This window comes from Epinephelus lanceolatus, chromosome 8, assembly GCF_041903045.1.
Source record: "Epinephelus lanceolatus isolate andai-2023 chromosome 8, ASM4190304v1, whole genome shotgun sequence".
Taxonomy (NCBI): Eukaryota; Metazoa; Chordata; class Actinopteri; order Perciformes; family Serranidae; genus Epinephelus; species Epinephelus lanceolatus.
This window is the reverse complement of record NC_135741.1, coordinates 30,184,340-30,240,776: the sequence shown is the minus strand read 5'-3', so window position 1 is coordinate 30,240,776 and position 56,437 is coordinate 30,184,340. Positions and strand designations below refer to the sequence as shown.

The 56,437-nt window shown below is 40.2% G+C and overlaps 2 protein-coding genes across 3 annotated transcripts in view; both read right to left on the bottom strand.

The window, feature by feature from the left end:
- LOC117258624 (vesicle-associated membrane protein-associated protein B-like) overlaps window positions 1-6,317 on the bottom strand; it is a 9,961-nt gene extending 3,644 nt beyond the window's left edge. Inside the window, exons 1-5 of one of the 2 annotated variants that reach the window (XM_033629668.2) lie at window positions 6,018-6,317; window positions 3,783-3,935; window positions 2,779-2,882; window positions 1,227-1,307; window positions 637-819 (exon numbers count right to left, since the gene is read on the bottom strand). In XM_033629668.2, the coding sequence (XP_033485559.1) occupies window positions 637-819; window positions 1,227-1,307; window positions 2,779-2,882; window positions 3,783-3,935; window positions 6,018-6,075 (579 nt within the window). In that variant the 5' untranslated portion in view covers window positions 6,076-6,317. The remainder of the gene's footprint in view (window positions 1-636; window positions 820-1,226; window positions 1,308-2,778; window positions 2,883-3,782; window positions 3,936-6,017) is intronic. The other variant, XM_033629669.2, reaches the window with a different exon arrangement.
- Window positions 6,318-12,908: 6,591 nt separating this feature from the next.
- gnas (GNAS complex locus) lies at window positions 12,909-48,332 on the bottom strand. The gene is made up of 12 exons (XM_033629237.2): window positions 46,649-48,332; window positions 42,333-42,405; window positions 31,204-31,258; window positions 30,882-31,001; window positions 25,282-25,379; window positions 20,085-20,139; window positions 19,427-19,500; window positions 19,203-19,261; window positions 18,985-19,105; window positions 17,644-17,774; window positions 16,724-16,791; window positions 12,909-14,450 (listed from the first exon to the last, which is right to left on the bottom strand). The coding sequence occupies exons 1-12, from the start codon at window positions 46,785-46,787 to the stop codon at window positions 14,304-14,306; spliced, it is 1,140 nt and encodes a 379-aa protein (XP_033485128.1). The 5' UTR covers window positions 46,788-48,332; the 3' UTR covers window positions 12,909-14,303.
- Window positions 48,333-56,437: the final 8,105 nt, after the last annotated feature.

Here is a 56,437-nt window from a genome sequence, read left to right as displayed (position 1 = left end):
AATCACAAGTTGAGTACACACAAATCCCTGACATGAGTACAACACCATAGTCTTCTGGACTTCTGAATCAGTTTCATGTCTGAGTGCTTCAGTAATAACTCTGACAGTAATATACAGATATGCAAATTAACACATGATGTCATTGGTGACATTTTCAACAGCCAATAGCTGCTCTCCCTGCAAAGATTTGGCAACACTAGTGGGTACAGCAGAGAGAGGTCTTTGGACTAAAGCTCTGCCAAGAAAAGGTTATTCATTTTTAATTTTATCATTTAGAGGCTGTTGAACTTATCCCTGACAGAGAGAACATTATTCCTGGCACCGGTGCTCTCAATGAGATCAGAAAAATATAAAACAGACAGACTTTGAGTTTTTGAAAAGTTAAATTAAAGTCACCTGACACATGCAGTTTTTAAGTTCTGCAGCTTCACTTGAAAGAAAGAAAGCTATTCCTATAATGACTGGAATACTTTCAGAGAAAATATGGATGGTTGTTTAGTCTCATATGGTGCAGAGTAGACACCACATTCAAAAGTGAAACTCTTTCTGTGTATGACAGAGGAAATTCTGGAGTAAAAAACTACAAGACTGAAACAAAATGCAGACAGATTGCCTCTTTGTTTTTGTGCGTCTCACCCTGATCTGTTTATTTTCTTCCCGTAGCCTCTGCACCTCCATCTGCAGCCGCTTGCACTCCTCCATGATCTTCTTCACCTCTCCGTCATCCAGAGAGGCACTGGCTGACTTGGGCAGCGTGGAGTGCTCAGTCTTAACAGAGGAGGCAGAGGAAGACACAGTTTTGTTGGTTTCACTCTCATGCTGTGGAGAGAGAGTGAGGGTGGGGGTGGGGGAGGAGTGGCGGGGCCAGAGACAGGAAGGGGATGAAGAGACATGCAAAGACGTGGAGGGGGGGAGTGAGATGAAAATACAAATAAATCATAAATGAATAAATAAGAATGTAATGGGTGATACAGTGGTGTCTTGCTGATGGGTATGAGACTAAGAAAAGGCTGTGCAAAAGTGAAAGACAGAAACTCTAAAGAAACATGCAATGTGAATATTCTTTAAGATCTTAAATGGCTATTAAATGACTGCCTTGATTTAAATCTGTGAAATTCGTGAAGCAACATGAGAAAATATGACTTTTGTGCATCTACACTTGACACTTAATGACTGAATGCTTACAGTGCAGAACAAATGCTCGTCAACCAAAGAGTAAGACTTACAGTTTTGTCATTTTCTAGAGGCATCTCAAATGCACATCTCAACTTTGAATCCATCAGCTCTTCAGGCTTTGCTTCCTTCCACTGTGGGTGAGAACATCGAGAAGGAGAGGAGGGGAGACAAACAGGAAAAAAACACAGTCAAACTTCATCCAGGAATACTTAAGCATCACATCGGTGCCTTTTATATTTATTAGAAGTCATTACTTCGAGGAAATGTTCTACTGAATGATCTAGAGGAATTGCATTTTCAGGATATTGGATGTGTATTATAAATGTTTCAGAACAGTTTCTGGACAACGAGACAGACAGATGTAAACTGAAATATTCAAGAGTTCAGCTGGAGATAGTGTAGGATTCTGAACAATGTAGATGTAGGGCTTAGAGCAGTGATACTCAATTTACAGTCTGCAGACCAGATTGGGTGCTGGGTGGCACGCCAACCATTTTCTCACTCACAATGAAAATAAAATCAAGTCACAGCGGGACTTTTTTTGTACTTTGAATGTAGATAAGATAAAGCTTGTTCATTGCAAAAAATACAAATAAATGAATAAATAAAAAGATGCCAGAGGAGGATCCCCTGGACACCCCTACAGAAGTCCGGTCTAATTATTTACACATTAATTATTCATGTTTGTTTATTAACTGGCCCCTGGCCTCATGTGATTTTTTTTTAGAAAAGTGGCTCCCAGGCAAAACAACTTGAGTATCACTGGCTCAAAGCAAGGAGAATTTCTGTGCCTGAAATGTGTTTTTGGGTGTTAGAAGAAAGAACTGAGGAGAGGGGAGTTCACAAAAAGATGGTTAGCCACTGGAAAGAACATGTGGAACGCTCAAGTAATCTGTTCTTTGAAATAATGGAGCAGAACATACCAGGAAGATGGCACACAAGGAGGAGGAAGCTTGCAGAACTGAGCAGAAACTAAATTGAGTTCTTCTTTTATCTAGCACTTTACTGTATTGTGGCAACCAGTCTCAAGAATACGCTTAAATACCTTGAGTTGTATCAATACTGAAACTAAAATGGTAAAAGCCGCATGTTGTGATGCAAAAAGAGAAGCAGCAAAATACTCTTACGGATCATGTCTGATGGAGAAGCACTATGAAGTGAAGTTATAGGTAAGTAAAGCAAGTGAACCATTATGATTTGTATCTGTCCTCTTGCGTTGATACCCATATTTGTAAGTAAACACTAGCGACATAAATATTACATTAATTAATCAGTGTTTCATTTTTTCACTGAAAGATGTAGGTCGCCTGACTTAACGGTCGACGACTGAACATGACGTGACACACCATGACAGGGCCTCTGCTACCAGCTGAAAGCTCTGTTTGCAAACAAAACTTTTGAAGGAATTTTCAACGAGTAATTACAGCTCAGAGCATCCGAAAAGATACATTCTATTGTTTATTCACACAAAAATATGTTGTATGTAGTGCTTAGTATATGATTTTGGACACAGTATACATTTCATTAAGAACAACTTAGGGTCAACAGTAACATGGCAACACCAATATCATCCCGAATCACATCTTATGCTCTGGTACTCACAACTCCTTCCATGTCAGTCATGTCGTATGGAGCCAGCATGGACTGCACCATGAATTTGTGTTTACTCTTTTCATTGGGGTCATAGTCAAACGGCTGTAGCATAACTGTGGACAAAAACAATGACAGAATGGAAAGTCAGAACATTAGGGAAAGAGTGACTTCCTGTATTGGCCCATAACAACTATTATGCAACCTGTCAATGAAAAGACGTCACTCTGGTTTATGATTTGGGTTACGCACGGTGACCGATCTGCCTGGATGGTCATTTACTTATCAGTATAAATTGCAATGATTCCACTTGTAATGAATGTTAAAAAATCAGTTATCAGTCTGATTTCCATGACAATTGTGCAGGTGAGAGATGCGGGACCTTTTTCCTTCAAATAGCAATATACAGTGCAGGGAAAAACTGCAACTCAAGTAAATGAAACTGCCTTTTAGAGCTTTTAGGTATTACTAAGTTGTGAAAGCTTTCAACAGAAATTACACTGTAGGGACACTACAGGGCTATGTGCTAAAAAACTAACAAATATTCTAATATCCATTATTTTAGGTTCAATACAAATACCAATTCTATATATCTGTAACCTCAAGAGAGCGACTGCTGTATCAGTATGAGTGGTAGAGCTGAGGCTAGAAGACTTTTTTGGTGCTGAAACACAATACATGCTGGCTGATAGCTTGATATAGCTTTAACAATGTCTTCTCCTTGTGTTATAGCCTGCATTCGGGTAAAGTGACACAATTTTCTAAACTTGTTTTAGTGTCGCTGCTGGGTGAAATGATCAATAACTGCCTCCCTCTGCTCGGCCATTAGGTCCACAAATATAGTGATTTTTTCCTCAGATACCAAATACCTAGTCCTGATCTGGACATATTGTCTGAAAGCAACAACAGATCAGCAAATTTTTAAGGCACCATGTTAAAAATACAGATATCTGATTGTATCAGCATCACCCAGTTCTCTGAATGAGATATAAAATGATGCAAAAATGTTTACGCACCAGAAACATTGATGGAGGTTCCAGCGTCAATGATGCCACTGTTTGGGCGCACACAGTATCTGCGAGGGGCAGTTGTCTTGACTTTGAAACACACATTTCTATCTGTAGGGTTGGTGAGCTTCAGAGTGGCAGTGACGACATCTGTAAACGGGCCTGAGGAGGACACAGAGAAACAGCACAGTGACTCCAGACTGCATGCAAACTTACACTTGTGTCTACTAGTTTGGGTGTTTGTCATTTGGGGGCAAGGCTTGGTTTCTTGGTTAGCAAACAAAACTGAGTGAACATGTATGATAAAGTACATACACATATTGTGTGTCTGCAAGGATGAATATGTGAGTAGTGTTTGTGAGGGACTCCACAGAGTCTGCCAAAAACATTGCACATTAAACATTAAAATGGTGGAAAGAGCAGTAAAGTGTGCAAGTGTTTAATTTATTATTGATGCCCCGCCCTCAGCCAAGACCTGGACCCTGTAGCAACCTTACTACATTTTCTTGTTGCTTGTGTAGATCACCCTCACAGCATCCCTCATAAGACTGTCTGACCCTGTTTAATGTAATATTCAACCTCCTTTGACAACTGAACCCTGGTTTTGGAAATGTGTGTTGGACAAATAACCTCACTGTGCTTTCTGCTCTAATCAGATCCACTGTGTCTCAGTAACTGAGTGGGCGTAAGCATCTTCTCCTGGGTTATCTTTGCATCCAAAGCTCTGCAGTAATCAATCACTAAACTACCAGCTACTGCCTGATTCCATCACCTTAGGCCATCACTTGACCCACTTCTACAGCAATAGGCTCGTTCCAGATGAGACAGGCCTGCAGAGAATCGGTCACCGCCGATCATCGCACATTGCATACTAGGAAGAACATGTACGACTTCAGCCCAACTTCCTCTGACGTCACTGAAAAGTGGACAATGATAATCTCATGAAATCAGGGCAGCTGCAGTTTTTATAGCCAGGTACTGCAGCAGCTCTCCACCCACTGCAAGACCCAGAGCATAATGGGAAAGGCCTGGCTCTCGCCTGATCTTGATCTTGTTGAATTGAGGAGATTTAGATTTTATTTGTCTAATTTGAAGGTTTATTTTGTTAATAGAATCCATTGTGTGGCTGATGGTGATGTTTAGTCAAAGAGGCTTAATACGTTCATGTTACAGATCATAAACTGCACAGTCTATTGTATAGCCTATTAACATCAGACTGCTTTAATTAAGCATTTAGCAACACAAAGACTTGTGGTGAGGATTCTTAAAACATCTGTGCAGATGTGAAGCCTTAATGGAAGCTGCTGTCTTGCATTTCTTTCCTCTGTGTTCGACTATAATATTTTTAATTTGCTTTGTAGTTTGAGGATCACGGGTCTGCCCAGCTGATTTATACATAGCAGCAAACTGATGTGATGCTGAATTTCATGTGCATTTACATAAAATGGAGGCTAAACGTGATCAGAAATTACAGATGGCCTGTAAAGCATTATAACAGGCTACACTGTCATAAATAAAACAACCACAGACTGCAAACAAACTGAGACATGGGTAATATCACACCCAAAGGCAATCATCTCAGAATGTAGCCATTATCCCTGACACACCAGCTCAGTCTGTATTTTCACAATCTGCCTGCCTGGATATAGAAAAGCTGGAAAGGAATTTCGGTTGCACAGTGAGAGTAAACGGTAAATCTCCCGATCACAGCTTGCTAGCTTATAATATTGTGAAATAAGCATGGTAATAAGGCTGAGCAATGGCACCCTGGCCGTAGAAATTACTAGAATAGTCACTTCTTGGCAGCCGGGTGTTCACAACAACATCGAGAGGAAGGCGTATGTCAAGTATTAGATCACATCCCGGGGTTTCACATGTTGTCAGAAGATAAAAGAGAAAGCGAAAGGAGCAAATGAGTGAATTAGAGAAATGAACGGCGGGCCTGCCCTGACGCTGCAATGACAGCGAGCCGTTTGACTTGCTGGCTAGGTTAGCTAAATGCTACCTAGCTAGCTAGTTAGCATCGTCGCACACAGTGTCGTTTCACCTGTCATTGCCACTGCTGTCGTACACACAATGTAGACTCGGCTAGCTGTATCCGTCTTATTTCATAACAGCAACAGCCAATGACGACACGTTAGCAAACATTAACTGGTTAATGCAGGAATTAGACACAGTGGCTAATATTAACGGCTTCTTGGTTAGCTAGCTAGCCCCCGGCCCTGCCCTCTGGTTCAACGTTACCTCTGAATTTCAGTTCATGTTGTGGCTCTAGCACCAGGACTTGTTCTGGTCTGGCCATGTCCCAGGGCTTCTTCCTGTCGTGACGGCGAGGACAACAATATTTTACTGCAGGTAGCCCGAGGAGGTGAGGCAGCTGGCTCCCGAAGAAACAACCCGGCCGTCCACGGTCTTTCCACGGGAGGGAAGGAGGAGGAGGACGATGATTACAAATACACCAGCACTCGGACTTACTGGTTGGCTGACTGAGTGCCACCGACAGCTGCTGGAGGCTAACGTGCTAGTGCTAACTATGCTAGCAGCGGAGGAAGAGACGGGAAGGAAGAGAGAAGACGACGTTACGAGAGGGGCGGGGCCGTGGCAGAATGTCACGTGATGTAGTGACCGGCGCAAAAAACAAATGTTCACGCCTTGAAGGCACATTTAATCTAATAAATATAAACAGTCATCAGGGTTGGGAGGGTTACTTTTGGTTGCAGATTACTAGTAACCCTGTTAGAATATACTAACTAACAAAACTATTTTGATTACATCATCAAAGTAAAATAACTTCGATACTTTACTTGTCAGAGGACGGTGACGGCAGGTGTGCACTGTTTTTGTCTGGTTGTTTTTTGACACGCCCCAGTATTTCTCCTTGAGCCTTTTGGAGTGACTTGGGAAAACCAAGCATAAATAAGTGCTTATATTTTTAAAACCTACCCTTTGATGTTTGAAAGTTAAAAGCTGAAGATGACAATTCATCCCACATAATGTGTGCAAGTGACGTTGGACATGTAAAAATCCAGTGATAATTTCCATGATAGTTTTTTTCATTTTCTGGCTATATGTTAAGTGGTGGAATTTTGGCAATTTTTAAAGAAAACATGCCTTAAAAACCCACATTTTAAGGATCAGCTGTAAAATAAACACAAAATACAACCATTTAAATTTGTATGTCCCTCCCCTAAGCCAAAATTAAAAAGATAAGTCCCTCCCCAGTGCTTAAAAAATATTCTACATGCCCCTCCTCTCCTTTTTGCACCACCCCCTTCTCTCTCATAAATTAGGAACAGCCCCTTATTACATTTGATTACTTTTTGATTACCTTTCAAATAAATGTTTTCAACAGGGCAATAAAGTTGAAAAGTCCTAGTGCATTAACGTATTTCTTGGGCCGCAGTCTGTAAATATGCCAGAAGAAGGCATTCCTGTATTTTAGAAACATTGAAATCATGATAGTCACCTGCTTTAATATATATATATATATATATATATATATATATATATATACAGTACAGGCCAAAAGTTTGGACACACCTTCTCATTCAATGCGTTTTCTTTATTTTCATGACTATTTACTGTGTAGATTCTCACTGAAGGCATCAAAACTATGAATGAACACATGTGGAGTTATGTACTTAACAAAAAAAGGTGAAATAACTGAAAACATGTTTTATATTCTAGTTTCTTCAAAATAGCCACCCTTTGCTCTGATTACTGCTTTGCACACTCTTGGCATTCTCTCCATGAGCTTCAAGAGGTAGTCACCTGAAATGGTTTTCCAACAGTCTTGAAGGAGTTCCCAGAGGTGTTTAGCACTTGTTGGCCCCTTTGCCTTCACTCTGCGGTCCAGCTCACCCCAAACCATCTCGATTGGGTTCAGGTCCGGTGACTGTGGAGGCCAGGTCATCTGCCGCAGCACTCCATCACTCTCCTTCTTGGTCAAATAGCCCTTACACAGCCTGGAGGTGTGTTTGGGGTCATTGTCCTGTTGAAAAATAAATGATCGTCCAACTAAAGGCAAACCGGATGGGATGGCATGTCGCTGCAGGATGCTGTGGTAGCCATGCTGGTTCAGTGTGCCTTCAATTTTGAATAAATCCCCAACAGTGTCACCAGCAAAACACCCCCACACCATCACACCTCCTCCTCCATGCTTCACAGTGGGAACCAGGCATGTGGAATCCATCCGTTCACCTTTTCTGCGTCTCACAAAGACACGGCGGTTGGAACCAAAGATCTCAAATTTGGACTCATCAGACCAAAGCACAGATTTCCACTGGTCTAATGTCCATTCCTTGTGTTTCTTGGCCCAAACAAATCTCTTGTGCTTGTTGCCTCTCCTTAGCAGTGGTTTCCTAGCAGCTATTTGACCATGAAGGCCTGATTCGTGCAGTCTCCTCTTAACAGTTGTTCTAGAGATGGGTCTGCTGCTAGAACTCTGTGTGGCATTCATCTGGTCTCTGATCTGAGCTGCTGTTAACTTGCCATTTCTGAGGCTGGTGACTCGGATGAACTTATCCTCAGAAGCAGAGGTGACTCTTGGTCTTCCTTTCCTGGGTCGGTCCTCATGTGTGCCAGTTTTGTTGTAGCGCTTGATGGTTTTTGCGACTCCACTTGGGGACACATTTAAAGTTTTTGCAATTTTCCGGACTGACTGACCTTCATTTCTTAAAGTAATGATGGCCACTCGTTTTTCTTTAGTTAGCTGATTGGTTCTTGCCATAATATGAATTTTAACAGTTGTCCAATAGGGCTGTCGGCTGTGTATTAACCTGACTTCTGCACAACACAACTGATGGTCCCAACCCCATTGATAAAGCAAGAAATTCCACTAATTAACCCTGATAAGGCACACCTGTGAAGTGGAAACCATTTCAGGTGACTACCTCTTGAAGCTCATCGAGAGAATGCCAATGCCATCGAGAGTGTGCAAAGCAGTAATCAGAGCAAAGGGTGGCTATTTTGAAGAAACTAGAATATAAAACATGTTTTCAGTTATTTCACCTTTTTTTGTTAAGTACATAACTCCACGTGTTCATTCATAGTTTTGATGCTTTCAGTGAGAATCTACAATGTAAATAGTCATGAAAATAAAGAAAACGCATTGAATGAGAAGGTGTGTCCAAACTTTTGGCCTGTACTGTATATATATATATATATATATATATATATTAGAAATGTATTTTTATTAGAACATTTTATTATATTATCATGATTATTTATTTATTATAATATTGTTATTTCATTTTTTCCCAACAAGCCGCAATCTCCAGGGCTAAAAAATGAAACCAATACAGAAGTGCAAAAAGGTGCAGCTCTTTGAACAGATACTCTCAGCTGCCTCTGGAAGCCAGTCAATCGGAATAGACCTCCATGTTAAGATTTTATAAATATGAAATAAACAAGTTTACAGCCTGGTACAAACAAACTTTTAGGTCTCTATAGCTGAATTTTCCCATTCATGACAACTGTACGGGGATGAATTTTCATTTGACTCACCTGTTTATATTTTTTAAGGCTTTAAGTCATGCATAAGTGACAGGCTGTCTGCCAATAGTGTCCTCAGCTCCTCAGTCAGATCCATCCCTCGCTCCTCCACGGTACCAGCCTCTTGTCCAGATGTGGTCACTTCTGGCTCCAAAACATCAAGACAGTAACGGCCGACAAGCCGAACTCGGGGCTTCACAATGGGAGTCCACAAACCAATGGGTGATGTCACAATGGCTACATTCATTACTTTTACAGTCTATGTTCCCAACATGACATGCAGTCGCAAAGCCTTCTCAACACGTCAGGAATAGTGTGCCGTGTGGAGGATGGGTTTTTTTGTAGGCCGACCTGGAAGTTAGAGTTAAAAAGCCAAAAGGACTTTCACATTGGATTTTGAATTACTGCAGAAAATTAGCTCTGTGGCTAACAAACATTTATGACCCTTACATGTTTTGTTCAGCAGGATTATGTTCACAAATTACCACAACTTTTATGATTGTGGATGCGTAAATGCAATCATGAGAAGTAAAAAACTAGTTAGGCTATAAATAAACCACAGTTGCACGACCTAACATGGAACATGAATGAACTAACATCGCCAGCACAAGGCTGTAAAGCCGTGTTCAGCATGACGATGCTCTGTCGTCTCATTTTTAGTCACCTGTTTGCAACTGCCTTTTTTAAGACACATAAAAGCTTCACAAGTGGGGTATTTACAAATGTATTATATGTTGTAGAACAAAAGGGGAAGTCTCTTAAGCTTGTGTTAACTGACACTGACTCTGAGACGAGGGTGCTAAGAGTGCTAACATGCTAACTCATTTCTGGGTTCTTAGGACTTATTCCTGCAGCACTCTATAAACAGTAGTTCCATGCTAAAACCTTTACATATTATTTTGTTGCCCTAAAAGTAGCAAAGGCTTTGAGCCTGAAATCAGCATACAAAATATCCACTATGTGCAAGTTTTTACTAATAGCCCCCCAATATTAGAAGACATAACTTCAGTGTCCTCAACAGCAGCTACGGCCCTGCTATTGATGCTTACACTAGCTTGACTTTCTAAGTGTTTTATCCTAAATGTTCTTGTAACATTAACACAAAGCATTCTCATCGTCATGGCAAATACAGTGGTCAGAGATCAATTAGATACAGACTCACACTATAGCACTTATTAGGATCCAGGTTGATGCTCTTCAGTGCAGGGGTCAGGTCCTGTTGAGTCTTGTTACAGCCATTAAAAAATTAAAATTAAAAAGACAAACAAATATATGTGCAAAGATTCAGTGTTAGAGACGGGCTAACAATCTCAAGGCCTCACATGAATCATTTAAGAGCTGAGTCAGGAGTCTACCAAGGTGCAGTTTGTGAATCAGTTTCCACTGTTCAGACTCCTACACAGAAAACATGATTCATGATTAATCCCGTAATTCCCAGAATCAAACTACTATTGTCCTTTTCCTGAACATGTGTGTTAAGTGTCTTTTCCAGGCACAGCATTCCTCATTGAAATACAGAAATTCCTGGTAGACCCTAAAACCACATACACATTGTTGTGATATATTTCTCCCTACAGCCCGTCATGTTTTCTTTTTGTAATCCCTTCATTGTTCAGCAAATAGTATGCTAGGGTTTACATTTATTTACATGAAGTACACACATATGTTATGTATGACTGGTTACCGTGCTGTGATTTTACTTCCAGGTTACCTTTATTAACTTTAAACTTAGTTTTACAAATGACTTTATTTCCATTCTTGGGGAAATACTGCTGCCTTTGATCCCCTCATACTGACCTTCTTAAAATGATTGTAAGGTAGGGACTAGCAGCTATTCTCACTGATGCTGGTTGGCCCCCAACAGAGTGAATTAGCTCCTGTTGATTAAGCCCAAGTGGCCCTCACTCTATTGGTTGCACAGCAATCATGTCACAGCTCAAAAGCATTACATAAACATTTTAATAAGGTAAATGCTGTATTTGTAAATTCACTGTATGGCTATAAAACACTTGGGCTTTTGAAGAAAGTCTGAGATAAGAGACTTGAGTATATCCACTATGATTATTGAGCACCTTGGGCACAAAGTTTTGTCTTGTATTGGAGGTTTTAAAAAGATGAGAAGCTAATTTTAGGTGAGTGAACTATGGGATTAATTCGCTGTGTGTGTTTAGTAGTGTGGAGTTAACACTTATCACAGGAGCTGAGTGACTAACTGCTAAAATCTGGGCTGAAATTGATCTTTAAACAGTTTAATTTCTGACCGTGGTCATGGCAACACAGCCAAAACATTAAAAAACAACAACATGAATGTTCCCTTCTGGGACTCTCTGAGGAGCAAACTACAGGACGCCTTTAAGGCAAATAGGGGACTTTTGTCATAAAACAGTCGACCTGAATTTCCACATTGCTGAGCTTCTAAACCAGAGGTCCTCCTGTCAGAGACTGACTTTACAATCTTCACCGTCATCCCAATAAATACAGGCTGTGTGTATCTACAGAGGAAATGACTGGTAAACGAGCAGGAAACTTCATTTCCTGTGGCATGGATTTACAACAACCGTTCTTGTGATGAAAGCTGAGAGATAAGACTGCAAAAATGCAGTTTATGTGATAAAGTAAAGAGCAGTGGTGCCTGTGTCTGTGAGTTTATATGTGTAATGACAGACCTGTTGCTGTCTGCACCAAAAAAAAAAACCTTTATTTCTTAGAGCTTCTGTTCAGAAAGTAGAGACCCATATTTGATGTACACATTAAATGAAGACTAGGGCACTGAAATGAGAGAGATGCTAATACTGTACAGGCCGCCTCTGCTGTGCAAGGCTGGGAAGGAGGACCCCCCTCCCTTATCAGAAAATAAACGGAAATTAATTTCTTTTTTGTCTTTTTTTGGCCTTTTTTTTAGCAAAAGAATAAGATTTGTGTAGAAACAAGCAATGCTTTAACCCTTGAAATGTCCTTTGCAGATGTCAATGGGGGAAAACAAAAGAAACCTGAACACAACTTCAGTTGAAAGGATTTAAGTTATAGCAATACGCACACTATCAAGTGTACAATTTGTCAAGGTTCATTTGATTCTAATAAAATACTTTTTTTTAAAACCCATATACATTTCATATATTTATCTTTTTGGGGTATATGGATTCAAAAATAGACATTTAAATCATAAAGAGAGAATGGGGAGGATAGGGGAGAGAAATAAAACTACAAAAGCTACAAATGGTTGTCCTCCGTCCCCGAGGAGAGACAGGAGACAGTGAAGAGAAAGTGATAGTGAGAGATAGAGAGAGGGATAAAGAAAGAGACAGAGAAGAAAGTGGCAAAGGAGGCTGGGAGTTAGGAGGGGATTGGCCAAGCTATACAGCGCAGTATGACACCCACTTTAGCTCATTACACACGTACAGTCGTGATCAAGGCACAGGGATCTTCTAAAAGTTATTTTTTTCAATAAAGTTGTACAAAATAATACATTTTACAGTCTGTACAAGAATAATAGTTCAGCAGTAATGTAAAGACAGACGTACAAAGGAGCAAGAGGTCAGGGAGGGAGGAGGAGAGACAGGAGGAGTGACAGAGGGAGGAATGGCAGGGAGGTGCAAGCAGGCTGTTTGACCATGGATTAAAAAAAAAACCATTAGTGTCCTGTTTGTTGTTGTCATCTTTTTATATTCCAGGAGTATTATATTTTATTTTCTGTTGCCAGGGAGGTAAAAGTGCAGATGGGAGGGAGGGAAGAAATGTCAAGGTGGAGAGAAAACGCATCAGAGGAGAAAGAACGGGGGTGGGAAAAAAAGGCAAGAGTGACAGAGACAGAGAGAGTAAAGATAAAGAAAGAGAGCGCACAGGGCACAATGGCACAAAAGTCCACACAGACAAAAACAGCTGTGGAGACAGTAAAACAGGGTCAATCATGACAAGATGAGAGTTCTCTTTAACTTATATGGTACTGTAGAAGGATGCTTTTTGCCCTCCATTTAGTTAAGTTCCATAAAAGTTGGCTTTTTTTTGTTTCTTTTTGTTTTAAACTCAATGTATCCTCCTCGCATTTTTTTCTCCGACACCAACAAGGCAAGTCAAGTGTGGAGAAGTCGAGGGGCTGTCATCGTCGTCTCTGTCAAACATGACTCCATCAGAGAAATTCACATCGGAGTCAGCTCTGTCCTTTTTAAGCGAGCCTCTGCCCCCCTGCGGCCTGACTTATCACAACACACCCCTGGTCCGTTTAGTCTGTGCTAACACTGCTCCTCAGGGCTCGGGTGCGCAGTCTGTTTAATCTCAAAGCACTGTGCCGGAAAAATCAGCTGACAGCTCAACCAGCCTGCCGCTCGTCAGCAGATCAGTATGTTTCCGGATCCAACCCGGTTATGCAGTCCAGTAAAAAGCAGGTGTGATACGTTTCTGTGTGCAAGCAGATCCTGTGGTTGGATTCATGGATGTGTGTAAGTGATAGGAAGGATTGGTATACACGGTTTGTCCTGAGCACAGTGCCTTTTTTTGTTAGATACAGTGTTCAGCTGATCTGTTGCGACATGTTTGTTCTCTATTTGCAGTAATTCAACAGTTATCTCTTTCCCAGTTGCACTGAAGTAGTAGCTCGCTCAGTTTTCATCCCGACCTCGACAAGAGGGAAATCTCACAATCTGAACGGTTCAAACCCTCCTCACTACAGGAAATACAGTCCAGACTGGGCCATTCAGAGTCTCTAGGAGGGTGAGCGTAACGTGTATGGGGATGATATATGATGTGGAGCTGGGAGTATGGCCGAAGGTGGAGATCGGAGTCCATTTTTGTGATAGCCATAAAACCCTTCCACCAAAATAGCTCTGTCTACTGCAGGTTGGGAGTTTGCATCAGGGGAAGTTCTGGGTTTAGGGTCTGTTTACTGTGTGTGTGTGTGTTCATGTGTGTCTGTGTGCGTGCATTTTGGCCCCTGTTCCTTCTCAAGAGCTCACACACTTCTGTGGAAGAGGGGAGTTCAGAGACTTCAGGGATGTTTTTCATAGTCCAATGTGGTTTTGGCCGAACACTTTTCTTCTCCCATCACAACAGCTCATACTGCCGCAGGTGCATCCGCTGGATGATGTCTCGACAGTCGTTGAAGACACGGCGGATGTTTTCCGTGTCGACAGCGCAGGTGAAGTGGGGGTAACAGTAGTGCCTGCCGTCCCCGCTTGCTGTGCTGATCCTCTGTAGACGGAGAAAGGAAGAAGTGAGAAACTATTTCACTAAGTTTGTCCTCTGCAACAAACTGTTGAGGTTTTCTTTGGCAGCAGTCTCACTCTTATTTTTAAATGAGAGTCTATGTAAAGCAAATAAACAGGGCACAAACACACTACTGCTTATGCCATATTTAGCTAATAACACAAATCAAGGGTAGATCAAGTATTCTATATATTTATTAACTGTCAACAAATCCCATGAGATGGACTCAACACTTCCAAATGTCTGACCCTCTCTGTGACACTCAGACCCCTAAAAAAAGGCAAATACAATTTCCTAAAACAGCTGGGCACTATATTATTACGTATGAATTACATCGGTATTATCGAGCACTAATTCACGTTAAATAAATCAGTGCCAAATTTTGGTTTGAGAGCGCACATTTGGGTGAGAATGCCGGATTTAGACACGAGGGGGGAGCTCCAAAGTCCATAACGGAGCTCGGTAGAGCTGCCAGGCTCAACTTCAGACAGGAGGCAGAAGCACCCTGAAGCCAGCCATGGAGCTTTGTGGCCGCTCCCTCTGCTTTCCAGCGAGCAAAACTATCGCTGCAGCAGCGATCTGCCGTGACAGTTTCAGCATTTGGCCTATTTATTTTTTATATTATTTTAGTAATAGCTGAATATAACTGCTAGAGGAGCAGACACATGCCCACACACAGAAAAGACAGAGACAAAAGATTAGCTCTACATGTGATTAGAAAAGCGAGAGGAGCAGAACTGCTTCTTAGTCTACTCCATTATCCATGCAGCTTGTTGAAAAATTACATTTTTGTTATTACAACCAGTACCAGTAGCAGTGGCGGTTCAACTTTGAAAGTTACACAATAGTGTCAAGCAATCATGTTTGAAGGAAACAGTCAGTGTGGCGAGGTGTATGCACTGGCCAAAATGATTCTCTGATCCCATCTGCTATCATCTGACAACATGTCAGCTTAAAAATGCATCTGCATTCATATTTAGATATCTGTTTTTAGAAACTAGCCAAACTACCCCTGAGGCTTTATCCAGGGCTCCCACACATTATTAGCTACAAAAATGGACTTGCTTGAGTTTCTTGAAGACGTTTCCAATTGCTTCAAGAAACGCAAACAAGTCCAGTTGCCTATATTATAGCACTTAAGATTACCATGACTTGGGTGACTGAGAATCTTCACCGACATGACCCATAATATATATTTTTTCTTGTTAAATTTGCCTGGTGATTTTTTTTTAACATATCAGAAATATCAGATTCAAACTATTCAAACATAATTTCAGTTAGCTGGTATATATTAAAAGAGATTCAAAAATAGGAGAGAATGCGCTCAACTCACAGAAACAAAAAACTGGGTGCTAAATTCCAAATAAAGTGTAAAATTAAAAAAGATGAGAGGAACAGCTCTCCAAGTTTATCAGATTTTATTTTGCAACACAGACATTTCGGGTCTGGCCCTTCTTCAGTGTACTCTGGTAAACAATACATATTGGATTGTTGTTTGCCAGAGTACAGTGAAGAAGGGCCAGACCCGAAATGTCTGTGTTGCAAAATAAAATTTGATAAACTTGGAGTACTGTTCCTCTTATTTTTTTTGAAGTATACATTAAAAGAGAGACAGAACGTGGGGAGAAAATGAAGAAACATTTCTTATGGTAAACAAAACGTCACACATCGATGAATATTCAAGCTATGTTACGTCGCCCGCTACAGAAAATAAATCATAAATTGTGCTACATCATGTGAGAGGTTATTCACCGATTCACAGATTACTTTAACAATGTCACTAGTACTACCCACAAAAGTAGTACATGACTTTTCTAAAACCTTAAATGATTTGTAGCAACTTCATGACTTTTCCAGGCCTGGAAAATGTGACTGTGAAATTCCATGACTTTTCCAAAACTTGATGATTTTTACTAATTCCATAATTCTGTGGGGACTGCGGAGAGCCTGTTTATCTTCATCAGACTGATAGCCAATGGGTTTGGAGACTGACATAACTCAAAACAGGAGCAAATGGTGAATTTGTCAGGGACTATTTTCAACTGCGGACTGATACACATTTGGTGCTCCAGTGAGTATTTACAGCAGCAGGTCAGTGTATGTGGAAAAATGATCAGACAACACTTGTTAATGGGATCAGGTTATCGTTGGTGTTGGTTGTATGATTTGTTAAAAATAAGAACAATACAGACTATGACCAGACTTTGAACTTTGCATGTTACAAAGTACAACAGCAACCCTATGCCTATAGCACTTACCAGGAATTCATCTCTTATGAAGTACTTTGCCCTTGTGACACGTGGATCTTCTCCAGGCTCTGGTGTCGCTGAAATATGAGAGAGAGACTAATGAAACCACGTCTTACAACATGCCATCTTTCAGGCAGGGACTACTCAAACACTGACGGTTCAAACAACAACAACAACAACCAGGATGGAAACTGGCTTTTTTGTGGGCATTTATTAGTAAGCAAATGTTACCTGAGTAATTATGTAACAACTTGAGTAAGTGAGTCATTTTCTAGTTGTGATAAAGTGTGAGTCAACAGAACGACCTCAAGGATCAAGGATGACCTCTTGTGGCCAAAAATGCTAAATGCACCATCATTCACAGATCCAGATTTTGGAGGAATAGCATGTCAAGAGTTTGTGCAGGTATTTTCACAGCTGTTTCAATCATAGGGGAAGAAAACCATGACTTTAAAGAACAGAACTATCACTGTGTTTGGGTGTATCTCAGTGGAGGCATAGGGATGTTTCTGCATGCTCAGGGAACTTTTATAGTGACATGCAAGTGAATTTTTAAAAACTGGGACATATTTGGCACAGGTGGTGAAAAACTGGGACATCTTGGTATTTTTCAGAGACCAGTTTCCAGCTGGGATTCTTTGAGGCAGTTTGGGGAGTCCGATCACCCTACTTTACAAACAATAATTAGACCTTTAAGAGCTCTAATAATCAGATAATTTTCTGAAATAAAGAAGCAGTTTCCACAGGAGATATTTAAAAAAATCTAAAAAAGCCACCCATATTTGTACAGCTACTAACATGGACAGTGTTGCTGAGAGTTTATTATTGGTGAACTCCTCAAATACAATCACACCTTTCTTGTTTTAGTTACAGGCAGTATGAGGTCAAAAGTGTCTGGAAGTGGCTACAACTGTGGTACAACTGCTCACCATCGTCAGGTGTGGTGTAACGAGCAAATTCAGGAAAGTATTCCTCGATTTTGGACTTCCCTGCCAACACCTTCTCGGCCAGCAGGTCCTGTTTATTTAGGAACAAGATGACAGAAATGGTCCGCAGCCACCTGGAGAGAGCAAAACACCACAAATCAGTGTTATATACTAAACCGTCAAACTGTCTGAATGTGAAGAGAGACACAAAAAGAACACACACTGCTTGGATTTGGTCAAATAAATAAAAACAGGGGGTCAGTGGGTGACATTAATACCCCTTTTCCACACAAATTTGCGTGTGTGTGTGTGGGTTTATTAAACATGGGAGAAGCTGCTAGGCTATAGACTCCTATACCATTGCCAGTAGACTATGGCTGTGTACACGGCTCTGCAGCAGACGAGCATGTCTTTCTTTTTTGTTTATTTTTTTACACATTATTAGTGTGTCAGGTTCTACATCACAGACAGGCTGGAAAGCAGGTTAGTAAACAGTAGAAAGCAGCATGGAGGCCAATGAGTCTCTCTTTCAAACTCGGTGCAGACTAATTTGGAACAATTTTGGGCTGATCGGAGCCAGAGCTGTTAAATACCTGTGACTATTGCAGAGTCTTTTGACCCTGGTGTGAATGCTGATTGTAACCTTTACCTTTACATAGAAAAGCCAGATTTCAGCAGGTGTTTTTTTGTGCAGTGGGAAAGGGGCTTAAAAGTATAGATTCTTCCAAGAAAACATTATCCCAAAGTGTGTCTGCATGGATCCCCAATTGCACAAACTTGTTCTGTTTCCAGCTTAGCATACTTCCACAACTAAAACCTGCAACACAAAAGGTGGAATACGTTTTGAATGTCTGGGTTCAGTGCTGGGATAAACACGTTTTAACTGAGGCATTAAACTCAGTGACCACCATGTCTGCTGTGATGTGAGACGCTGCCAAAGATCTTGGTAATTTTCCGCCGTTCTGCAACTTTTATTTGCTTACACGCCGCTGGAACTTGTAAATAAAGTACGTGATCTACACTTGATTTGTGTTATGCTGTGTTTGTTGCTAGGGAACCCCTGCACTTGGTTATGCAAACATTCAAGAGAAAAAAGCAGGCCGGTTTATAAAGTTTCCCAGCCTCGACACTGGGCTTGATCAATAACCATCATCTGTCTGCAGTTACAAAAAAAACTTTAATTGATGTTCAGAGAGCGCTTTCAGATTTCCAGTCTACAGATGTCATTTTGGAACTGGGAATCTGTGTAAACACACTTTCAGAAAGCCATTTTTCCCACCATCTTACTTCTACAGAGTGACAGAAAACAACATGCAGACAGATCCAGTGTCTGTCTTTCTTCACCTGTTGTTCCAGATGTTCTTGAAGAGGTTGAGGGCCTCCTGTAAACGGTTGGTCTGATTGTCCTCTCTGATCACCATGTTGTAACTGCTACTGGCCACTACAAAGATGATGGCCGTTACATCTGAGGACGACAGAGGGACAGAGATAAATAAGACACAGTGAGAGAGAAAGACAGGAGCTGAGTGAAGTGAGAGGAAGCAGAAATAAATACAAGTTACCGTTAAAGCATTGAATCCATTTCCGACGTTCGTCTCTTTGACCGCCAACATCAAACATACTGTGTAAATCAAACAAGAGACACCATTGAAATACTGCCATCATGTGGAGAAACGGTACATCTTAGATTTGCAGTTGTTAATATCCTGAGTCATTGTACATAGTAAATACTGAAGCTCTGACTCAGTTTATTACAGCACTGCCCTTTCTTTAGGTTTTTACTTACTGGAAATTAACTTTGTCCACCTGGAATCTTGTCTCAAAGATTCCTGAAGTCAGAACTCTGCACCGCAGCAAATCCTGGGAAAAAAAAGAAAAAAAAAAAGAACAGAAATTATAAGAAAAAGGTTCCTAAGATCGTAAAGATATCTCTTATGAAAGATTACGCTGAAGATCTGGAGCAAGCTTTACACTCTTCTCCTGTGTCCTGGACTTATTTTCTAGATCAGGGTGAAAAACTTGGAGAAACTGGGACAGGAGATGTTTTTATTTTCTGCCCCCATTTCTGGGCTTTCAAAGGGCAACTCTGGTAAAAAGACAACAACACTTATCTTTGACGGTTTGAAAAATCATATTAAATTTAAAAGTAAAATAACAGCGTAAATAAGCTACACTGCTCTACAAAACAAATCAACTGAAAACAAAAGTACTAAAGTTAGATCAAGATCCAGCTCCAACACTGCTTCTTTTTACTCTCCAACATGAGTGTGCACTATTAAATTTGAGTAAGAGTTATTAGGGAAACCAAACAGTAATAGACCGCTTATTAATGACTGATAAAGACCTCACTTTCAAACCCACTTCCTCTTGAAATACCTCCGTGGGAGAAGAACGCATAATGAAGTGTAGGTAAATACACTTCACAGTGGCAGAGACTCACCCACCTGATCTGTTGGAGTGTAGTCACTCTGTTTCACGATGTCGATCTTGTCTAGAAAGCTGAAGGGAGACAAGAAAAAAATGACAGGTAAGAACACTGTTATAGGGATAATATTACTGATCAGACTGTGGTTTCATTGTTGAAGACTTGTACAGATAACAATCAGTATAAAAAAACTAAAAGAACAGTTTTAAATCCAAACATGACAGAGCTGACTTTTCTTCTCTTCTCTTTTTACACTGTACAATTCTATTTCTGCTTGTTTTTTTGTGATTACTTCATTCTTCCCCCGAATACTCCTTGTACTGGCATTTGTATTGAATATTATTGGATTGTTAATTAACTTTGAAAAAAACAAACTCGTGACTTGTGATGTTTGTCATAGCCTACAGCTAGCATGATTTGCTAGAAAGAGGTCATATGAGAAGAGATGAGTAAACACAGACACAGGATTCATATGTCGCTGTGCTGATCATGTCGGCAAATTAATTAAAATGAATCAGCCACAAGCGTCACAAAATAGTGAAATTATCGTACATTATAGCACTATTGATTGTACAGAGGGCAAAATTATCGTACAAATATGTTATTATTGTACATCTTTGTACATCATGGCCTTTAGCACATCATTTTGGCGTGACTGAAACTTCCTACCGACACCAAAATGAATGATATTGCGGTTAGGTGACCTTTACGGCAGACAGAGGCATCACCCCTGCTCATTTAGTAGCCAGAAAAAACACTTAAGTGCTCATCCAATATGTCAAAATGCATCAGCACGTGCCAAAAGGAAATAAACACATCTACAAGTGATCAGAACAACAAAAAAGAAAGGGTCCTACGTGTTCAAAAATCCCAGACTCAATCAAGTTTTATTCACTTGTGTAAATATTGCACTTTTTAAGCCTCAGTTCTGTCATGCACAAGAAGAAATCCAGCTGCCCTACACAAGCAAACTTAAGGCCCGTTTCCACTGAAGAAGTTCCTGGTACTATTTGGGGGGCAGGAACTACTACATGAATGTCCTCTCACTCTGCCCTCTCAACCGCCGTGTCTCCACTGAGAGAGCGGAGTATGAGGAAGGTTCCTGTAAAGTTACGGGCTCTGGATGTGACGTAATCGTTGCGCGACCATTTACCGGGGCGACTAGGGACGCTGTTAGCCCTTAGCGGTGTCTGTAATAACTCACTAAATGGCCCGTAAAAAAAATTTTTTTTGTTTGTTACCTTTGCTGCTGTTAGCTGTCCCTGTCAGCAGCAGCCACTGATGCTTTCTAGACATCGTGATTTCCCAAAACTGAATAAATACCACACATAGCAACACAAAACTGCTTCGCTAGCTCAATCATGTTGTAACTAAGATATCCGCTGGAAAAGACATTTTTTTCACGGACCAGTTAGTGAGGTTTTTTTTAGATGGCAGCGGAAGCTATATGAACGAGCTAACCCTCGTCTGCTGAGTTTTAAAAATGCCGGCTATTTTGTCGCTTTCTGTTGACATCACATCCCTCCTTGAGTATATCCAATCAGCACCAAGTAATCCCCAAGCCCCAGCCAGGAGTCTTTCGGGGCTGTTCTGAGTACCTACTCCGAGGCAGGGACTTGTTTAGCCCCCGTAAAAGTTCCGGAACTCTGTCCTTCAGGGGTGGTTCCTGCGGTGGAGACACGCACCAATGGCCCCGGCCCCGTAAAATTACCCCGAAGTTCCTGCGGTGGAAACGGGCCTTTAGTGTGTGGCACTATTATTCATTTAATGCTGCATTTTTCAAATTGATATGCAGTTATTGAGTTGGAGAAGATAGGCCACCTGCAACATCTGCCATGGTTTTAAATTTCCTGGAAATGACACGATATAATGTGGAAGTATTTTCTGGGAATCTTTCAGTCTGACACAATCATCCTTGCTTTCAATTTTTTTCTGAACTGATGATGATTTATCAATGTGACACGTAAGTGATCAGCAATGTCCAAGGATGGTGGATTATACAACGCTTGTGGATTGCTACAGTATGCTGTGATTGATTCATAATCAACACTGTGCCCAGTGGTTGACACAGACAAAGCTTGAAAACAGTCAAAACCCCAGCCATTTTATAAATGTCTTCCCTTTTAATGTTTTCTTCTTCATGTTGGCTTTGCTGACAGACAGCTGGCTATCTGCGTTACCAATTTTGCCTCCACTGGTTAGCTAACGTTAGCCTTGAATGCTCTGCACTGTGCACTACCTAGGTCTGGTGGGAGCTAGCTTGTGGCACTGCTCATTCTGTGATTCAGCAGTGTCGGGATGGCGTTGCTGCAGACAAATGGTGGCCACCCTCTGACCTCCCCCATATAGCCCCGGTGAGTAAGCAGCTTCATTTTGAGCTGCAGGACGTCTTTAGCATACTTAACTATGTTAACACCGCTAACATTAGCCGCAATGACGCTGCTAACTGTACTGACACAGCCAAGATTGATAGTCAACACTGTAAAGGGGGTTTCACCTGGGGGGTAAAACACTTTGTGTCCCAAAAATATAAAAGACTGGTCAGACTGATCAAAACAATCTTGATGTGAACAGTGTATTGCTATCTTATCATATAAAGATGTAATTTCAATAACATAACTTGTGGGTTTTGAAGTTTAAACAGTTTCATTATGTTATGAACTTGCTAGGTCTGACATGTTAGCTAACATCATCCACTACAACACAGGCACAAAACTAGATTACTTTTAGCATCACAGGTGAACCAACAGTAAGGGAATCAAACTTCTCGTCTCACAACAGTATGAGGATCTATGGAAACCTGTGTATTCTTAAAAAATAAAGACAAACTCCAGGACAGAGAGATGGACATACAAAAAAAAAAACAGCTGAAGGGAGGCACACGTGAAAAGGAGAGATGAGAGTGCACGTGAGAGTGAACGTGAAAAGGGGGACAACACAGAAGGAGAGGAGGACAGAGAATGAAAGCGTAGTAGCGCCTGTCTGACATTACAGAGCAGATTTCAAAAATAGCTCCCCAGCGCCCTGGCCTCCAGCACGGTTACCATGGAGACCCAACCACAGGCGCTATTAATAGTCTATCAGCTCCCAATCTAGTGCGGCTGGACTGGGTCCAGAAAGAACACAGACAGACAGATGGAGATGGAGAAAAAGGAAGACAGAAGAGAGAAAGAAAGCAAGAGCAGGATGAGGTTGTGTTTTTATGCTGGATGTGTGAGCGAGAGGAGGGAGGGAACAAAAGACTGGACTGTACCATCTCAACCACCTGAGGAAGAAACAGGGGGGAGAGTTTCTCCTTGTGATAACTTTCAGAAACAACAAATGAGCCTAAAGTGCTAAATTAAAAGCATTTAAGATTCCCCAAGAGTCATTTACTTTTTCAAAATCAGTTCAGGCTACAGGCTCGTAGTCCACAGCTGAGCAGTGATGGTCTCCTCCTCACACATCACCCCTTCTCCTCCTTAAACCATCCTCTGATCTGTAGATGACTCAGCCTCGGCCATGTTTGCTCCCAAACACTATAAACTGCTGCTGTTACATGAAAACTATTTCACTATTATTTTTATCTTCTGTGTTTTTACCTGCCTTTGCTTTGAAGATGATAACTGGACGCTCAACTGAGCTGTTACAAAACACATTTAAGATGCCCTTGTGCCATCCTCAAACAAACACTTATGTTTCATATAGATGTGACATAGAAAAGATTATGCTTTGGAGACTGTATAGGGTTAAAGACGCTAAGGGAATAAGAAAGAAGTCTAAAAGGGTGTAGGGCAAGATGATTACAAGACACATCATACTGTCAACTACACATATTTGAAACTGTGTCTGACTTAATGTGCATCAGTACAGACAAAAATGAGTGTCTCTTGCACATAACAGAGACACAACAGCTGTCTGAGATTTACAACTGTTTAAGATCACGGTCGGTGAGTCCTGTGTTGCCTCAATAATTTAACAAATGTGCTCAGCAAGTGTTTGCTATTAGTTCTCCATAGTTCCACTGAGAACTGATGCAAACTGACCTGGAGTAAAATACTGGTTGGACGTCCAGTGAACAATCTGACCTTAATTGAGTTTCACTGTATTCTAGTGTAAAATAACATTGTAACAACATGTGTACACAGAGGCTTAAGTCACATCTCTGAAATTAACCACAGGGCACAAAGCTTGTGGCGGTGCACTGCAGCTGCCACTAGATGTTACTGAAGAGCCAAATCCTATAGCACCTTTATGACTGGACATGAATTCATCTGGTGAGATACACAACCCATTACTGTAAAGCTGTCCAAAGTTAACATCAGGAATATTTGCGGTATTCCATTCAATCTATACAATGAGTTCTCTGTAATTTGTTTACACAAGAGAAGAGAGTCACATCGACATTAACAAGTAACAGCAATAGCAAATAGCTCAGGGACGGTAAAATATGATTTTCAGCACTGCTTATACTAGATGCACACCACCTCACCTGAAATTTAATCAATCTGTCTCATTAGTAGATCACATTCTACAATTGATTCACAGTAATGAATCAGAGCAACACGTTGCAATGTAGGTAAGGAAGAAAATCTGTGTTTAAGTAGAGACAACCCATCAATCCATCACACTAGACTGACATCAGTTTGATAATCACCAGGCAGCTTTTACCTCACCTCAACTGAGCAGTTTCCCCGGGGAAACCCTGCGCTCATTTGCCTTTTTCTTTAAAACACAGTGAATAATCCACTTAACAGGGACTGGAAGGCTGGTGTGACTCCCCTCAGCTGTAATGGTTTCTCTTTGTCTCCACACTGTGTACACGAAACTGAGCAGTGGTAGCGGCTCTGTTGCTTCCTGGCATGCAAGTACTCTGACATCACAGAACCACCAGGATGTCCCAGGCCCGTTTGACTTTGCCTGCCCTGGTTCACTTGTAATCTGGCAGTGTGAACCAAAACAGACTAAAAAAAAAATGCAACTAAGTACAAAGACAAAACAATAAATCCACTAACTCAGAAAATACTTATTAACTGCCACCCTAAATCCAACATTACATAACCACCAACTCAATCCTAAAAATTACTAGAGTTAAGTCAACAGCTTTCTGACACAGAAATATTCAAGCTTTAAAAATATGTTGCGTTGTATTGCATGAAATTGTGCAGGTGCACCTGATGAACTGGTGCTTCAGTTCAGAGATCATGTCACCACATAGCTGGCAGATGATAACTTACTATTGTGCACAGTCGATTAGCTGGTACTCATTGGATCTCTCGTAGCACGCCCGGACCCCCTCATCCTGCCACAGTGTCTTCGCATGGTCGTAAAACTCCTGAGGAGGAAACAGAAATACATGAATGACAGGAGGTAGAAACTGTCAGACTCACAGAGGAGTGACATATTCAGTCTTGCTGCTCAGTAAGATAATGCACACAAGCCGACATCCAATGCACTGGTCAAAAACATTCAGTTTAATCTCAAGACAATGTTTGATTACATACTGTTTTTAAGCATAAAATTCTGCAACCTCTGCTTGATGACACAGGTCAGCCAAGACTTCATCTCCTGATTCAAAAAAGGAAAGTATTCCTACAAGCAGGAGACATTCTGTATTGTTCACTGCATCTACATCTACACCAAATATGACAGCTACAAGACAGAAAGGAGGACAGGGTACTGTGCTGTCTGCGACGTGTGTCTGAGGGCACTGGGCACTCAGCGGTTTTGTTGACACCACATGCAGTGTACGTTGTGCCTAGGCAATGCCTGTGTACATGTCTTTAAAAGTAAATAGTGGTGAAGGGAGAGAAACACCTCACTATACACTGACAGGCACTATAGACGGACTTGTTCACATGCTGGGACAGAGCATGGGTGAACCATTTCTATTCTTCTTGCATTCTTTGTACTGAATGAACAACAGGTGTCCTCTGTACATTTCATTTCACAGATGTTGGTAAGCTGCTAAAAACAGTGATCCAGGTCGAGCATGTGAGCTGGTATATTGCATGAAAACCTCAAACAACACACTTATGTATGCATGTGTCACATTTACCAACAGCAGCTTTTCAGAGTACGCAAGTACAATAAAGTGGACATTTATATCAAAACTCCTCAAAAAGTGAGTTCTTGTATGTACAGTTAAATACATTTAAAGCAACCTTTAAAATCTGGGTACTTTTTGAAATTTACATTAATTTTAGTGTTTTTTCTATAAAACAGTGTTTTTTTTTTCATTAACTTGGACATCAGTGTTTGTGTACAATCTAAACATGAGCAGCAGTACAAGAACATTGTCTTAAAGGTATAATTCACCCACAAAATGACCATCTGTATATGAATTACTCACCCCATGCTACCGTGAATTCTTTGTTCCTCTCTCATACCTCACGGTGAACAAAGAATCCAAAAACAACGGAAATTCTTGACGAATTAAAATCATAATCGGCCATGTTTAAAAAAAAAGTAACACTATATCAAAATATTCATTTACAAACTCTCTTACAGCTCATACAGTATAATCCAAGTCTCATCTATCCAGTTGTATGCTCAGTACTTCCCAAATGCATGCATCTTCACCAAAACCTTACTATTCTAAACACTTCCACATAAACAGTCTTACACACAGATGAGTAGTGCACCTGTGTAACTCAATGGAAGGCACAAGCAGAGTTTAAATGCACTTACCTAGGCATGCTACCCGTTTGTGCAAGTGTTTTAAATAGTGAGGTTTAGTGAAAATGGGATGAAGTACTGAGCATACAACTGGATAAATGAGACTTGGATTACAGGCTTCTGAACAAGTGTGTGAGTGTTTTTAAACAATTTTTTAATATAGTTTTGCTTTACTTCACATCATCAAGAATTTTCACACTTTTCTGATTATCCGTTTACTCTGGAGGTATGCGAGAAATGAGAAGAACAAAGAATCTTACTCTTCAATAACACATCACATATTACCCTACCTTATTCAAGGTTTAGTCCGAAACAACAGATTGGCAAACCACTTCCTATTTTTTTTTTAAATCATGAGGCTTTGCTGCTTTTTCTGTGTTTTTTAATGATTGTAGATCAGTAGATTATTTGATAATCACAGGTTGTGGCAAGTATCAGGTATGTTGATGTGAGGATACGGGTACAGATAAAGTACAGGCTAACAAGAGTGACTCAGCCGTGTGTTTTGTATGTGTGGGGCTGTTTAAATGAATTAACAGGAACCTTGTGGTTGATGTGTCCATGAATTGTCCTTATTCAGGTCAAACACAGGCTACTTCCTTGTTCCAGAGTGGGAATACATGGACGCCTGTCTGTCTCACTCTTACACTTACACACAAGCACGCACACACACACACACACACACACACACACTCTTTCAATTATATACATAATGTAATAGATCAATTAGCTTTATGTAATGATTAGTAGGAAGTTATCCAATGGTTAGTAAAGCATAAATGACAAGGTAAATTAGCAATGCCACAGTCCCTTACACACACACACACACACACACACACACACACACCTGCGCGCGCGCGCCTGGTATCAACCCTGTCCCTCTGTCTCCCATGCCGACTGAAAAGCAGAATACACTTTCGCCATCCTGTTTTATAACTTGGAAACTATGCTGTGCTCGTCATAAACAAGTCAACCAACCAAACAAGTAAAGCCAAACAGCAACCGTAAACAAATAATTGCTTCCCAACAGCTCAGCATGAGTAGAATTCCTGGGGCAGCAGGGTGAGTTAGTGGTTAAAGAGAGCATCCCACAGAGGAAAACTCACAGATTTGATTCTTGTAACAGCTGATGTGTCTTAATGAAGTGTTGCTGAGTAAGACATTATTTTGCTGTCTGCTCACTTGCTACAAATCACTCAGGATTAGAGCGCTGGTGCCACCATGCAAACACATAAATGAATAAATCACTGTATCTGGTGAAGATGGTCACTCATTTTCATTACCAAATAGGTTGTTAAGCTAATATGGGTTGCTTGTGAACTAAACCCCGTTTGTTGAACTGTATTAGCTGAACTACAACTGGCCATTATTTTCATTCTTGATTAATCTTCTGATTATTTTCCTGATTAACTGATTCATTGCCATATCAGTAAAAATGATTGTTATAATTCCCCACAGCCTGAGGTGATGTATTCACGTTTTGTTTTATTTAAACAACAGTATGACAAAGGCTACATGCACACTAATACCTTTTTGTTTTAAAAGCAAAACTTTTGCTACATTTACAGTGCGCGTAGTGTCCACACTACTCTGGCGTTTCCGAGCCCCTAAAATGAAGACCTTTGAAAACATTATTGAGCCTTTTTAGTTTGAAAACTTGCGAGGTCGTGTTTTATACTGGACGGGAAGACACGGAAACATCATAGCTAGGTCTACATATGTTTTGTGACTTCATCGTCCTTGTGTGGGTTTTCCAACAATGGACAAACACTCTAATATGTCGCTGTATTTGCTTCAGCAGCTTCAAACTACCTCTCAACCTAGAAAATGTGTCTTCATTGTAATGTCAATGACTTGGTAGTGAGAGAAATCTTGTCAGCTGCATCGTCATTTACATGTAAAAAACATCCTTTCATACTGCAGTTTTCCAAGACAGCAAACTCATCATGTGTTTACAAACAGAGCGCTCTTTTATAATCAGTCTCAAATATGAGATGTGACACTATCAATCCCCATAAGGAGTTTGGTGTGTAGCATCAGCTTTTTAAACAGAACCACTGGAGCTGAGAAGCACCAAGTGTCTTGCTCATCGACACTTAAGCAGGGTTAATGTGTGAGCGTTACTTTTGGTGGGACAGCTGACCCTGTTTGGTGAAGGTCATCATCTATGACTGTATGGAAAGAACAAAAAGGTGCTTTAGCTACTGATGTTCCTCCATTATCACAACTGTACATTAAACACATGCAGTTGCACTAATTGAGTTGTTACCCCAATGAATGCATTAATTAGCAGCAAGCAAATGTGACATTTCATGCGGCCATTGTTTCCATTCATACTGGACTGATATGAAAATCATTTCCTAACAATATGAACAGTTTTAAAAGAAATCAACATGCTCACAGTGTGGAAATGTAGTTCAAGCACAGATTAAAGTGTTCTTCAAAAACAAACCAACCAACAGAGGTTGTGAAAGTAATTCTGCTCAGCTGCAGCTCTAAAGTCTCTAGTTTCCCTCAAGCAAGTGCCGACTGTTCAAATTAATCCACACTTCCATCTGCATTCAGACACCATGAGATTTGAAGTTTGAACAATGTTGTATGAGATCAATTCTGGTTAATGTCACGGTCCGCCTTTTTCAAGCATGTTTCAAGATTCAGCAAGTTGATGTATATACAGTTTGCGATAAATGTGCTCAACATTCAAAAACACAGATGTAGTTGTTTAAGAAACTGTAGCATTTTCCAGGGAAACCTTTTTTCATAATTAACAAGCAAATGTATGTGTGAAGTTGCTCCAATATTCAATCATGTCCTGCATATAGGAAAACCTGTGGTGTAATTTTGAAGATGTTGCCATGAACTGTAATTTGATAAGATAGACAGGAGTACAGATGCCTCAAGGACAACATATACCAAGCACTATGGTGGCAGGATGTTTAAAGGAAATGAATTCAAATCACTAGAAAATGAACTACAGCCTCTGTTCACACATGAGACTCAGTGAAAAGTGAATTAAGCCTGGTCCCACAGGTGGCTGTGAATAAACAGTTAGACTCCCAGACTTCAAGGTTTAGTCTCTTGGCTCGGACAATTAGTAAATGGCAATGTCCCACTGAGAATACTAAACTCACACAGACGTTACCCATCAGGTCATTAGTAAATCTCAGTGTTTGCTACCTGTGTCAAGGGATTATCACCTGGGATGTTGGGGCTATTACCTACTATCATATACACACACACACACACACACACACACACACACACACAGCTGAGGACACCTGCACCTGTTGCAAATGTATCATGTTGGCCACAGCTTTATTTTAACTCAGCCATCTAGCCCAACTTTTGGAGTACAAACAAGGGGAAGGGCACCTGAATTGCTTTGTCAAATCTTCCAATTTATTGCAAAACTACTAGGGCTGCCCCTTGAAAGTCGGGCATTCAAATAACCAGTCAGAGATCCCCAACTAAAATTGCTGTCGATCCCTAAGTCAACTGAGTATGGTATGCAGTGTACTTGTGGGGACAATTTGGCCCCCAGATTTAGCTGCAGATTGAGTGCTCTTCACTTTCATACTGCTCTTCTACACAGGCAGCTGCAGACACAATGCAGCTGCCTGTGTAGAAGAGGCTTTGCACCATAAGGCTCCAAAATAATGTTATCTTATCTTCTCCTTTATGCTTAGAAGTGGTGAATTTACAGCTCACCGCAACTTAATATGGTACAGTCTCTGGCTTTTGTTTGATACCTTGTGTCGGCAAAAAATTATGTTGCACATTTCCGCTCTGTCGTTAGCTCAGTTAGCTTGTTTACTATTACATGAAGGTCACTGTTACACTGAACTTCCCACTGAACCCTGTTCGAACTCTCAAAATCTTTATGGCAAAAGGAACAAATAGTCCAATATTCATATTGAACAGTAACTGGCATAATTCTGAGTTGGGTACAACCCTAAAAACTACACACATAAACAACTACTGTGTGTGTGGTAGGTCAAAATTTAAGTACACGGTAGTTCTAATTGAAGTTGACACTGCGAGCCACATGATAAAACTACAAAAATAAAAACAAGGCTAAGCCTGCAAAAACATTTTTTTTTTAAACTGATGTCAAGGTAAGTTTGTGTTTGTGTGTGTTATCTGATACTGTTCTACTCACAGATGGAAACTCAAAGTCCTTTTGGCTGACGAGGTTGAGGATGTATTCAATCCGGTACTGGTTCTGTGGGCATGCCAACTGCACTGGCGGTGCCAGGGTGCTCATCGCTGTTACTATCGTCTGTCACAAACACAAAGCAAAACAAAGTACATATAAGAGTGGATGACAGAGAGTCCAAAGATGGACACGATTAGTAATAGTTAAAATCAGAACAGGACTGATTGTATGAACATTCAATAAATCCCACTGACAGTATGTGGAGCTATTTTGTTGTGATTTTTTGTCTTCTGACAGCAAAGATGATCCAAGCAGAGCTACTTACCTCAATAGCCTCTTTAATATTATTCTTGATGTCATGAATTTTCTGCTTCTTCTCTCTGAAACAGACACAGATTTTGTTATAATGATTTACAGCTGTAACACACAGACTTAAGAGTGTCTTCACACCAAACGCAGGAAACACAAAAAAGAGATACAATGGTACATTGTTATACACTGCCTTGTGCTTTGTGGAGGCCCATCACAGACAAACCTGCAACCCACTGTGGCTCCTGATACACTTTTTTAATCTAAATCCCTTTATACATAAAAACTACAAATTAAGCTGGTCTACATTAGGGCTGCAACTAACTATTATTGTCATTGTCAACTAATCTGTTGATTATTTCTTTGATTAGTTGACTAATCATTTTATTGAAAAATGTGTTAAAATGTTGAAAAATGTCGATCTGTCTCTCCAAAACCCCAAATTGATGTCATCTAACATCTTGTTTTGTACTCATGCCAAAGGGTTTTAGTTCATTATCATGGGAGTGTGTAAAGCTGCCAACATTTGAATGTAAAAAGCTGCAATAAGAGTATTTTGGGGTACTCTTATAGTACTTTTCTATGAAAAATGACTCCAACCAATTAGTCAACTACTAAAACAATCACCGATTATTTTAATAGTCAATTAGTCATAGATTAGTCGACTAATCGTTGCAGCCTTAGTCTACATACACAGAATTAGCCACTATGCAAAAGTTTTCATGCAAAAAGTGTTGACACATAACAGAAAACAACAATCACAAAAACATTACAGTAAGATAAAACTGTGAAAGAAGCTATTTAAATGCAGCAAGTAAGAAAAAACAAAGACAGTATGGTATAAATCTGAAAAAAAAAAAAAAAAAAAATCTAATGAATTACAGTACATTAAATGTCTGCCATCCAGCATCACAGATAGCATGCTCTACTTTTGTACACAAAACAGAGGATAAAGTTACAACAAGTATTGTTTTGGTGAAGTTAAAAAAAAGTGCAGGGAAGGAGTTTGATGTTACCGTGACATGGTACACTGCAGTGAGCTGCACTGAGTTTGTTTTTGATCTGAGAAAGGTAAACAGACCTTCATTGGCACGCGTGGCAGTGAATTATGTCTGTCTGCTGTGAAAGATAGCTGTTTGTACAAGACATTTGGACTCTCTGTGACAGAAATGTTTCTATTAAAGGCAATGAGAGAGCCAGTTAGCCTATCTTTCACCTTGAGCCTTCCAGGACAACAGCGCATTGTGTTTACAATAGTTCTATGTCAGTGACAAAGGGCGAGATGGGCCTCTTTGTTGTGTGCCAGTTTTTACTTTAACACAAAGGACTCTGCTGCACTCGACCAAATCCATGCAAAGGTTTATCAATTTCTTTAGACCACTGCAATCTGCACCCTGAAGTTAAGTTTTGCACTTGTTGATGTTGTGACTATGAAGCAGTGGCCTGTATATATATACCGGAAGCAAATATCACCGACTCTGGTTGCGTGGCAATTAAAGTTTTTAGTAAAAACGCTTCCTGATTGTTTGTGATATTATTTGCTAGCAAGCTGTAAATATGCTTCGTTCTCTCAACATTGGATTGTGTTGATAATGTGCTAACTGGCCAAGTTGCGTCATGACAATCTTCTGGTTTCCCTTTTTGAATGACAAAAACAGACTACTGCTGTCTGTTGGTATGGAGAGATATTTCCTCTTCCAAAGCGCAAAACAGATGTGCTGGTTGGCCGTCAGCTATAGCTTTTGTGGTGTGTTTAAGTGCAACCTTTTCGGTGAGACACAGGTGACATGAGGCAACACAACAGTCAGCTTTTAGTCGCCACAAGTTCTCTGATGTTGGTTTGGTGTGTCTGGGCTTTAACAGGTCATATCTATTAAAAGGCCAATGGTCTGACAGTCCAGATTAGGGCTGCATGTCTGCATCAGATTTTTAGATGTGAAGCACAAGAATGTAAATGATGTCTTTCTTATTCACTCACTCACAAATGCACTCATTTATTTTTAGCCAGCTGCAGATTGTCCACAAGCGGAGCGGTTTTGTCAGGGTCAGACTGGACTACACATGCCAATTTAAGTCTCATTTATACATGTGAAGAAACTGCAGCACTTTGTACATGCAGATGTAGACGTAGATGTCAATATCACCACCTACAGTGAAAGACATTAGTCACTCAAGTAGAACAGACTTTTCATCAAGCTTACATGATAAAGAATTGCTAACATGTGGGCTCAAGTACTGATTGGCCTGAATGGGGAATAAGATTAGGAGAGTGCACAGACAATCTTAAATTTACATCCAACTGAACACAAACAAGTCAATACTGACAACACGGGTCAATGAGGTCAAAGCTGAGAAAAATATTCTCACACCACACTTGTGAACTCAAACACAAAATAAAAGCAGACATATCCTCCTGAGCCAAGTTACCATGTTGCTGCAATGCTTTGATAGCGATCTGTCACAGTATTTGCTCTCTAGCAGATGCAACAATAGCATGGACATAAAAACAAGAGATTAGAAATACTAGGAACTGTATCTTTGACAAGAAATGAATATCTAAAACAAAATCCTCAACTTACAATATGTTTGTTCTATGAATACAGTTCAAAATTTGGTACAGAAATAAAGAAATTCAAATAAATTTAAATAAACTTCAGTGAGTTGTTACAGCTCCACTAAAATCACGTTATGTATTGGACCGAAAAACTCACATAGACTTGAATACAATTTGTGTAATACTCATTGACAAATGGTAACAGAGCCTGAGAAGCCTGTGAGGTCACTGTGCACCACAACAACATAGAGAAAGAGAGAGAAAAGATGGGGTAAGAAAGAGTTTATTGGGTTAGGAGGGAAATTGAGAAGGCCTTGTTTACATTTTCAACTTGATGTTCATTAAAAATCACATGGTTGTGTGCGTGTGCACTCTCCTATCCTGAGAGTGCGACTGCAAGCCCATGTGTGGTTAGAGAGAGGGGAAGAAAACGAGACTTTCTTAAGAGATGATGTCTGTTGATATGTTAAGGTGGATAAATGTAGTGATTTTTTAAAATTCTTTGCAATGGAAGCGCCACATATTTACACTATATTACAAAGGCCACCGTAAAACACTGCGTCATCACTTTTACTTTTTTACCCAGCTGTTCAATCACGGTGGAGGAGGGGCGGGACAAATACTACAAAGACCAGCCATCACATCCTACTGATACAAGTGCAGAACAACAACAACAATGGAGGAGAAATTAATACTTCTGGCCACACAGACAGATGGGTCCATCGTCTCTCCCTACGTGCTTCAGCCTGCCATTTATTCATAGTGAGGGCCAGAGCAAGTACTGACATTTACTACTACTGCTACTACTACTACTACTACAGTTATTTCACATCATAGCAACCAGACGCAATGCTGTACCTCCAAAGAGCTCTCAAGCGCTCCAAGCTGGGCTTTTCAGCTGGGAAAAAACACCTGGTGGACACATGGCCTTGTGAGAGTAACATCAGCGATTGTCCAACCAATGAGAATTTGGTGGGACAAGAGCATATTGACCAACTGATCAGATGTTGTCAACCCTAAAGCGGCACAGCACAAGAGCGACCACTCAAGAAAAATGCACAGCAGTAACCAATGTCCCAAGAATGCACAAATAACAGGACGTCAACTTTAGGCATTGTTGTGACTAAGTCTTAAGCTGAAACTGAGGGCTTACAGCTAATGTACTGATTATATTTTTAGTTAAAAGGTAAAGTGTGTAAGATTTGGGGGATTTAGTAGCATCTAGCAGTGAGGACTATAGATTGCAACCAGCTGAAACTTCTCCTGGTTAAAATTCCCTTAGTGTTCATTGTTCAGGAGCCCACTTATCTGCAGAGATCTCCTCCCTTCAACACAAACGGACCAGATAAAAACACTGAAAAGAGCAGTTTCACATTACAAATCAGTGTATTTCCAACACCGTTTGGCATGTCAGAGATATGCGGCTCGTCCACCACATGCTACTGTGTGCTCACATTTTTTCACTGATGACATAAGATCCAGACTTTCAGGAGGTTTAAACCAGGAGCCAAATGACTCGCACAGGTCTCTTCCTCACCAAAACAAACGGTCCCAGTGATTTAAACCGGTAAAAACACTGAATAAAGCAGTTTCACATTACAAATCCGTGTTTTTCTGACACAGTTTGTTGCAGATGTGCTTCTCACTACGGTGTCCGGCACGTAAATGTGAATGGCCTTATCTAGAGCCAGTGTTCTGTTTGTCTGTTCTGGGCTATTGTAGTAACATGGTGATGCAACTTGGTGGACCTGCTCCCTCTGTAAATATAAATGGCTCCATCTAAGGTAAGGAAAACACAAAGGTTATTATTCTAAAGTGATTAAACACTAAAAAAAAAGGAAACTTCTTGTATTATATTTTATTTCTGCCAATGTATTCCCCTAAATCCTACATACTGAACCTTTAACTAATCAATCATTTTGTCTATACAATGTTAAGAAATAGTGAGAAAATGCCCATCACAGGATACAAGAAGAAGGGGCAGGCAATTGCAATAATATAAAACAAGAAAAATTGAGAAGCTGGAACCAGTAAACATTAAACTATAGATATGAATATACAAATATGAATATCAGCCTGAAGGTTAAGTTCTTCTATCAATATCTTTATATTAATAATGGATTAAATTACAACTTCTATGTGACGGAACACCACAGAGCATTACCACCGGGCTCTGCCCTTCCCCTCAGCTCTGTGGGACATTTAGTGCCTTTGAGCTCATTGTTTTGGTTTTACTTTACTGCCCCCGAACTCAACTGTTTTATTTCAGTCTCACTGCTCTCATCACAACAGAATTTTGGGGTTTATCAAAGCTTTTCCAGCAATAAAAAATAGTCAAAAACAGTCCTCAGCTCTTGACACTTAACAGCTCCAGTGATGAAGCTGGCAGTTACATGCCTTATCCAAGGGCAGCTCAGTCATAGTTGAGAAGAATAGAGAGCGCTGAGTCAGTCATTCATTCATTTTTTCAAATCAGGCCAGCAATTGGAACCAGCAGTCTTCCGGTCATAAGCCAATTACTCTGACCTTTAGGTTACCACAACACTCAATCCATTCACCCAAACTCTTTTATCGCAGGCGTTATTGAACTCTTTCAGTCCCACATCAGTAAATTTATGTCCTGCCTCAGGATCCAGGCTTATTAAAATATATTACCATGCTTGTCATGTGGAGACCCGCAAGCAACTGGCCTGCAAGACTGCTGTTTTGGTTTTAGCAGATATTCAAAGACAAAGGTGACTCATTGTTAAACACTTACAGGATGACATTTGACCGCACATTCAAAGTAAAATAGTCAGACACATACACATAAAGCAACAAGAAAACAAAAGGAGCCATACATGACTTGTTAAACAAAAAAAATCAACCAGATAATCCAAGCAGTGTCACATATCTAACTGGAAGTGATGCTGTATGTGTGTCTTGTTACTGAAGACAACCACCTGTACACACACACACACACACACACACACACATACATGAAACTTTCCATTTGGCTTACTGAAACAAGCACACGCCAGGGCTGTGATGCGGAAACCAAAAGTAAGAAAAAGAGGGCAGCAGAACTGTAATCGTTTGTAAGAAATACTTGGGACTTGTGTGTCTAGAGACTAAATTATAAGAACTGAAAATTAAAAACAGACAAATCAATGAAATTTAATGTACATCCACAAAAGCCGGAGAATGTTCACTTTGGACAATAAGAGGCAGAAGCTGGGTATCTTCTAATAATGCAAGAAAAAACTGTATCTGGAAAAATCATTCCAGATGCTTGTTTCACCATGTTATGGGGCACTACATGGTTTCCCACACACTCACTTCTTTGTGGCAGCTCGCCACAATATCAAAATCTGGCACCACATATTGATTTTCTATTTTTGGAGCTGTACGGTTCATTAGATACGCTACTGTAAAATATATATATAGTTTGGTTATTTATTGCACCACACTCTTGGGGCGTAGAGCTAACTGGGCACAGACAGAGCAGCCGAGTGTCAGGCCCAGTGAAAGTGAAACTTGACTGTTCATTACGCTGGTTCTTAAAATTTGCTATCACTTGCCTCTGTAGCAGCTGCTCCTCTCGTTTATCAATCTGATATGATCAGCTCTGATTGGATCGACTGATTGGTTATTCACCCCAAGACTCAAACTCCATAAAGTGGTGCTAAGAAAAAAAAGAACTCACAAAGAGTTCCACCTGCACTGTATTCATGGAGCTGCAAAAACACCAGATTAGTGTTTGAACAAAAATGTCCCGACAGTTTAGACAAAAACATGGAAGCATTATAGACAAATGCAGGGGAGTACCGCAAGTTAGCAAGACGCCATTACTACAGTGACACAATACATAAATGTTTGGATTCAAGCTGCCCTAAGTGTACAATTTACTACTTTTATCATTTCTATGCACCGTTACTTTTAACAACAATGTCTAAGAGTTTGGGAGGAAACTGTGCAGTGCTCAGCTGCTCCAACAGTAGTGGCAATCTTTTAGGGGGAAAAAAAACTGTTAAGCTAGCTGACGTTAGTGGGCTAAGACACTCTCTAGTGGCTGCGGTGGTCCCACAGAATACATTCTCTCATTCAATGTGGCATATCTGTGAAATATAATGTAATTTACTCAAACTAGAGCAACCTAATGACCACAAAGTAAACACCAGCAGGTCAGCATCACAGACAGAACACATACAATGGTGTCTGGTGCTTTGGTTAAATGACTGAGAGTCAAGACGAACAGAACGTGTACAGAAAAACATACTTGTTAGGGCTGGAACGATATATATATATATATATATATATATATATATATATAAATATATATAAACATATATATAAATATATATATATAAATATAAATATATATAAACATATATATATATATATATATATATATATATATATATATATATATATATATATATATATATATATATATATACACAGTACAGGCCAAAAGTTTGGACACACCTTCTCATTCAATGCGTTTTCTTTATTTTCATGACTATTTACATTGTAGATTCTCACTGAAGGCATCAAAACTATGAATGAACACATGTGGAGTTATGTACTTAACAAAAAAAGGTGAAATAACTGAAAACATGTTTTATATTTTAGTTTCTTCAAAATAGCCACCCTTTGCTCTGATTACTGCTTTGCACACTCTTGGCATTCTCTCCATGAGCTTCAAGAGGTAGTCACCTGAAATGGTTTTCCAACAGTCTTGAAGGAGTTCCCAGAGGTGTTTAGCACTTGTTGGCCCCTTTGCCCCTTCACTCTGCGGTCCAGCTCACCCCAAACCATCTGGATTGGGTTCAGGTCCGGTGACTGTGGAGGCCAGGTCATCTGCCGCAGCACTCCATCACTCTCCTTCTTGGTCAAATAGCCCTTACACAGCCTGGAGGTGTGTTTGGGGTCATTGTCCTGTTGAAAAATAAATGATCGTCCAACTAAACGCAAACCGGATGGGATGGCATGTCGCTGCAGGATGCTGTGGTAGCCATGCTGGTTCAGTGTGCCTTCAATTTTGAATAAATCCCCAACAGTGTCACCAGCAAAACACCCCCACACCATCACACCTCCTCCTCCATGCTTCACAGTGGGAACCAGGCATGTGGAATCCATCCGTTCACCTTTTCTGCGTCTCACAAAGACACGGCGGTTGGAACCAAAGATCTCAAATTTGGACTCATCAGACCAAAGCACAGTGGAAAGCAGTAATCAGAGCAAAGGGTGGCTATTTTGAAGAAACTAAAATATAAAACATGTTTTCAGTTATTTCACCTTTTTTTGTTAAGTACATAACTCCACATGTGTTCATTCATAGTTTCGATGCCTTCAGTGAGAATCTACAATGTAAATAGTCATGAAAATAAAGAAAACGCATTGAATGAGAAGGTGTGTCCAAACTTTTGGCCTGTACTGTATATAAATGAATGTGCCGCCTCTCTTGATGCAGCGGCTCCACCACACCACTAGGTGGCGCACGAGTTGAGTTTAAGTCATTAGCATTATGCTAGCGGACCATGTGCCAATTGTTTTTCCACATTTGTGGCACTCATGCCAGCTATATTTTGAGTTAACTTCTGTCTTCTTTTTATTGATTAAAGGACCTCCAGGTCATGTTCACTTGATGACAATCAGCCTAAATCTTTTTTTTTTTGCCTTGGCTCACGGGGCAGTCTGCCTCTCCTCCAAGTCTATGCCGCTGCACGTAGAAGTTTCAGTCTTGATTGGCTATCACTGTGCCGTGTAACCAATCAGTGTAACCAATCAGTGGGGGCTGTAGGCGGGACATTGTTATACAGCCAAGAGTAAGGACTTCGGGCATAGAGACAGCAGCATCAGAGCCAGAGAAGCGTGTTTTAAAATAAACATATTTTATTGGTTATCTGTGAAAAATCGGCCTAAAATAAACAGAAAAAAAAAAACGATTCTGGGGAGAGAATCGATTTTTAGAATCGTCCAAGAAAAATTTGCGCTTAATATAAAAATCGATTTTTACAAAATAAATAAATAAATAAATAAAAATTTCCCACCCCTAATACTCGTCTGTATTCATTATTCTTGCCAACCTTTTATACAAGTTACTACGGCCAACTACAGATGCACTGGGCTGAAAATCACCAGTTAACACTGTCAGTGTCACTGTCCGCAGGCAGCATTCACTACAACTTGCCACTGCAGGAATGGCGGCGTCAGACACATGAAGCGGCCGCTGGATTTTTCTGAAATGTACAGACATGATATTCTTTTCTATTACAAGCTTAATGCGCACCTACACCTATACTGGCATCTTGTTATTTTAACAAAGACATAACAATCACCATTAGTGTTCAACAACTACAGTTCCCATAAGGCTTTGCATGCCTTCCATGAAGTTAATTGGAAGATACATTTCCTGACACCATGGAGTTGAGCTATACTAAATTTGAACTCATGCAGCTGCTATCCTGCTAACAGCAAAGAGATTAGCTCAAAAGTCACTTTTAGTCAACACAATCAAGTATCTATTATCTCTACCTGCTAACAGTGACACATCACATTAAATATAAAACTTCATAACACTCCAGGCTTGAGTTAACCTCTCATCAGACAAACTACCCTTCCTGCAGAGCTGTCTGACTAGTCTACCATGCTGCCCTTAAAAAACACAACAGCACTGGTTATGTGACAACACACAGGTCTTTCTCTGGTGTTAAAATACTTCAAATTAGGCTAAATTCATGATGTTTTGGCTGACTAGTACCGTTTGATCCAAAAAGCACATGTATAAAACTGAAAACTGTGTCCCGTTTAAGATTCCTATAAACCCTGTATTCATAAACCAAGTACAGTACAGGCCAAAAGTTTGGACACACCTTCTCATTCAATGCGTTTTCTTTATTTTCATGACTATTTACATTGTAGATTCTCACTGAAGGCATCAAAACTATGAATGAACACATGTGGAGTTATGTACTTAACAAAAAAAGGTGAAATAACTGAAAACATGTTTTATATTCTAGTTTCTTCAAAATAGCCACCCTTTGCTCTGATTACTGCTTTGCACACTCTTGGCATTCTCTCCATGAGCTTCAAGAGGTAGTCACCTGAAATGGTTTCCACTTCACAGGTGTGCCTTATCAGGGTTAATTAGTGGAATTTCTTGCTTTATCAATGGGGTTGGGACCATCAGTTGTGTTGTGCAGAAGTCAGGTTAATACACAGCCGACAGCCCTGTTGGACAACTGTTAAAATTCATATTATGGCAAGAACCAATCAGCTAACTAAAGAAAAACGAGTGGCCATCATTACTTTAAGAAATGAAGGTCAGTCAGTCCGGAAAATTGCAAAAACTTTAAATGTGTCCCCAAGTGGAGTCGCAAAAACCATCAAGCGCTACAACAAAACTGGCACACATGAGGACCGACCCAGGAAAGGAAGACCAAGAGTCACCTCTGCTTCTGAGGATAAGTTCATCCGAGTCACCAGCCTCAGAAATGGCAAGTTAACAGCAGCTCAGATCAGAGACCAGATGAATGCCACACAGAGTTCTAGCAGCAGACCCATCTCTAGAACAACTGTTAAGAGGAGACTGCGCGAATCAGGCCTTCATGGTCAAATAGCTGCTAGGAAACCACTGCTAAGGAGAGGCAACAAGCAGAAGAGATTTGTTTGGGCCAAGAAACACAAGGAATGGACATTAGACCAGTGGAAATCTGCGCTTTGGTCTGATGAGTCCAAATTTGAGATCTTTGGTTCCAACCGCCGTGTCTTTGTGAGACGAAGAAAAGGTGAACGGATGGATTCCACATGCCTGGTTCCCACTGTGAAGCATGGAGGAGGAGGTGTGATGGTGTGGGGGTGTTTTGCTGGTGACACTGTTGGGGATTTATTCAAAATTGAAGGCACACTGAACCAGCATGGCTACCACAGCATCCTGCAGCGACATGCCATCCCATCCGGTTTGCGTTTAGTTGGACGATCATTTATTTTTCAACAGGACAATGACCCCAAACACACCTCCAGGCTGTGTAAGGGCTATTTGACCAAGAAGGAGAGTGATGGAGTGCTGCGGCAGATGACCTGGCCTCCACAGTCACCGGACCTGAACCCAATCCAGATGGTTTGGGGTGAGCTGGACCGCAGAGTGAAGGGGCAAAGGGGCCAACGAGTGCTAAACACCTCTGGGAACTCCTTCAAGACTGTTGGAAAACCATTTCAGGTGACTACCTCTTGAAGCTCATGGAGAGAATGCCAAGAGTGTGCAAAGCAGTAATCAGAGCAAAGGGTGGCTATTTTGAAGAAACTAAAATATAAAACATGTTTTCAGTTATTTCACCTTTTTTTGTTAAGTACATAACTCCACGTGTTCATTCATAGTTTTGATGCCTTCAGTGAGAATCTACAATGTAAATAGTCATGAAAATAAAGAAAACGCATTGAATGAGAAGGTGTGTCCAAGCTTTTGGCCTGTACTGTACATCTTGATGATGGGTTCGCAGGATTGTCCTCCAGAAGTGGCTGTCTGTATATTGCAATCCATTGCATGCTGTGGATATACGCTCATGTTCAGATACTAGATAGTAGGCCTTAGCTCATATCATACTTACTCCGCATTGAAGCCGTTAACATGTAGGATCCTCATCTGTTTCACTATGGTGCTCTTTCCTGACTCTCCAGCTCCTGGAAGAGAGAAAGAGAAGGACATATTATGGATCTGTTGACATGTAAAACAAGAAGACACAAACATTTGTCTGAAATGCCACTTTACAGTATGCCTGTAGCACTGACTAAAATGTTTATGGAAGTTAAAAAGCTGTTTTGGCTGTGACTTGCTATGCCCTACAGGGAACTTTCAATGAACAAACAGAAAATTTCATACATGACTGTGACGTTATTTGGGAAAACTGGGAGTAGAGGCAAGGACAGAGCTGCATGGTCATGACTGAAATAATAAACTGGATTATTCCACTAGATACTGTGATCAAAATCACAAGATTACATTTTAGACCTGATGATGACTGCCTTTAGACTTTTTCATAAAAGCGTGTTTTAAGATTGATAAAAGATGAGAAAAGCAGGTGTTAAAATGCCCAACCAAAAAAAAAAAAAAAAAAAAAAAAAAAAGAGCTCATCATATGTCTCTATGTCCTGGAAGGAAAATGTGATAATTGTTCTTGTCTGTGGCATTTGGCTGACAACAAAACAGTAATATGCTGAAGTTATCAAATCCTTAGCATTAGCAGTTTAGCGTAACTGGCAGTATGCTGCAGGCCTGTGGATGGCCTGTGTGTATCTGCTGTAAGAGTGAAACTCTCATCTCTTGCTCTGTAACGCCACGCTTGCAGTGTGTTTTACTGCATGAAGGGCGAGCAACAAGTTGCTGCTCTTTCACACGGCCCGATGCCTTTCCTGCCTCAGACCTTAAAACATTTTTTCATTCAGCCTGCTCCTCTTTGTCTTTACAACTAAAGTCAAGACCAACAATGACTCATAACTTTACCTCAATCAAGTATGTTTAATTATTTGAGCAAGGGATGCAAATACTTTTTACTACAATACTACATTTTATATCAAATCAAAAGTAAAGTAGTTCATGAAGTTTAAAAATGCAATATTCTTAACAAGCTTTTTAAGCTAATATAGTCGTTTTTCTTATAAGTGAAAACAGTGAGGCTAGATTTATATTAAAAACATTAATGTTATCTTTTTATTATTATTCCTCTTCGTGCTTCTAAATTATTTCAATACTTGATTAAATTTCAATCTTCCATTCTTTCTTTTTTTAAAGGGTATGTTACATCTGTCCTGGGCCTACAAATAGAAATGGACTTTTGGCTAACTCTGGCTTATATACAGCTGTGTATCAATCTACAGCATCCCTGTTAAATTAACAAATAAATCTAAATAAGAAAAATACATTTCTCTTATTTACAGTGCAGTGTGTCTTAATTATGACTGCCTCGTGTCTAATTTTGAGACAATACTAGTCATGTTAAGCTAAATCTCCAAAAACATTTCAGCTTCAACATGTGACTAAAGAGGCATGTTTGGATGGACATGCTGCCATTTGTGTTCCACACAGGTGATCTGGAGCCCCTGATGACGTTTTGGGGACTTTTAGAGTAGCAATAGCTGACACTGATATCTAAAAATATCTGTGAAAACAGGTGATTACAGCTGAGAATAGTCCCAATATCAAGATTTGATATGAAGACATGTGACATATGTGACATCTCAGAGAGGTGATTCTCTTATTGGCAATGTTGGATCTAACGCAGCTGTGCTGTTTGGTAAAGGAAGAATAACACTCAACTGATGTCCCTCCTAATTTAACATGGTTTGACTGACTGGTAGTTTGCAACAGTTTTGTATTAGGATGTTATAGCTGGAGATTCCCACCAATGAGATGCATTTGTGGTAGTCAGACTCATTATCAGACAAGCCACACAAGAGTCTGGGACTTGGGCATTTTGGTGGCTCAGCAAGCTACAGCGCATACCATGAACTCATAACATCACGCTCTCAAATCTGACTGATGACCTCATGTCACAGTGTCAGCTCTCCTTTTTCTCTCCCATCTCCCTGTCTTTTCCCACACTACACTGTCTGATAAAGCAGAAACGCCCCAGAATCTTGCAAAATACCTGCATGAAATAGTTAAGTGCACTAATGTAGCCTGCCTTTCGTGTGTGTGTGAGAAACCATTTTGGGTTGCGTGTTTGAAAAACACACAAACCTGATCAAGGATGTATGTCCAACAGTAAATATTTCTTCAGTCTGTGTGTATTCTACTGAAACTTTAAAACGACACCAATGGAGTTTTAAGAACTGAGTCATACCTTGAACAACATCAATTCAAAAATGTGTTTGTAAAAAGACTATTATTTTGTTCAAAGCTAGCATGGCAGCTGGTAGATCTGGTCTGCTCTGAATTTCCTGATAACAGAGGTACATTTATTGATTCTAAAACATGAGACATGGAAATACGTGGAGTAGCAGACATAGATGTTAACTGTGCAATATGTCATGAACTCTGATTCACTAAAATGTGTATGACCTCTGGGGGAGGATGCAACACCATTAGTCAATAAAGTGCAAGTAAATAACAGATAGCTGTGGTAGTACATTACCATATGACAAACACTTACAGTTTTGTGCACACAGGATTGTCCCTTTGATTTGCAAATACTGTGGTGATGTTGCATTAGAACTGCACTGTCAGTTCAAATACCTGCAATGATTTTTACCGACAAGTTCACCTCAGTATAGTGTGTAGCTAATAAAACATTTAATCGAATTTTGGGTCAAAGTGGGTAAAATGTATGAAGATAAACTGATGTAACTGATCAAACATACTTCCATGAATGGAGACCAACAGATCAGTTTTGGTTAAAAGAATGTTACCTGAAGGTCATCATTTTTTCAGTAAAAAGAGTCTAGTCTGTAAAAATGTTAATTTGTCAACACAAGACTTAGAATAAGTGCTACTGCTCAATACAGCATGTGTTTTGTGTCATCATTCCTTATCTACGAGTCAGTCTTCGAAGTGAAACAACCCCATTAACACTTTAATTAGGTGATCTACTTAATCCAATGACCAGTGTAGTTCTGAGCACATAATCCACTGATCAACGACTTCAGCCTGGTGGAGAGAAATGCCACATGTTTTGCTCTGCACATAGATGGCCAGCATTTACTTTCCACCTACAATTAATATAAAGATTGACACCACAAATGTTGAACAGTTGACCATGTGTTGGTTGCTGATTGCCACTTCTAGCGCTAGATTCTTCATGGTAAACATGGATTGTGCCACTACAGATGTATCTTTTCCTAACATGGACACGACCCAAGCACGAGGCCTAACATACAGTTTTTCAGGTGCACCAGGTTTGAATTGAGAGTGACTCTTTCATGCCTCATTTGGCTTTGTTCACTGTTTAAAGATATCCTCCAAAATATGAAAAATCACAAACGCCAGCCTGCAGGTACACAGGTCTGCGATGAGGTGCAACTAGTAGATTGTATAGCTGAAAGGCAACTAACTTTTATGGCAGACATCTTTGTTTTGGTTTTCATGTAGGTCCTGTCCTTCTGCTTTCCTAAAGTCACCACAACTTCCTCCCCAACATAAATACAGGCGTGTCATACAATACACACCCTCGCTGGCATCTCTGTAATCAGGTATTATGATTCTGACAAAGAACACAGCGACTTCTCAGAAGTGGACATACGAGGAGAGCACGGCAGGGAAAGTTAGACACTCTTGTTTGTCTCTTATGTAATGTAGAGACCCAGCCCACCTCCAGTTCACTGTCTGACACACACAACCACATGTTGAGCCTTACACATGTTCATTTCTACATTAGGTAGTTCTCAACGTTCTCTTTCTTACAGTCACATTAGCTTAAGACACTGTTTCGGCTGCACACTCACAAACTGGCATATGATGTAAAATTAGTCAACTTTTGAGGCCTATGTGCATAATTAGGACTAGAATGAATTCTGCACAGCATGCTATGTAGTCCCAAACTAATGAAGCTGAAAAGAGATGTGTTCTGTTTTTATTGATATAAGTGGTTGTTTCTCCTATGATGATCACTGACAGCAGTTTACCCACCTTATATATGTACCTATACATCACTGTATACTCTCAAACCAATCCACTGACTCTGCCACAGCATGTTTTGGTGCTGGTAGTGGTGGACTGACGATTTGACGGCAACATGCTGAAACCTAACACACTGCTGCATTTTTAGCCTTATGCAATGGCAAAGTCACACTGTTGACAATGTTTCCCAAAACAACATCCCAGAAGGTTATGCAGGGAGGAAGCAGGGCCTTAACTTTGCAGACTGGGGACTTGCCTGTAAAGCAGCAAGAAAAGAACTACGATTTAAAAATAAAATCAAATCAAACTCACCTAAAAGTAGTAGTCTGTGTGTTGCTCTGTATATCTGCTTGTCTTTTTGGAGCTGCTTCTCTATCTTTTTGTTTGCTTCTCTTTGTGCCTTCTCCTCATTTCTCTGGTCTTCGGTCTTACTGTTGCCCAAACAACCCATCTTCCCGCAAGAAAAAAGAAAAAAAGGGGGTCCAGGGGAGGAGGAGGAGGAGGTGGAAGAAGTGGAGGTGGAGGGGGGGTATGTAGAAAGAAAAATAAATAAATAAACTAAACTAGTCTAGATCCCTCGTTTGACATGCGGATTTGGCAGCGATGTCAGCCACATTTACACCGCGTAACGTCCCTGGCCTGCTCCAAAAACTGTCCGTGGTGCAGCACTGTAGAAATTATGTGTCCATAACGCGTATTTTGCTGTCAGAGAAAGGGCAGGATACTGTTGCTGACGACACCGAGGCCGCCTTCTCAGTTTGCTGAATCCTACTCGGGCTTTTTCCTCCTTTAACATGCAGTACAGTTTTTGTTTTGTTTTCCCACTCTCTCCCCCCGTCGACTGTGTAACGTTAACAACTGTAATCCACAACGTCTGTCGAGACACCAAAAAATCGGGGTTTCACCTCAAACGGAGGCAGAATAAACAGCCTAATTTGCATCTCCAAAAGCCCGGGTCTTGCGTCTCACTGCTGCCCGTGACAAGGAGCCGAACTCGGCGTGTCCGAAAACCTCGCCCGTGCTGTGGCGCGGCTCGTTTCCACGTCTCCTTTCATGATAAACATGTCCATAGGTGTACACTTATGCTCTCTATCTATTTCTCTGTCTCCCCGACGGCTGTCTTCATCGGGGGGCCCAGCAGGACAGGAAGAAGGGAAATAATATTTACACCCAAACGAGCTACATGTGTGATCTTCTCACTGCTTCCGTCGTTATCCGGCTCCTTTTCATTCGCTGCATCAAATCAACCCAAAACAGCACCAAACTCACTGCGGTTGTCTTTTCGGCCGGATCCCCCACCACCTCCAACTCCAAGACGATCCAATACCCCCCGATTTGTCCTCCTTATTTGTGATGGCTGTTCCTTGCTGTGTTTTCTCCTCCAAAGGGCCTTCTCTCTCTCCCTGCCCCTCGCTTTTGTTGCTGAAATGTGTTATCAGCCCCTCACATCACCACCGAGCCTCCAAAACTGCGCACCGATAGACTTTTTAAATTCCCGGCGCGGCTCCGAAGAATCCCTTCAAGACGAAAAATCATTGAAAAAAGGCAAAAAGAAAAGAAAAGGAAAACGTGACCAAGAGGTGAAAATCCCTCGAAATGTATCCACGTTTCTTGCAGGTGAAAAAGCAACCCCCGCTGTCAGGCTCAGCTTTTATAGCCTACATAAGGCCTATATATGTGTACACACATACACACTGCCATACAAACATGCATATATATATATATGTATATGTATATATAAATATATATATATATATATATGTATAGGCTATATAATCCTCTTGAATCCGAGGTGGGTAAATAGGCTACAAGCTTGAGACTACATGTGCATTTACATTCACAAAAAATAGGACGCGGGGTTGTTGTAGCAGCACATTCCCACCGCGAAGGCCGCTCCCCTCCTGGCCGCTGGTCGTGGAAGGTGAAAGACAGGAATAACCAATTCTTGGAGGTTATTATTTTCTCCCTTTCTCTCTCTCTCGCTTTCTCTCTCTCCGAGAATAGTAGCCTACATTGAGGAGATAGACAGCGCTGAAGAGAGACGGGGTGGGGCCACGCAGCGCTCATTGAACCCTGGGAAGGAAGGACCGAGAGAGGAGGAGAGGAGAGGCCGTTTCGCCTCGTCACGTGGCCCGGCCGCGGAGCAGCGTCAGCGGCGCGGCTCTGCGGAGAAAACGGCGCCCTCTTCAAAGAAAACGACCGCGCATGATTTCAAGGGTGGGAGGCATGTAGATACAGCAGCCGGGGCAGAGAGAGCTGCACAGCCCTTCACCTCAAACCCGCCAACACTAATCCAAATACAAATATACATCACATATCGATATTTATGACTACATGACTACATATTAATGACTTGAGAGAATATGAAATATGCAGATGACAAATTAGCTTCTTCTGTGTTTCTCAAGTGATCATGATTAAAAACACAAGTCTGTTGTGCTGTGTTTACAGATATTAATGATACAAATGAACCTTTAATGGAATCTGAAATTTTGATGATCTATTGGGTGCAATTCTGTGCAATTATTCAGCTGTACAATATTTCTCACCTCTTGATTGTATAGATTAATTCAACATACAATGCACATAACTGTACATATTTCTTCTGGAACTCTAATTCTACTTTTGTTTTATTCTATTTAAGTATATATTAAAAATTATGTTAGAAAATATTACATTTTCACACTTACAGCCTCGGCACAGTGACAATATATATTTTAATATTTTAATTTTTATTTCATAAGTAGTAGTGTTAAACAGTAGCATAATGCACATTTTATCTATTAATTTAATGCACATTTCATTTCTAATTTATGTTTCTAATTTATTGCTTTATATTTACACACTTTATTTCATTCTTATTCTTACTTCTTATATTTCTCTATTTACACTGGAGCAACTGTAACAAATCATAATTTCACCCCTGGGATCAATAAAGTATTTCTGATTCTGATAAAAGAAATAGAACATGCAAGACATACAAGATGAAAACCACCAAAACTAAAAAATATTCATATGTAGCCTATCTTGCCAGAGTTTTCTGGACCAAAATATCAAAAGCAGCTCATTCTAGGGCTGGGTGGGATACTGTTCTCTGACTCATCCAGATACTTTTACATTACTTTAACATTTAGGAATTAATTGGTTTTTTTTATTTTCTACCTAAATAGGTAACAGGACACGTGGGTAAATATCATTGGGCCGCTCTCATCCATCCACCTTTCCTACACTCCACTGAGCATGTTTTGGGTAAGAGCCTGGACCTGTCTATCATAGATCAACACAATTAGTTAAAGACATGTCCACCTGTTGGTGCTCTATACATTTACAATCGATCGAACCTACATGTCTGCATGTCTGCAGGTGTGGGGGTGTGGGTGACTGTGGGTGGAAACAGCAGTGGCTGGAGGAAACCCACTAACACAGAGAAGACATGCAAACTGCACATGGTGTGTACCTGAACCCAGCAGTCTCATACTGTGTGGGCACTTGCAGGATGGCTGTGCAATGTGTGCATGCACAGTGTACAGTCATTAGGTGCAGGGTAGCCCGGCTACCAGTTAAACAGACACATCTAATGCATAGAGATACAATAGCTTTGCAATAAATCATATCTCTGTAAAGCTCATAATATTAGAGATTAGAGCCTTAAGTGAGAAGACTATGAAAAAGGACTTTTCTGGGTTGTTACACCTGGTTCTCATGTCTTTAATCTTCCTCTGCAGATAGCCTATAATGGTGTCACTATTACTGCTTAGAGATATCACCAGGTTAAGAGGTTAATGACTCTTTTTACACAAACGTAATCATCCTCACCAGTCTTTTAGAGTTCATAGCATCATAAATGTTAAAACACGTTGCTATAATAAATCAATGTTCATACACTGGTCCAGTGAGTAGGTTGGTAATTTATTTGAATGAACAAATGGTTTAAAAATATAACACCAATAAATACCAACACATACTTTCTGACCCACCTTCTGGACTGAATTTATAAATGCTGTAAAATTTAAACAACATCATGGTTCTTCAAACTAATTATGCTTAAAAATAAAAAGGTTCATAATAGTAACAGAGGCAGGCCACCAGCTTCTTTGCTGTTATGTCTCTTAAACACTAGGTGGCAGCAGTCTTCTAACACTGAGCAGCAGGTTTGGGGTTAATTTATTTGCTGCCAACTCAACCCAAACAACTGCATAATTGTCATACATTTGTATGTAAACATGTAAAAACAAAACTGATTTTAAAGTGTTTCCTGAAGTAACTTTACAAAGTTACATTAGCTGCCTGCTAAATCTAAAGCCTGAGTAGACTTAAATGTTCTGGGAAGGTTTGGAGGTGAGATCTTAACATGAAATAAAATAATTTAAAATTGATAATTTACTAATATGTAATTAATTAATACAAAAATGTAACTACTTTATCTTTCATTCGTGTTGTGTTGTTGGGCTGACTGTATTAGCACACAGTACTTATTAAAAACATCAAGATGTCTTGCTGTTTGTTGAAGCAAACATTTTCTGTAAACCATTATGCATTATATTTACTCTAGTGCTGAGTAGCTGATCTGTTTCCTTATTTTTATATGGCTCATGAAAACACCCTGTATCCTGTACCCTTCAAACTCCACCCAGATACATGAACATGTCAAAAAAGCAGGACAGAGGACCAGATGATTTGTCCCGGTAACAGTAAAATTGAAATGCATCTATGACCGGACTAAAAGCCGTGGTTCACTATTTGAATCCTGCGTCTGTCCCCTGGGCTTTGTGGTGGGCTTTGGTAGTCTGTGTTGTGCTGACCTGCTGCTCTCCAGAGCTTGAGGCCAAATCAGTCAAAATCTCTGAGGAGCAACCTCCCATCTGTTAGACTAACATGAAAAACATTACTGCCACGCCCGGCTTATCCATGATATGTGATCTATAAATTTCTCTGTACATCAACTAGTAATAATTAATAGATGGAGAGAAAAGACACACAAATAGAAAAGTTTACTATTTGCATCAGCAAAACTCTGAAAAACCTAAATGAAACTAATGTTGCCAAGTCACAACTTCAAGCTTTAAATCACAAATAAGAGGTAACGCCCAACAAGGTGACCATTATCAGGAATTAATGGACAACATGGAAGCCAGTTGCCTCAGGGGAGTCCGCAAGATTTAAAGCCAATAGCATTGTGTATGGTTGACAAACAGTAAATATATTTTGACAGCATGTTTACCAATGTCATTGTTCCCAAATCAGTATCAAGATTTTCATGAAATATACAGCCAGCACATTAATTTAGAAAACTATACTGACATTTTCACTGGGACTACTTAGTTGGTGGGCATTACCAGGAATTAATGGACACCCTGCAGCCGAACAGAATCAGGTTTTTGATAAAATTTTGATTAATTGTTCAGCCCTACCCAAACCACTGTATCATCTGCTGTTAATCAACATTCCTCAACTCCACTTCTTTGCTTGTTTTGTAAACGCTTTGTCAGTGTGTTTCCATACACGGACAAGGCATACTATGTAAAAAATGCTAATTGTAGTAGCCCTTTGTAGACCTGTGTTGCTTCCTATTTAGCTTTTTGCTGTGCTAAACACACACGTTACCCTGAACGTGTTCAGACAAAACATGCATTTGAATTTAAAGCTCCAAATGCTGACTACTTCTCTTGCTGCTTTTCTTTTGTGTCCTTTGCATTCACGGACTTTTCACTTTGTAAACATGCATTCTAATAGTGCACATACTACAATTTGCATACTGTGAGTGCACAGGATCAACAGTCTGGATTTCATTTTTGTCATAGATGGTTGTGGGGAGAAGTGCAGCAGCGATAGAGGTTGGACAATACGTAAATATTAGAGGAACTGATGTGAGATTGTTCCTGGCAGCAGATCAATATTAGCTCAGCACTCATCAAAACCATGGCACTAAAAATTTGTAAAAATCACCAAATCATGCATCAGCATGCCAGTTAGTCATTTCTTAACCAAAAGTGATAACATTTTGGGGTATACATGTCTACATTTCCTCTTGTACACAAAATAAAATAACTTAAAATAAAACTTTTATCATAATCCCAAGGCAAGTGAGAACATCCTAAACAGTTGTCCTCACCTTTCTATCCGTTATGTTTCATAAATAGTCAAACACACACACACACACACACACACACTATATCACGACCCAAGACCCTTTTTCAGCATGTTCACTCACAGCTCTTTTTAACTGCACTGTCATGAAATGTTAGCTGCCGACTCAGCACTCATTGTCATCATTATCAATTTGGCTCTACTGCTGAGGAGTAATTGAGTGTGTGTTTTTTCCTCTCATTGAGTCAGAGGATTTATCTGTCCACAGAGGAGCATCATCTGTGATAATCTACAGACCAATACACACAAGGAATTTATTAGTTTAGTTTAGGCTTGTTAACAAGGTTAGGATTGTCTGGATTGTTTGTGGTGTTAAATGATCAAATGGAGATTTCATAAATTAGATGTTACGGTATTCTGAGCATTTCCTTAAACTGAGAAGACCACAATGGAGGCTCCTGTTGTCTGGTTTCTCTTGTTATTTTCAGCAGTGTAAAACCCAAAGTTGCGTCAACTCCACTATGGTCACAAAATAGTTTATCATTAATGCAGTAGTCACAAGTAGGTCTCTAAACTAACAATTAATTTCATTAACAATTATCATTTAAAAAATGATTAATCTCTACAATGTCAGAACACTTCACAATCTTAACATATGATTGATTTATGCCTACCATATACTAGAAGACTTTGAAAAGAAAGAAGAATTAAGTCTGACCTCTCACATCTAAAGACAAAGTGAGTTTTGAGTCAAACACTATAATTTTTTTAAAGTCTGGACATCCTGCAGAGTCAATATTTGCAAGACAGCTACATTTATTTTGAGATTATTTCCCATCCTGCTCCTGGTTAAAAAAATTACGCTAAACTCCCTTTAAGAAATAAGACTAACTTACAATTCCTTACATGTCTACAAAATACAAGATGAAAGGCTTCATATGTCGACAGTATTCTTGTAAATTTGACATCATTATAATCTATAAAGATAAACTGCACTTGTGTACAAACTTTACATTTTGAACTTTGTTGATTCAACACACTACCAGCCACCGTTTGGAGGAGACAGTGGGAACAAGAGGTGAACATCTCAAAAATTGAGATTTCTCATGATATAATACTGGTTAGTGGATCAGATACACAAGACTCTTGTTGACTCCACACAGGGCTGCCCCTGACCAAATTGGGGCCCTAAGCAAAATTTTATTTGGAGGCCCCCATCCCAAATGTATCATAGGTACAAAATGACCGTACAACAACTTGCCATTTAACTTGACAACATTTACTGGCAATAACAAATGTCCTGTAGATACAGTAGTTTGGCTGTATGAGTCAAATAAAATAAAAAAAAATTCAACCTGAAATAAATAAATAAATATTAAATAAAAATAACTTCAAACTGAAATAAATAAATAAACAAATCTGAGTCACAAACAGCCATCAATTACTCATCAAAAGAAAGTAACTTCCACCACCTCAGTCCCCCACCCTTGATTAAACACTGAAAATAAAATAAAAGAGGGAGACAGGTTTTTCCTATTTAATCTTATTTTGTTATATTTCTCCCTCTCCCCTCTCTGGAGGCGTCCGATCTCCCTCAGCCCTCCGCCTCTCCCACCTTAATTAAACACTGAAAACAGAAATAAAATACAGAGACATTCTTTTCTATTTTCATTTTAGCTATATTTCTCCCTCTCCCCTCTCTGGGAGCATCCGACCTCCCGGCCCCGCACATACCCCCGAGGCTCGGGTCTCCCCCTCCGTGGAGCCCGCCCACCCTGCCTTCCCCGCACATACTCCTGAGGCTCTTTTGGACAACATGTCGACAACTCTTCACCTGCTGCAGCTCTGCAAGTGCCTGCCAGCGCACCCCTCTTATTGTTCAGATGTCGAGTGCTGTCAATCATTGCAGCGACGCATAGGTGGTCAGGTCTCTTCTCTCCTTCCTCGAGCTGATTCTACACGGGCCTCACGGTAGAGCATGTGCGCATCCATTGCGCATATGCGCAAATGCGTCCCCTGGCACAAAATGTGGCCCCCCCATGGAAGATGAGGCCCTACGCACAGCGCGTGTTCTGCGTTTAGGGAGGGGCGGCCCTGCAACAGTTTCTCCTCCTTTTACACAGTACAAGAGAACTGAGACTTCAAGATCAGGATCTTGCACGCACCGAGTCCACACCATGTTACTGCTGCCTCCTTTGGTGCTAGAGAGAGCACTGCTATTGGCTCTTGAAAACTTTTACGTTATTTAACTTAACCATTTGCATGAACCAAGTCTAAAAGCTTTTGACAATACTCAACATGTTGGATTTGGTTGGATCATCAAGACAAGAAAAAGACTGACCTAAGAGAGCTGAGAGTTTTATGACCACCTTACATCAAACAATCGAGATCAGAAGAGCGTGCACCGACTAAGGTAATACTCATGATGATGATTTTATCCCAACACTGAAAATTTGTTTGTGGGAGTGAAATTGTTTGATTTAAAGGATTGCTTTTTTTAAATAGTTGCAGATGAATTAATCAGCTGACTGTTCCAGCTCTATTCAAAATGTTATTTCTGCATTCAAATATTTCTGTTGACTACTTTACCCAGGATTTTATTTTAGACAATTAACTCAGTAGTCCACCCCCTTCCCCAACCAGCATGTGGAAGCACTGCACCACTGAGTTATGTGAGCAGTTTTCCAATATTTCTTGAATTAAATAGATGACACTGGGCTCCATATTACACCTGTGACTGGGAATCTCCTCATCTAAACTGAACCCTCTTCCACTGTGTCCGGTTTTAAGCAAATCTCACTGCTAGAATTAGAGGAGCTAATCTCCCACTTAAACTCCTCCACCTGCCAATTAGACGTTATCTGCATTAGATTTCTAAAAGAGGTATTCCAGACTGTTGCCCCACAGATTTTCTCTATTATTAACTGCTCATTGTCTACTGCTTCTGTCCTATCCACTTTTAAACATGCAATAGTCCGACCACTCCTGAGAAAAACTATACTTGCTGACTGGTAACGACAGTCTCTCTCTCATGTTATGGCTTGTCTCTCAGATATTAAGTGCATATTCAGTCCAAATTTGAGGTCCTTTTCTTTGGACCCCAAAACCTGACCTGCACTAAAAAAGGAACCTTGGGAACCTGTCTTCCAATGTAAAGTATTTTGCCACAATTTGGATGTCATCTTTGACTCTGAGCTCTGTTTCGACAAATAAATAACCAAGGTATTCAATCCTGTTTTCATCAAATTAGAAACATTGCAAAAGTAAAACATTTCTTATCTCAAGCAGATCTTGAAAAAGTCACTCATGGTTTTATCTCATCACATATAGATTACTGTAATTCCCTGTATTCAGGGCTCAGCCAAAAGGCCATTTCTCGTCTCCAACTCCTTCAAAATTCAGCTGCCAGACTAATTTAAAGAGACAAGACCTCCTGCCCTTGCAATGCTACACTGGCTACCTGTTAAATGTAGAATTGATTTAAAACTTTTACTAATTACTTTTAAAGCCCTACATGGCCTTGATCCAACATATATCTGTTGTGTGTCTAGTTTCTATCCTTCTTTTATCAACTTTATTATTTATTTATTCTTATCATACACTCTGATTGATCTGGTCTTAGCCTCTGTTCAATATTTGTATTGCTGTTTTTATCTTGATGGTGTATACTATATTATTTGTCTCATAAAGCACTTTGTAACTGTGTTTTGAAAAGTGCTGTACAAATTAAGTTTTTATTATTATCATTATTATTTATGTAGTGAAATTACAGTAAATATTAGTACCTGAAAGTCAGTTGATTACACATTCAGCACTTTACTGAACAGTCTCTGAATGAGTCTGAATTCAAACTTTAGCCAGAATGAGGAATACAATTTTTATGTTTTCTAAAACTGTATGTTACAAAGTGCTTTACATTAACGCTATGGAGAATACAATGCACCTGAAAAACTGAATCAATAAACAGAAAATTTGGAGATTTCAGGTGCTACTGAGTGATACTACAATTCAAGA

Excerpts from the sequence above, each read along its gene's own strand:
- gnas (XM_033629237.2), bottom strand. The coding sequence starts at position 46,787 with ATGGGTTGTTTGGGCAACAGTAAGACCGAAGACCAGAGAAATGAGGAG. Across the intron at positions 19,262-19,426 it reads GTGGACAAAGTTAATTTCCA|TATGTTTGATGTTGGCGGTC; the intron begins GTAAGTAAAAAC and ends TGATTTACACAG. Across the intron at positions 16,792-17,643 it reads TTACACCACACCTGACGATG|CGACACCAGAGCCTGGAGAA; the intron begins GTGAGCAGTTGT and ends CTCATATTTCAG.